The sequence below is a fragment of the Calliopsis andreniformis genome, chromosome 8 (genome assembly GCF_051401765.1).
Source record: "Calliopsis andreniformis isolate RMS-2024a chromosome 8, iyCalAndr_principal, whole genome shotgun sequence".
Taxonomy (NCBI): Eukaryota; Metazoa; Arthropoda; class Insecta; order Hymenoptera; family Andrenidae; genus Calliopsis; species Calliopsis andreniformis.
Genome location: NC_135069.1, coordinates 9,988,429 through 10,044,202, shown reverse-complemented (window position 1 = coordinate 10,044,202; position 55,774 = coordinate 9,988,429). Strand labels below are relative to the sequence as shown.

Here is a 55,774-nt window from a genome sequence, read left to right as displayed (position 1 = left end):
TGAAATAGAGACGTTGTTTCTTAGTACGCGCTCGCGATGATATTTACCGATTACTGTTATACAAATCGGATTAATACCAACACGAAGAAACGTACTTCCTTAAGACCTTTTACAGTAATAAGGATAATAGATAGATAACAGTACTTTCGATAAACTAAATAAGAAACTCGAATATATCTTTTCGGAACTCATGCAAGAATGGACCGAAGATCTTGCAGAATCTTTTTAGACTGCCCCAATTTTTCTCGTCCATGTCCTAAAAACTGTCAGCAAGGAGCCACAGAGCATAGTCCAGCGAGGTAGGCTTTCACCAAAGTGACCAATTAGTAAACGTTTGGGGTTTAGCTAGTGACAATAGGCTGAACTGTTCAGGAAACCACCTCGCCCAAAATTTCCCATGTAGACTAGCCGAAAAACCCAGCAGCTGTAGTGCACGTTGGAGTCGCAAACGTTGACAACTTAAACGGTCACGGTTTAGCTAGACTTTTTGGTACATGATTGTAGCTAACCAGCAGTACCCCAGGTACGAGCGACAGACGACTCAGAAACCCCTACGATGGGTTTATATCCTTGAGATATATGGTCATGTTGACCGTTTGCACCTGGGGTAAGTGACGTTAGACAATTCGAACCCCGGAGGGGGTTGGGTTCTGTCTTCGCAGACTTGTGCACCACAGGAAGTCAGTTTATGACAGGGAGGAGAAAGTCTTGACGTAGAAGCTTTTGACCTTCGTTAAAACCGTTTAGGGCTAACATAAAAAATAAGAATACCATGTAGAAGATTGTAAACAGCTTGTCGCGAACCTTGTGGACAGTACGAGATTCAAAAGTAAATATTCTGAGTTTACGAGACCTGGTCCTTTGAAGTTCTGCTTAATGTTTATAGCTTTATCAGTGGCAATTGCTTTAACACGTAACAAACTATCACTCTGAATAGCTTTGGAGAGTTTCTTGTAATTTAGTAAATATATTGTCAAGCAAGACCGATCCTGCTTCTAAATTAGCAGAATAAATCACTAGTTGCTCGGACTTCTGGTTGCTGCAATCTTTATAAGGTAATTCTATCATTAATACGGTAGCTGTATGTAGTACTAAGTTAGATTTCCGATACTAGGAAACAGTATATGACTCAGCTCATTATGTCGGTATCTCGATCAGGTTTGCAAGTGATCCTAAAGAATAAACATAGTAGACATTTTTTTAAGGTTAGAATCAACTGAATGAAGAACCTCCAGCACGTAACTTCAACGATTTTCAATGGCTCAGTTCCATTATCGCGTGCAAATTTTGAGCTTTCACATCACCTTCAAAGTCCTACTGCATAAATGACCTAGTCTGTGAAATAATAAAGAATTATATATTTTTAAAAATTAGTTCTGAAATTTAACTTTAAAGTTCGCATAAAAACTTTATATGGCAAAAGTAAGGTATTTTGAGAAGTTCTGTTCTTCAATAGCGAAGAAATGTTTCTTGATGTATATAGGCAGTTAAATTTAAATATCCAAACACGAAAAGTATCTAAGTATATGATTCAGCTCATTATGTCGGTATCTTGATCGGGTTTGCAAGTGATTCTAAAGAATAAACATAGTAGACATTTGTTTAAGGTTAGAAGCAACTGAATGAAGAACCTTCGAATGTAACCAACGATTTTCAATGGGAAATATTTCATTATCGCGTGCAAATTTTGAGCTTTCACGTCACGTTTGATTATATAAGATTCAGTGACTTCAACAAAGCGATTCTGCACTGCATGGTAGCCTCATGATTCTCTTTTCTTCAGGGGTATCAAGTTTCTGAACCATGCGTCTCTGCCGACAGCGATTCTGAGTCCCCGTATTCGGAGATTTACTGATCTATTATCGATCGTGACAATACTGTGAACAGTTGATCAAGTTGTTCTACCTTTAAAATAGGAAATTTGTTGCGATTGATTTCACTCTGCACTTTATACGTATTATGGTCTAATTTACTGTTCTATTTTGCATATAGGGAATAATCTGTTCCTACTTTAATATTGGAATTTATCTGATAAACTAATAATCGACTGTATACCTAATAGTAAAATTGGTAGTAGCTATCGAACTTGCACCATCTTATATTAGTTCTTAATATATGATTCCTTTGTATGTCTTCTTTTTCTTCTTCGCCGTCATCTTTCTTTTTCTCACACTCTTCTGCTTTCCTCAAGACCGCTGGGTGTATCATCATGACACGTTGACACATGCCAAGTCGGTCATGCAAATAAATTCGAATGAAGATAAATTGTGCATCAACAACATTCAGTATTGATTGCATAGACATACCTACAAAATTTCGATCTTAATGGAAATAAATCTACTCAGTTACATAACGAGTACATTCCACCCGAATATGTATCTCTGAACACTAGGCATCTTTCGTTCTACCAATTTGAACAATCTAAGTGATTATGATTGATCGGCCTTTTTATCTGGCGGCTTTATTATAGGCATGAGATTTTGGAGAAAGAACTCGCAATGGACCTTAATAAATTTGGTCTATTACTTGGAAAAAAAGTTAATTTGTCATATGAGAATTCTTTAGATACAGCTTTCTTGGATAATTTCTTTAGCATCTTCAGTATTTTTATACGTTTTGTTATTTTTTCATTACTTTTAAGCTTTTCATTCTTCTTCTATTTTATATGGACAATTAAGTGAAGCTATACTTTTCCACTCAGTTACCATCAGTACATAGTACGCATAGTAGTCAATTTTGTATTAAATTATCATGACCAGAATTCATTAAGAATTCTTATGTGCAATAGAAAACTATCTGTTGCTAGGAAACATGAGTATTAAAATATTCAAATAATCGGTGTTTGAATAAACGAAACTCTGCTGTTCTTTGACTAATCCATTAACACTTTAATTGCTATAAGCAATCAAAGCAACAATTTCATGCAGCCTATGCTTCCTCTTCCATACAACTTCGCTGTTTCAATCTCAAACATACTGTTCAATTACACTCCAAAACAAGATGCTATTTATTTGACGATTAGAATTACTATTATCTCCTGCTACTGCTTTAAGAAATTTTATCATGTAGGTACTATTATTGTTATCAAGATATAAGAAAGAAACCAAATTTGAAAGCGTTTTTGAGACGCTGTTAAATGTAAGGTGGCAGCGTGATGATTTGGACCAGCACTGGTTATCACGATAAAATGGAAAAAAATTTATTTCGAGAACAGTCAATAGCCAAGAAACGTCTCGGCACTTTCGTGTCGAGTAAGCAGCAATAATTGCTGCTGATAAGTTCATTTTCCAGCAAGATATAATGCCGCAGTGCCCACTGCAAAAGTAGTGAAGTAAATAGTATACAGGGTGTTTCTTTTATTTTGCACATCCTAATATCTTCGTTACTTTTGCTGATACGAAAAAATGTGTCAGGATCAATCAAACTGATTTCGTTCAGAGCTAAGAATATTATGATCCATGTCTTTATCTCTCAAGGTCAGTTTTTCCGAGTTTTAAAAGTCATCGGCATTTTTTTGCACACTAATATGTATTTTTTATGAAGCAGCAGTATAGTGCACATCAAGACGAATTCAACGAGCTGTGACACTATAACTTTTAAATGATCTTGAATGAAAAAATTACGCTACCACACCAGTAAATATGAAGAAAAAATTTTATACGCTCGCAATACCATTCTTTCAGAACGATTACTCGTATAAGCAAAAGTTTTTCCGCGCCCAAAAATATCTCGAAGCCGATAGACACCATTTTGAATATTTATTGTAGAGTAAATTTAAAATAATTGAAATAATAATAAAATAATACAATTTGTTATTTCTAGAAAACTAAAAATGTAAAATTTTTCAATGGCCTTTAAACTAGCGTGATTTTTTTCATTCAAGATCTCTTAATGATCGTAGTTTCACAGTTCGTTGAATTCGTCTTGATGTCCACTGTTATACTGCATTACAAAAAATAATTATTAATATGCATAAAAATGACGATGTTCTCTAAAAAAAACTGACCTTGAGAGGAAGAAATATAGATCATAATATTCTTAGCTTTAAACTAAACAAATTTGTCCTGATACATTTTTTCGTATCAGCAAAAATAACGAAGATATTAGGATGTGCAAGATAAAAGAAACACCCTGTGTATTTCTCTGCAAAAAAGTTCATGTCATAGACTGATTAACAAGATCTCCTGACCTCAACATTAACCCTTAACTGATACGATGCCAGTATCATAACATAATATAGTAGAATCACTGCAATTTGTATATTTTTAATTATTAATAATAACACACAGAAAATTCACACATTTTCAGTTTACTAGTGTGTATAAGTAATTCATCGATATTTTACAAAAGAAATATTAAAAGTGAGGCACTGTAAGTGCTCTGACCTCAACGTACTATTTAAGAGTTAATGGAAATTGTCAGGGTGCTAAATAATGCACTAAAGTATCAAACAAATTGGAAACGTGCATTTTTAAAATAGTCTCTTTTATATTAATAGGAGCAATTAAAGAAAAGAAATATTAATAAAATATTAGTAAATAGTAGATAAGTATTGAAAAACTAGATTATAAATAATTTCTACCCGAAAAATGACTGCAACTACGTACCACATTAATATAAAGGGAATGCCTTAAAGTGTTAAACATTGAACATCATTAATTGTCTTATTTATTTACAAAATTATTAGCTAAATGAAGATGATAAGATGCCCCACTAAACTTCATCAATAATTCCATCTTTGCTAAGATTTAACAGCATTTTATAATATTAATAAAGACACAAAAATATGTGAGAGAAGAAATGAGTTTACAATCCTCCATAAACAAGAGTCCCCAAAATTATCAAACCCGCTGTCTCTTTTCCTCCCAGTGTATTCCTAAAAATCCTAAACACGTTTCTAGCGCAGTCACCTCAACATAAACACAGCCTCTCTTTCCTGACGCGTAAACAGGAAAAAAACGTCTACAAACGCGTCACGAGAAAACCCGTCGTCGAGTCGCACGAGGAGCTGGAATCGCGAAATCCCCCGTCGTTCACCAGTGACGTCACGGACGATCCACGGGGCCCAAAGCGTCGTCCAATGGCCGATCGCCGCGGCTGGTGGGGCTCCGCTTTCGTCTGCACGCGCTATAAAGCCCCACTAATTGTCGACGTCGCGAGCAGTCCGTGCGTGCCCCCTTTTAAACGACGATGTAGCGTGGCGCCCGAAAAGTCCCAGGATCTCGTGCACTCGTCGGCCAAGATCACTGTCACGATCGCGATCGCGCACGTGTTCCGCAATCAGGGGCCACGGTTGGTCGTCGCGGTTCGCTTCTGTCTTTTTTCTGCGGGAGGGGAACAGATCGTGAGAGGAGAGGAGAGCGCAGGGAAAGGACCCCGACGCTTCTTCGACTCGCCTTCCCTTGTCTCCTTTTTCCGCTGGCACCTCGGCCGAGTGAAGAGGATCCTCGCCGCTCCCGACGAGGTTTCGGGATTCTAGGCTCGGTGACAAACTGTGCGCGACACTCTTCGTCCAAAAGGTAAATCGCCAGCTCGGATCCACGCGTCCTGACCGCCCTGTAACCGCGTGTGTCTCGTTCTGCCTTCCTCCCTTGCGTGCTGGATCGCGGTTCCTCGACGATAATTAGCAGTGCTGATAGCGGCTTCGTTGTGTTGGGTGTTGATAATCGGGCACGACTCGTTGCGGAGATTTCAGACGTGACGGAGTTGTATGGAAATTGGAGGAAAGATCCTGGTTGATGCGTGATAGGTGGCAAGGTTGTGGTCCTGGAGCGCGGTGACGAGTCACGGCTGATCGTAAAACAAGTTTGTAGAAGTTTGCATAAGTGGCAAAGGCAGGAAGTTAGCGTGAGGGTAAATATTTGCCATTGTACTGTGTGAGATTGTACGTTTTTGGGGTAATTGGTGAGGAAGAAGGAAACGATAGGCTACGTTTGTTAGTGTTCATATGATAAATCATTTGACTGTGCATGACAAATTTGATTGGTTTGTTTCTGCGTATTTGAAACAGTTTTTTCTAATTTGTGATGTAACTTCTTTATGGAATTTTGTGAATACTTTATGCATATGAATTTATGATTTAACGTAATTTTTAAATAAATTAGACGAAGATTAGAAAGATAACAGAATTTTGTTCAGATTTTATTATAAATATTAAGTGTGATAATATTATTTCAGTGTTTAGATTCGCCCATTCGAAGCACCCATTATAAATTTATATACATATGTACCCACCACACTGAACGAGGGTTTTAAAAACTTTCCATTTTTGCTTGCATTATTACACAAGATTTACATTTAGTTGAATAGTAAATATTATGAGGCTTATAACAAAAATATTAATTTTCTTCAAAATGCCAGCAAATTAATTTACACACTTAATATTTTGTTTTTATTTTCTTGATTTTTTCACGAGTTAATTTTTTGTGTTCATTGGGAGTCGAACTTTCAGTTATTGATATTTCAAAAATTTAAATTATTATTTAAAAATTGAAGGGGTGTATCTAGAAAATCCATAATTTCTTATATTTTTCTTTCACTTCTGTAGTAGAAATGACTTAACGTAGCTTGTCGTCAAAATAAATATAAACTAAATTTTGTTTAACATCAAAGTTAACAGTATCATTAAATGATTCCATCTCTAATACTCTTCAAAAATAAATTTAACCACATCTACTGTAACGCAGATCATTGTGACTCAACGTGTCACGTGGTACATTCAAAATTTCAAATTTCTTTAATTTATAAATAAAATAAAAAAAGCATGAGCTAAAGATTGCACATACACTTCTCCAAGTTTGGAAATTACATAAATTTTGAATATATGAGTAGTTACATCACTGTATAAGAAATTCCTTAGAATGTTCTTGTACACTTTATCATTTTGTAAGAAAGTAACCAAGATACTATCTGTTATTCATACTTTAACGATCAATAGTAAAACGACTAACAAAAGGAAGGAAATCAATATTTTGGCACGAGAGCTTGCTACAATATAAGTATGTACATTGTGCATAGAATTATATGTAGAGACGAAAATTGTTGGGTTGCATACATTCTACAATGTACAATAAGCGAAACTCATTCTATTATACACGAATTTATAAAATTTTCAACATTAACAAACAAGACGAAATACAAAATGAATAGTGCATGTGATCAAATAAATTAATACATACATAGCTGAAAGCGACAATAGCAAAGATTGTGATAAATTTTTTCAAGAATTTGTAAATAAATACCAACAAAGTTCGTTAAACTGTTTACGTAAAGAAGTGCATACCTAATGTGGGAATATAGAATTTACTGAATAGTATATGTATAAATTATGAGAGTTTTAACAAAAACGATTCTTTTCTTAATAAAATGCAAATTAATTTACATAATTAGATGAACTGGGAAAACGCAATTTGCATTGAGGTAAAAAATAGAAAACGATTAGGAAGTTCATGCTTATTTGATAACAAAACATGAAAGAGAATTTATAACGTGGTATTGTATAAAATGTTATTTATTAAGGATTTGATTAAGGTATTGAATAAATGTTTAGAAATATTAAAAGAACAAACTTTTAATCGTAGACTGCATATGCATATAAGTGCATAGATACGTACACCTAATGTACATATAATACGATCATGATTCAAAGAATATATCATATATAATACGAGAACAGTGTTTTTCCAATAGAATAGAATCTTAGGAAGTAAATATTCCTTTTTTCATTCATTCACAAATATGCTTAAAAAGAGTTAAATTCCAAAATAAATGTTCACGATTTAATGTGAACAAACTGTCGCAGAAAAATAGTTTTCCAGAAAGTACAACTAAATTCACAACAAAAATATTAATTACCAATTCAGGATTTATTGAAAATTTACATGAAATACAAATTATATAATGCACATAATGCATATGCAAATATTTGTCAAATACTCAAAGTATACACGATAGTACTGAAAAGATGAAACAAATTCCTGATTAGACTCGCTTCTTTTTTGAGTTTGTTAAAATACGAATTTGTATAATTTTTTGCAAACTAGTTACTATTTAGTGATAAACCTATCGTTTATACTGAACTTTACGTGGTTGATATACTTCAGGGACTACAAACTATTCAATAAAACGTACAAACTTCATAAATTTACAATGATAACAGAAACATTTAACATGAATATTAGTACAATTTAATACGTTCAAAATAAGTTATATTATTAGAATTATGGTTTAATATTTAAACATTTTTAACCAGTTTCGTACCACTTTTTCTGCAAATATTTACCTTCACATTCTTTTATCTCGCAGTTTTTATGACTTACTTAGATATATGCACAATTTTGCGAATAGGTGTAATTAAACATAAGAGCAGGCAATGCGTCATAACCATGAGTCGAAACTTTATTTCAACTTATTTTCAAAGCGCACTCGGTCATTGTTTCGAGGAAAATAACAAGTGAAACTATTGAACTTGTGAATCCAACAAAGATCGCTGCTCTGATTTTCGTTATAATATTCTTGCACGATCCATAGACCACTATCGATCGTTCTTATTTCACGTGCCTCGATCGATATCTCTAATGACGCTTCCCTTAGTCGAGCAGGTGAGAAAACGTGGAGGGAAATCGTATGCAAAGGCATGGATTTGTGTTGCGATCGTTTCATTAATTATTAGGTCTTCAAGATAAAGCTATTCAAGGTTCAGAGTTTTGTGTAAGTAGTTACTGATATAGTGATTTACGCGAGCGTCGGTAAGTGCTACAGCGGAAGTGAATAATCGAATCGATCGTGAGTCCATAAATAATTCGTTTCAACTATTAAGATCGTAATATCAAGGGAATTAGTATAATTTTAATATCCTATTACGATGTTATCTGAGAAACTAGTTTCCATTTGATCTTTATTTCAAGTTAATTAAGTACCTACATATTTCCATAAATAACTGATTAATTTGTTAGTTTTCATTTATGATCAATGTAATTATTCGATGATCTATTATCATTTCTAAGTGGTTCGTATAGATTTAGAGTAAGTTATGTCGTTAAATAAGTAATGTAAATAGTACCTAGTGTAAGCTGAAGTGTATCAAAACCACTTGTCAGTGGTAATTAATATGCATTGTATAACAATTAAATTGCAGCTCATTTGGAAGGAAAAGAGAACCAGGAAACTTCCATTTTTTATTCAACAAGTATTTCCATAAAATAACATGCATCAAAATTAACTTAAAGACCAACTCTATGTTATGAACTGTTCCGTTATATTCATCAAACAATTTTTTTCCTTTGTAAATCCAAGTATTAAAAATTGTTTTTCTTATTAACCATAGATAAACTTTAGTTTTTCTTTCAAATGAGCTCCAATTTAATCGTTATACAATGCACATTATTATCACTAATAAGTAACTGAGCATTGTGTAACTGTTCAGATTGTAATACTGTTTACATTAACTAAACTATCAGAGTCCAATGTTCTGATCATCATTTTTATGAAAGGCTAGTTTTAGTATAAAGTTGCTTTGTAACATTCCTCGTTTTTTCCACTTATCATTTATTTTTCAATGAAAATCATGAAATACAGGAATACTCGAAACCAAACATCCACCATAAATAACAATTTAAAGAGATCCAATTGTAAATCCACCTGTTGCCACTAGTCGAATCAGCTTATCATGGCTCTCTTCGTTAACGAACAGATCAACGTTTTCCCTTTCACCGTGCGATGTTTTGTCGCGAGGACATCGTGAGATGTTCCGAATGTTCTTATGCAAATTTCGCTATCTTTAGAAAAAGGAACTTACGTCACAGTTTCATTTCCTGTTCTACTGTCACTATATGTGTACACTAGCGTGCATAAGTGTTTGGACACTTTCATATTATGGGAAATGCATAAAATAAATCTCAAGTAATCTCTAGTATAATTTTAGCTACAGACTTGTTTCAGACGATTATTACAAGGTTTGCAAATATTGACGAGAATAACATTTAGTATCAGTTAGTATAAATGAAATTTGTATTTCATGCATTTTCAATAATGTGAAAGTGTCTAGCTTGAATAATCGAATATTGTTAAGCAAGTAAGGAAGAGAAATATTATTTATCTGATGTGTTTATATACTACAGTGTTTGCATTTTGACAATGCTTTCTTTTGTTTTGGACATTAGCAACACGTGTAACAATTTTTTATCATACATATATTGGTAAATTATCTATTACTTAGTATTCACACACCACATTCTGTTAATCAATTTTGTGCTATATCGAAATGTCGGTGAAATGGAAGTGTGTTGTACTGTCCTTATAAATCTGATGTTTTAAAAATATTAAAAAATATTTCTTAGATAGGAACTGAAAAAAAATTGAAAAACAAAAAGAGAAATCGAAGTAAATTCTTAACTTTTTATATAAAAGCTTGTATTTCTGTTTCATTCGATTTAATTCTGTTCAGTTTAGTTAATAGAAGTGTACTGCACAGTAATGTAAAGTAGACGATCTTCTTTTTTGCAAAAACTGACTTGTATGATTATTCGATTAACCGAAAAAATGTATTAGAGCATCGTGTGCCTCGATTAGTTCGAATAATCGAGGTTCCACTGTGTATTCTTTTCGTTTCACCTAATTCGTATGGCATCAGCGACAGCACCAGTTACACGGAGCAGCAATAAACACTAATCTTGACTTATGAAATATTTATGGACTCCTCGAGGATCTTGCGCGCTGATGATCAATGAGGAACAGCCTTCAGTTTTTTGCGAAGAATCGCGGATTATAACTGGAACTGCGTAAACGCTTTGTGGATTTTGCATTCTTCGTTTTCATATCCATAATTATAATTAACATGGAACGAAAATAGCTTCCCCCTTCTGCTTTGTTTCATTTATTCAACGCCTGTTGTGCTTTATAAATTAAGGCTACAGTAATTTGCGAAATAAAGACTTCAGCTGAGCGAACGGCGATCGTACGAAATAAATAATGTTGTCTTAGCCTAAAAAGAGGCGTGTAAAGGGGATTTCTCTTTGGTGAGAAAAAGGCTTCGTAGAGGACAAAGGTGATCGGAAAAAGAGCTTTAATTAGCGTCAGAATAGAAACTCAATTATCGAGACAAGTTTTCGACAATTTAGTTTTCTTGGATCTGGCATTCGTTAAAATAACGTCTATGGCGAAATTGTGAGATTGCGCAGACGTCAGTGAATTTTTTAATCAATTTCGTGTCAATGACTAATTAATTACAAAATTCGAGTAATTTATATCTGTAATTATTCATTGCAAAGAGTGTCAGTGCCTGTAACAGGTAAACCGATTTCGAAGTCAAAAGAAAAAGCTTTATGATGCTTCATATTTATTAATTAATACGACAAACGTTAAATATTATTAATTGTTTGCACTAATTACCGAATAATTTTATAAAATATTAGCAAATATTTGTTTCATGTGGAATTTGGTTTTAAGGTACTGCTGATTCTTAATTTTGAGTCACTATTTAGAGCGTAAAGCATTCGATGCATATTTTCGATCATGAAAGCCAAATATTTTATTAGTTACAAATTAAATATCTCAATTTTGCGTTCATGTTTTTAAAAAACGTAGCATATGTAAATTAAAATAAATAGAAGTTTGAATTTTCTTAAATATTCCTTAATATTTTGAATTTTAACTAGAAGCATATCGTATGTTTAACTACTATTATCTCACAAAAGCGTAACATTTGTACTTAGCATATTTCTGAAGCATATTCTATTAAAAGACGTAGCAATATTCGAAGAAATTATTTTATGCAGCATTACATTTTTAAACTAACTAAATTTCATTTGATCACTACAAATAATAGTTTCAATGTAATAAAATTCAGAACACTAATCTAACATTTACATTCAATTCTAAAAACTAAGTTTCCATCAAAGGTGCCATAAAATTCGTTCAAACCTTCATTTTTTTCTTAAATAAATAGATTTCGACATTTATTATACCAGCAGGTCCTTGCACTTTTCAAAAATTCTAGAACGAAGATTTTTCATCCAAAGTACAATCTTCAACTGCCTTTCGCCACTTCTCTCAGCGAAGTATTACAATTGACATTCACTTTCAGTCCGATTCCCAGTTACACGTAATTCAAGTTCAACAACCGGTGATCGTTCTTTTGCAGAGATTGAGACAATGACAGTCATGGTGGAGTCGATGAAAGTGGAGGAGGGCGAACGTCCTAAAATCGGGACATTCGACGATATCCTGCCATACGTGGGCGAGGCCAGCCGCTACCAATGGTTCCTGTTCTTTTTACTTCTGCCCTTCACCTTCGTCTACGCATTCCTCTACTTCACGCAATTCTTCATTACGCTGCTGCCAGCCGAACACTGGTGCACTGTGCCAGAACTCAGCGGTTGGAATTTAACGGACCATGAAAAGTGAGTGAAGAATTTCATTCGTTCTTTATTTCCATGTATGAGTTGCGGAGTGATTGATTATCTGCAGCGATAAGGGAAATTATGTTCGGATGGAGAATGAAGAATGAACTTTTGTTGGAGGAGTGATCTTCGACAGGTTGATTGTCAGGGAGGTCATCAATGACCACTACTTTTAGTTTGCAATGCTTTTAAAATACTAGCTATTATTTTTTTGCAGCTTTAATAGCATTAGAAAACAGCTTTAGAATCAGACCTAAATCTAGATTCAGATCTTGATCCAAACCCAGAGCTAGACCTAGGTCCAAATATCGATACAGACTCAAAGCTGGATTCAAACTCAGATCTTGATCCAAACCCAGATCTAGATCCAGGCCCAAACTTAAATCTGAACCTAAACGATATCCAGAGCCTAACCTAGACTTAAATTTAAACTTAAATTTAAATTTAAACTCAAAGAATCAAATATTAATTCGACAGAATGTCCAATTGATGAAGTGTCCTTCAACTACAAGTTCCAGTACCTTAGGAATCTTATTGTTAACGAATGTGGTATAGAAATACTAACTATTGTTTCTTAGAATGTAGATTATTTTATTTATTTTAGACTTGCAATTGCTGCGACGTTAATAAATTTTTATTACCACAAATTTTGAAAAAAAAAAACGACAAATTGAGCGGTAGCCAAAGTTAACTTGAGTCAAATAAACTTAAATAAATAGTATGGTTAGAATGACGTATTACGCTAACACAAAAGATTACTTTATTTGCAAACAAAATATATATTTTCGAATTTATTTAGTAATTTCGGAGATATCTAGTGAATATTTAGTATTAATTACAGTAATGTTTTATGGTATCATTTTATATCTTTGCAATTATTTTAGTATCCCTTATGAAAAAATTTCTAGTCTTTTGAAGCAAAATGTGAACATGCGACACTACTTATAAGATGACCTGACATCGACACATTCCCTCGTGTCGTGTACACTCCAAGCAGTTTAATGGAAGTGACTTTCATTCAAGGAACGTATTCTATAATTTGAATTTAAAGCAATAGCAACCCTAAAAATAGTAAACAAATATCTAAAGTAATATTTCGTTCCTAAAATATTCCTCGCTCTTTAATTTTAATATTCACAATACTTATATGCAGCAGTTGTTGTTTATAATCACAAGATGCAGTTCATGCGACGTTAAAATTCATTACAAGAAAAAATGAATAAGAGATAGAAGCAATAAAACATTTGCATGCTTTTAGCTTTCACTCATATTAGTCATTAATCGAATAGTATTTGTAATCTCGTTTTTAAAAATTCGAAGATTTTTTTAAAAACTTGAAATTCCGTAGCAACAAGAATTATGCTAAACTAAAAAATTTAGTTAAATAATTATCTTGCAATTAGGTGCAATTTGCACTAATGCGCTATCCCTGTTATGTTTCTGTTCCTATTTGCGATAATGTTCTATGAGAGTGATAACATAGAAGTTAATATAGAAGCTAAGTAACATTTTTATGAAGCCAATTTACACGTCAGTAACTTTTTTTGTTTCCATAAAAGTGAGAGTGAAAAAATATAGCTGGAGAACAACCATTAGTCTATGACGCAAAAATAAAGACAACAAATACTCATTACTTTTAAAAATGATTGAAGTAACAAAGAAAGCGTAAAACTGACAAAGAAAGCTTTTGAAGTCTAAAATTCTTATTTTATTAAAAAGGTAAATTAAATATTCACTTGGTATTTTATGTGTTTCAATTGCTCAACAAAGTAGCCGCAGAAAAAGCTGCAACAGTCTACCAATGCATAGTCAGACACCACATACACAGACTTTGCCTTAGTATTACATTAACAGATTCCCGACCGTGACTATTCACCACCTGAATAATTCATTTATCAGTTAATCAATGGCAACTACGAATTCGTGGTAATAGTAACTAGTTCGTAATTACTTTAGCTGACTAACAACTCGTGAGATCTTTAGCATAAAGAGCAAACTTTAATGGTTCGATTTACTTCTGTAGTATTACCGTCTCTAATTAAAATATGTAGACACGATTAATCAAGGCCATAGTAACAATTTTTTTCAAAACGTTGATTTTAATCGTATATATCTGCTATCTGATGAATTGAACGGAACCTTGAGTCCCAGCAGAGTGAACCAGTTTCAAACAAAATCTTTCTATCCTGTTACTTTGTACACTCGATAGTAATTTCTTTATTCTACTCGTTTAAGAATTCTCATTAACTTGCCTTGCAGTTCATAGTTGCGTAAATTAATAGTATCTATTATAAAGCTGTGCAAATTACACTTTTATAGATACAGGATGTATCAGATGAAGTGGCACAAGGTTGCTACAAAACACTTTCTTTTTGGAATTCAGAGTTTGTTAGAGTCTCGAAGAATAAGCCTGATACTGCTGTTTATCTACTTTAGAGATCCAGCAACATTCTCCTCTATTGGTGTCAGTGAAGCTGTATGAAATTTAATAATTGAAGAGCTTTTAACAAAAACAGCCCTTACCAAATTCTACGACTTTTTTAATAAGAACACATTCTAGTGGTTAGAAATAAGATTTACAATATAATGGAATCTATCCCATCAAAAACGCTATATGTTATCTACGATGCATATTCTGTTAAAAAGAACTTTAAACAATTGAACAAGAATTAGAGATACTGCAGTGTCTTTCTTGCTCTCTTAAAAAAAGGCAAAAATTGACAAAGGTCGTTTTTGTTAAGAGATCTTCAGTTGTATTATTGCGATGAACAAGTGTTTGCTTAAACACAATAAGAAAGAATATACTTTCATTTATATATTTCTACAATTATGAATACACAGGATGCTTCAGAACTGGCAGTACAATAAATATAATATAAATAAATATAATGAATATATTTCAGTGGTCACTGTTGGCGCCAATTTTGCAGTTAATAGCTTTATAGTAAGATACGATGAGGTGCAGTGTTGATTCCACCTATCTGTCTGATCACGAACAAATTAATCCCTCTTCACAGATTATCGTTTCACTTTATCAATCAAATCGAGACGAACTATACGTTTTAGTGACATGTTGACAACAATGATAAACGATAGTCGAACGAGAATAATAGGGTTGTGTATTGTACACATGGAGAACAAATGCATCTAGAGAACGATCAATTTTGAGGTAGGCACTGTATTTGCGTGATACACTTTTATACAGATAGCGATAAGAATGACGCTGAAAAATTTCCTATTTGCATTAAGATTTTAATTTTGCATGATAACGTATCTGTGTTGCTGGAAAATTTTAGTGATGCATGCTATGTATGATACAAGATGCAGAGGTGTGCAAATTGGTAAATTCAGGTTATCGGAGAATTATGTACTTCTTGTTTTGGATAGCTTCTCATTTTTAGAATGCTCTTTGTATTAGTATTATTTCACTGCTCTACTTAGGACGCAGACTCTTATAAATATTTTTTGCTTCTTAAATCTAAATTTGATTATACTCAATCAACAAATGATTGATACAACAAAAATACAACATACGCTAAATACAGTGACGCACAGTATTTCTTTAGTGACTCTATTGCTTATTGTCTCCTTCAGTTCTTTGCATTCAGAACAGTTTTGACACAATAGTCGTCTTTATATAAAACAGTTCTTTCATATTCAGTAAGGTATGAATAAAATATACCTGTGCATTAATGTGTCAGTAGTCTTCCCATACTCTAACTGCAAGCTCCAAATGTTTCATCTTCTCACCACTCTCTTCCACCTTTTGTATTTACAGTGCACTTTATAATGGAACATTTAGAGCATTTCTCCCACTTCAGGAGAAAATTCAGTTATTACGAATGAATAAAACCAACAAATGAATGAAAGAGTGCTCGTATCACTTGAATTCTGTTGAACTGGTCCAATAACGAGTATTCATTCTCTTAATCTAAACGCACCATGAAGAACCAATTTAGTATTGATCATTTACATTACAAATCAAAAATTCATCAACAATAGTAGACATCTAACATTTCTGAGCCAAGGTATACCTGCACCAATTCTCACACTTGTATTCCTCAAAAGCTTATCAATGACCCAGAGTTACCAGCCTATATTGCAAAAATACATCGAGTCAATTAATTCGTTCATCACACAAAGATGACATCGCCATTAACTTTCGAGGAAACAACGTCAGTCAGTATCGGGAATCGGCGCGTTTCCGTGTTGCATCTGAAGGACATCAAGATCGGGGTTAAAGGAAGGAACTGAAACTGGATCTCGGTTCTAAAGAATCGCGCGTCGATCAGGCTGGCTGCTTTATTTTCTTCTCGTCGATGACACGCGATTACTGGCTGGTACATACTAAGTGCGTCACGTTGACGATCCAGATCAGGAAAACGGTTTCGTATTTCCCGGTGAATCACGTCGCGAAACGCGGCGCGCGATGAATTCCTACGATTACAGGGGAAACCAGTTTGGTCGACGACCTCAGACAGAATCTAGTTTCTTGTTTCTATGACCTAGCCGACGGGGGAATTCTTTCTTGCGATACGACTCTGTAGCTATAGACGTCCTCTTTGAAACAGGCTCGCCGAAACACGCAGCGCGTTCCGATCGCACGCTGGACGCGCGAACCTTCACCAATTAACACCGAATACAATTGAATGTAATTTCTATTCTTCCCACGGAAGCGTCCTTCACTTTTACCTTCCTTTCTGATCCTGCTGCAGGTGCAACGCTTGTCTCCATTAGTTTTTATGGGGGATGTGGGGATACAGGAGGATGAATAGAATTTAGTTAATTTAATTAGTTCTAAACACTTAAATATTATCTTTATTATCCGCTATTTAAATACAAGTATTTTCTTTCAGTATTTTTAGATAATTCGATATGTTCGTTTTTCATTTAATTAAGATTCTTTTAGTGCGAATCTTAACGATTTAATTTTTAGTAATGCCCTAATTATTAAATTATTAGTAATTATAAATTTTTTTTCTTTATTTTTCTAAGATACATTTGCTATGTTTGTATTTCCTTTAGTTATGATTTTTATTATTGCAAATCTTAAAAATGCAGTACTTGGATAATAGTGCCCTAATTATTAATTATTGTTTATTTGATTTTATTACTTGCAAATTTTATGTGTAAATGAATTTACAAATGCAATTTTGAAAAATCCCATTTTTATTATTATTTATTCTTTGTAATTCTTAATTATATTTGTTATTGATTTATTTTTCTCATTTATTTTTGTGTACTTGATTTATTGTAAATTTTTTTCAAATATAATATAATTTATACACCTATAAATAAATATATACGATAAATTTCGAAAATTAAATTACTAATATCACAAAATAATTATTCGTTTCATAAAACTGAATAATAATTTCCTTTCACATCTGATCAGCCTTCTCGCATAGTTTTTGTGTTCCTTCAATTTTGTACATAATTTACTTTTATATTGCCCAAAATGACAGTTTCTTATAAGCATAATTGACCTTGCCTTGTCTCTTCGAGTCCGTTCCCTTTCTACTTCCATTTTTCATGCTTCTTCTATGTTTTCTTATTTACTCAGATCCTATCGTTTTAATGTTTAGCTGCAAAGTATAATTTTCAACTTTATCTGGAACAGAATTGTTCTTATTAATCGTCCTTCACTTTTATATTCCTTTCCCTTTTTTCAATTTCCGTTCATGTTGTTGCTCACATTAATATTCTGACACGGTAGCATTGGAACTTTTTTCATCGTTCATATTAAAAATTGATCGCAGTAGAAACTAAACATTGCATTACATTTAGTTATTTAAACTAGTCTCTGAATAATACAAAATTTCTTGTTATTTTATTTTCAAACTCGAGGGATTCTCAGACTCGAGAGATTTTCAGACTCGAGAGATTCTCAAACTCGAGGGATTCTCAAACTCGAGGGATTCTCAGGCTCGAGAGATTCTCAAACTCGAGGAACTCTCAAGCTTCGACGAATTTTCAAGCTTCAAAGAATTCTAGAAACTCGACGAATTCTCAAGCTTCGAAGAATTCTCGAAGCTCGACAAATTCTCAAGCTTCGAAGAATTTCCGTACTCGACGAATGTTGAAACTCGATTTTCTGAGAACGAAGTCCAAAACAAGGATTTTACTGTTTTTTTTTTACTTATTTTTATTTGCAGTATGACAACCTAGTCTTTATCAAGACGTCCTGAATGATAAAGAAAAATAATAACTAAAATTTTTGTTTAGGATCGCATTATCCATACCACCAGCATCAACCGAAGAACTAAAGCTCGAAGGTGCTACGTCGTTTTCGCGATGTAACATGTACGACGTGAACTACACGGAAATACTGAATGGCGGTAGCAGAGTAGCAGATCCATCATGGCCTATTAAATCGTGTCAAAACGGGTGGACCTTCAATCACACTATGATACCTTACAAGTCTATTGCAGTCGAGGTGAGTAAGTGTATCGATTTGTCACACAAATCTGTCGTTATAGTCAAAGGCAGGAACATATTGTTGCTATTGTTACGTACGTAGACTGCTTCTTGATCTTTTGATCCCTCTTTGGTAGTTGAAATGTTGAAGCTCAGAAAAGGATCAACCCTTTCAAGGGTATTATCACTGTTTTCCTGGAAAAGAAAGAGTTTTAGTCTGAATTTCTAGTTTAAAAAGGGTGCATCCTTTTAAGTTCATTTCTTATTCCTTCTCAGTCTGAAACGTATCGACGCAAGTCTGTCGTAAGTTTTAGTCGCAGTCCCTTTCGAGCTTTTGACTGTACAGGATGTTCGACGACAGGTGATAGAAAGTTGAAGGAGTGGTTCTACATGCTGAAAGAAGACGAAAATGAAGATAGATAAAGTTGCATTTGAGACTTTGTTTTTGAGTTATTAAGGCTGCAAAACCATTACTGTCACGTCACGTGAAATCACGTTACATATTATAGCAAATTTGTTTCATAGCAAAATAGGTCTATAAGACTCTCAGAGTCTGGGTTAGTTTGTGTTATAGCACATTTGTTTTATATTATGCCAGAATAGATCTACCCTAATCGTTGAGAAGATGCTTCAAATATGCATGAAGTGTGTCTGACTCGAAGCTATTCTACTGATTTCACTCTGGCTGACCTAATGCACGCGAGCAATAGAGTAAGTTCGTAGTCAGACATATTTCACAAACGTCTTAAGTGGTTTTTAAACAACCAATAACTCGAAAATGAAACCCCAAACACAATTTCATCTATTTTTATATTTGCCTTATTTTAGCATCGAATCACCCCTTCAAGTTTCTGATACCTATTGTCAGCCACCCAGTATAATACTTAGACAGATCATGAGACTACTATTAGGCCAACTTCTTGCTTATTAAGTAATCCCCATTTCTTCTCATGTAAACTATCTACCTTTATCTAAAGGACAACTGAATTTCCACTACAAACAGATATTCTTTAACAATCGTAAAGTCCTGTCTCATTAAGAACATGCAGTGTTTTCGTGCTATAGACTCATGGCTTATTGATGAGTTCATAGGCAGAGACACGTTTCTGAGGTCAACGTTTAAGCCGATAGCTCAATATTGGCTTCTTAATCTAGGGGAAATTGGCTCCCACCTCCTAATTTCACGCATGCACTGACACTACTTAGCTGCTTGAGTTGCATGATTTTGGAAGGGTATGAGGAAAGGTGTAACCCTTTATGTTGTGAAGGTACTTCGAAGTAGCTTTGTTACATGTGTTACCATAAACGTTTCTAGACTAAAATCGTAAACAGTATTAATATTCTGATATTAGACTTTTGGCGTTACTTACATACAGGGTGTCCCAGTTTGTCCTGGTATAACTTTACTAGCATATTCTACAAGCAAAATGAAGAAAAAATGTTATGTAAACATACGTTGTTAAATTGTTTATTAAGAAGTTATAATAAAAATACGAAATAACAATAGCCTGTTTTTTTTATGGATTTGCATTTTAAATCCATTTCAAAATAATCTCTGTTATTACAAATACAGAACTGACATCTAAAAGAAATCAAGTTTAGCGCATTCTTAATTTCTTCTTTAGTCCATTGTTATTTAGTATTTTTATTATACCTTTTTAATGAAGCATTTAAGAGCATATGTTTATATAACATTTTTTGTTCATTTTGCTTGTAAATTATTCTGGCAAAGTTATGCCGAAAAAATGTGGGACTCCCTGTATATAGAAATTGTATTTTCTTGTCATATTTTTTTAAATGTCAATATTTTATTATCAGCATTATTTTGCAAAGAAATTTCTGTTAACATATACGTTAATTGAAAAATCTTTGAAACATCTGGATAAAGATGGCTATATGAAATAAAAATACCTCGATTGAGAAGATAAAGGATTTGGTATCACAGTAGAGATTATTCTTCATAGTGGTTTAAACCGAACAGAATTCGATAACATCTTTCTAACGAATAAGGAAATGCAAATAATTCAGATTTTACATTAGATATATAAAACTAGCAACAATCACTAATCATTATATCATTATAGCGTATTATTAAAAATAGTAGAAGATTATAATAAAGTTAGTACCTAAGTAATTCATCACTAATAACCATAAGATGTAGCTAATGAGGTGTAAAAAATTCATTAATATAATTGCATAAATAAGACCAGAATTCGATTTTAGAAATAATATAAATATAATGCGGAATATGTAATTAGTAAAAGAGATGACTTAAAGCTATTAGCAGAAATGAATTTTCATATTGGCGAGAAAACACTTTAAAACGTCTTTCCTTTTTATTATTTTCCTTGAGTCTTGCTTTCCTAGCTTTTCCTTACGTAAATTATCAAAGCATTAATAACTTGCACAGTATTAGCGGCTAATTATATACCTTGCTGTAATCGTTTTATGAAGCAACTTTGTTCGTTCAATAAAACAGTCATTTCAATATCAGAATGCCATAATTCACATTCTGTTCATTAACCTGTCGGTACGAACAATACAATCACTTAACAGTGTCCTTGCTAATTGCACAGGCCTAAGCGTAAGTGTAATGACTCATTGTGCCTGTCACCCTTATCACAGCTCGTTTAAAGCGGAACACCGCTCAAAGTTCCTGCTCGTTTTTCTATAAACTCGCTTTTTCCACTGCATTAATCATCCCGAACAATTAAGCAGTAGCTGTAAAAAGCGAAACAATTAAAGGCAGTAATTTCTTTGTATTCTTTGAATAAGAATCTCAGTGGAATACGCACTTCATGGGTCTCCTTTGCACGGACATTTTATTTAAATTTAGCGAGGAATGAGCGCATAAATTACTTTACAAGAAATGTGTTTGAGATTGATTGTTATACAGGGTGTTTAAAAAAAGGATTCAAGACTTTAAGGGCTTATGGTACTCACTGAGAGGAGTAAAAAATGTCTAATCAGCATAGGTCCTAAAGTCAATCCTTTTGACGAATTGACTCAGAAGTACGTTCTAAGTTATTGAAACAAGATTATTACACTAGAATCAACAAAAATTACGTCATAGATAAAAATATAGTACAAATTTTCAGTGTTCAACATTAAATACATATATCTCTTTGCTAATCATTTTGATTTTGAACATGTTTTCACGTGTTGTAGACTTAATGGAGATTACGCAGTCTTTAATGTAACCCCATAAGAAGTAGTCGAGTGGTGTTAAATCCAGCGAACGTTAAATTATCAATACATTTATTTCAATCACCTTTTCGACATTTTTCAGTAAGTTTGACCTTGAATGACCTTCTGTAGATAATTTTCAAATTCGTCTTAAAATAAGCTACGCAAACTAGCAAAAAATAAGAGTGTGGTTCCATTTGAGAAAATGGTCGTGACCTTCACCTCACCTTTTCGTGTCCACCAAAAGAAATAAAACTCCAACCACATGATATTCCCTTCAGTACTGAACAACTTTCATCTGAGACATGTTTGCGTATAATTAATATTTTTGGAGATTTTCGTCTGTAACACTTTATAATTTCCACTCTGCATATTCTACAACCAAATAGCATAACTGAAATACAATAATCCCTATGCTTGCAGTTGGAATGGGTCTGCGATCGCACGTTTTTGGGTTCAGCAGCCCAATCAGCCTTCTTCGTGGGCAGCATCATCGGCGGTTTAATATTCGGTTACATAGCGGACCATTATGGCAGAATTCCAGCACTGATCGCCTGTAACACGGTTGGATTCGTCGCTTCCGTAGGCACGGCGTTCTGCACCAGCTTCTGGAGTTTCTGTTTGGCAAGAATGATAGTTGGCACATCCTTCGATAACTGCTTCAACGTTCTTTTTATTATCGGTGAGCCATTTGTGAATTGCTACTGCGAAACTATCGGCTAATTATTTCAAGACTGTCATTCAAAGATTGCCAATCAATATAGAATGAATCATAATGATTAACTCACATCGTAAATTCATTATCGAGTGGCAATTATTAAATACATGTCAGCTGGAAAAATATGAGAATGGCACGAGCTGTCTAGCAATAAATAGATTTGCTTGGCTAGAATATAAAGAAACGTAATACCCAAAACGTGATGCTAGATGGGAGATATAAAACTATTTATGAAACAGAATGATTCATAAAAGGAGACCTCGTGTTTTTGTATAGGCAGTCGGTCGTGGGTACCTCACATTCAGCAATAAAATAATGGTCTCGTAAATGTCATTTCAGTGATCGAGTACGTCGGCCCAAAGTACCGAACGTTAGTGGCGAACATGTCCTTCGGGCTTTATTTCGCGGCAGCCGCGAGTCTTTTGCCCTGGATCGCTTACTGGATCGCCGATTGGAGGATCTTGAGTATGGTCACAGCTTGCCCTATGGTGGTTGCTTTCGTTGCCCCGTGGATCGTTCCTGAAAGTGCACGGTAATTTCATTCTTTAATATTTAGTATTTACAAGGTGTCCTATACTTTTCGTACAAACTTCCTCAGTGTGTTCTATAAGAAACATAACACCAGCATGTATAGTATGAATAGCTCATAACTGCTTTATTGAAAAATTATAATAAGCACATGAAATATAATATGTCTGGTATCGACATAGATATTATTGAATTCATTGCAGCTTGAACTTCATTGTGATTTTGTATAATATTTAATTTTGTCAATATTTTTGTTTATTAAGTAAATGCAGTCACATTTCTGAATATCGTAACACACAGCAAATAATTGTTTCTGATAAAGAGAAAAGTCAGTGCAATATTTCTCTTTCATTAATGTTAATTATTTTGTTTTCCTCATTGGAAACTCGATATAACTAGAAATAATTGTACGCAAAGTGAGTTTAAAGTTGAGGAGTGGCTCAATCTCAATATTTCAGTACAAACTAACATTTCTGTGATTCAGAATTTATTTAATTTTTAAAACAAAGTGAAATTCAAAGTTTCTGATATCTTTGATAAAGAATTAAATTAAATTCTTCTAAATAAGGTTTACAAAAATTGTCGACTTTTTTCGTATTAAAACTAGACAATGCCACTGTGCATGTGGGAATCACTTTTCATTGAAATATTCCCTTTCAAAACACTTTTCAATATATTTATCTCGTCAAGTGCGGTCAAGGTTAAAGAAAGGAAGTTGATCTTGAGATCTCTTTCACAAATTCTCACTCATCAACGATACACGTTTCCTCACAAATGTGTTCCCGTCCTCACAATTGAAAACATAAAGGTCACCCTGTGACATTCACGTTCCCAGGACGATAAACATCACAATTACCCATTATAATGCAAATTTCGGTCGCAATATAAACAGATAAAGCCATTTCATGTATTTCGTAAAAGTATTTACATGACCTTGGTATACTTTTCATTTTCCAGTTGGTACATCACTAGCGGCAAGATCGACAAAGCGATCGAGATGTTGAAAAAATTCGCAAAGGTGAATGGCAAAGAAGTGAAGCAAGAGATATTCGACGAATTTGAGAAAAGCTGTAGGACGATGATCGAGAAGGACAAGTCCCACAACCAGTACACTGTCCTGCATCTGTTCAAAAAGCCACGACTCGCTCGAATCACCATTATGCTCATCATTTACTGGTAGGTAGTTTTTCTCGCCATTACTAATTGCATTAATCCGCCAGGATACTTTAATACTCTATCTTTAAGCAGTCCCCTGTGGAAAAGTATAGATCAATTGACACACGTACTATTATTCCATTCTCTTTGTTAGTGATCTAGCGAATGAACATGTAATCAGCGATAGAGAAAATTTGAAATCATAAAATAGACGAGGACGTGAATAGAAGCAAGTCTCTATTGTTTGATCAGGTAGTCGGGTCGAAGGATCTGGGAAAGTATAATTACAATTTTACTCAGGGACGTAGGAGCACTCATTTTCCTGCGAAACAGTTCAATGTTGTTATTACAAACAGGTTGCAAATTTGTCAAGTGCTCTTCAATCCACTACTTTACTTTTTGAAATTTGTTAATTAAATATCGTACAATAGCACTGCTAAACTGTTTCATCAAGTATTTGGTCATCAAGAGCTACGAAAAGTCTTGAGCCACGAATATTTTCTAGCATCAAATATATACAGTATTTTTCGTTCAAAACTTGTAGCTATTTGCAATATTTGATTTCTTATTTCCTCTAATTCTTGAGTGTAAGGAAACAAACAGAGAGTTATATTTTAAATAAGTTCTAAAATAAGATAAATAATTTCTCTTCTAAATAAGTTCTTTCTAAAATTTACTATCAAGTTAATCATAGAAAAATTTCTCGAGGAAATCACAATAAACAAAATCTGCAAAGCAATATATTCCATATTTGAATTTTAATAAAATTCTATTGAATAATACAAATACTAGTGTACATGTTCATAAATTTAAATCACTAATAAAGATACAAAGAGAGAACTTGAAACGTCCTATTGATTGACCACTTGACTGGATCATTTTCAGGCTCCTCATGGTGTGGGTGTTCGACGGCCACGTCTGGAACATGAAACTTCTGGATCCTGACGTTTTCATGTCCTTTTCTTTAGCCTCTCTCACCGAACTTCCTGCAGCCGTTCTTCTCGCTCTGTTCCTAGACAGATGGGGCAGACGATGGATGGGTTTCGCGTCGATGTTCCTTTGCGGCATTTTTTCCTTTATTGCCCTGGCCACCCCTCCTGGTAAGTTTTTCTTCCTTTCGTAGAAATTATTCGATAAAATATGACAGACAACGTTGAAGCAGCCATTAACAACAGAATTGAAATAAAAGAAGCTCTCGTAAATTCAATCGAGAAATTCTGTGTGAAACATTGCTACTTTAGAAACGGCTACTTTGTGGGTGCAATTTGCATGTTCTATGTTTCAATATTTTAGCATTTGTTTATGACTGTTGAAAGAGAAAAAGGCGAGATATTTAGTAGTAATATTCAATGTAAAAATTTTTAACACTGGAATTAACGATGATTGAAGTGCCTACTTTTATAACAGTTTTTAAAGTATTAAGTGTTAGTAAAGATACATAATTTAAGGAGATAACACGTACTGAAATTTTTTAAAATTTTGTCTAATGTCCATTCAAATTAACAAGGAAAGTTTTCGAGATGGGTAATTAGTTTAAAAAAAAAGAACGATTGGCAACTATACCTCCTAATAACCGAAATGAATGTTGTTTACTTGGAAGATTTGATATTGGTTAGAAAAATGACGTCAAAGTCAGCCATAATCAGCTCCGAAATTGGATGTAAATGTAATTTTTAAGAAATTCTCTATATGTAATAAACACTCCTACTTAATCATTTTAACTACTTTGCTAATTCTAGTTTAATGATGCAAATATTCTAGTAATTATAAACTGCATCGATATCTCAGGTAATTAATCGACGTCTCGATTAATTAGTCGCAAAGTAATCGTATGCATTGCTAGCGCATTATGAGTTCTTTTAGTTAGCTCTTCATCTGTATTGTAGTTTATTTCGCCAAGAATAGAATACGATGATCGAACATTATTGCGGTAGTATCTATGTTACAAGGCTGAAGAAAGCTGACCCCAAATTGATACAGAGTATTAAAAGGAAAGTCGACTCGATAAAAAGCTTTTATAGAAAATGTTTATTATACTAAATAAGATGTAATTAATTTTTTAATATTTTGCGATAAAATACTTTGAAACATAAATTCATAGAAACTTGTTTCATCTGCATATACAGGGTGTTTATAGACAGCATAGCATAACTTTAAGAAGTGACTCTAGACAACTGACAATGAGACACCAAAATAAGACGAAAATCAAGAATATCGATTTCGAGTCATTTCTGATGATTTCTACCAGATTTTTAGATGCTTGTAACTAACAAACAAAGCCTCAAACGCGAAATCGTTATCTTTGATTTTCGTTTTACTTTGACATCTAGAATCACCTTTTACGCGTTTCTTCATCTCTATCCAAGCACTTTGTAATATCTACATAGTAATAGCATTTATACTAACTCAGAGATTTATTTTTACCATAAATATATTTATGGATGACGTATGGAGCTTCATAAAGTGAAAAGTTACATTAACATTACAAATAACATAACATAACAAAAGTTTCAAAAATGTCACATTTTTGGTACCACGTCAGTTCAGAGTTCATTATAAAAATTCACAAATAATTATCATCGACAATATCAAAGTCTTTACCATCATTACCAAAACCGACTGTTGTTATTTCGATTGTCAATGGCGTAGTTTCATCCATTGTGTACTACGAAATCGATCGAATTTTAGGAAGGATATCTCGAGGTATGGGTGCAAGGAAAACAGGCCCGCAAGATAGGAATTTTGCTTTAATATCGATGAATGAATCCAATTGATCCAAGACTATTTTACTAGAAGGCACGTGCATCCAGCGCGGAATATCGTGTACGCGGCATTTACATATTTCTCAACTTGTTCAAGGCCCACCAACCGTCGCTATGGCGATCGTAGCGCGTCTCGGAGTCAATATCGCCGCGAATATTGGCTTCCAATACGCAGCAGAGATGCTACCAACTGTGGTACGAGCGCAAGGTGTCTCCTTGATCCATATCATCGGTTACCTTGCCCATATTTTGGGACCCTACATCATTTACTTGGTGAGTATGCTGTACATAGACAATACATCATTGATCGCTGAGATCTTCGAGGTGCTCGAGATAATTGGTTCGTCTCGCAATTGAGATTAGTATTGTTGCGCAGGAGTTATGATGTTACTTTATTAATTGGGAGAGAACAGTAGTTATATTAAACTTTTAATTTTTGTGCCAGGTTATTATGAATATGAAGATAAAAAAGTAATTCTGATATTTTTTTATTTAATTTATACAAAATATCAAAAAGGCATCAAGGAATTTTGCAATCTATCTTGCTCGTAGGGAATATGTATTTATTTATTTAAAATGAAAAAGAAATATAATAATAGAGGTAACATCTATTCTTTCGTCTTTTACTTAGGCTGACGTAGACGCATCTCTACCTCTGATTACCCTCGGGCTGTTGTCATTCATACACGCCTTCTTGACTCTTGGTTTACCAGAAACCTTGAACCAAGAACTGCCAGAGACTCTTCAAGAAGGTAACGACTTTGGCAAAGACCAAAGTTTCTGGTGGGTCCCCTGCATAGCCACGTAAGTAAAATTTTGGTATTTGTTTTTCTACATTTGGTTATAAACCGTCACCTGAAATGCATATACTGTACCTAGGCTTTCAGCTTAATCTTATGAGTCCTGTTTCCAAAACCCTATTTTACTAATTTCAATGATATTAATTTTATCCAGGTGCCTGCTTTATGCTGTTTCATATCATATGTTGAGCTTTATTGTCTTTTAATTACTTTCATTTAATTCTTTCTTTAATTAGATATTTTAAACTTGATACCATTATCAGCTCTTCTTACCACTATTTCCTCCACTTTCATTCTGTCTTTTTACTGTCACTTAACTTTAACACTGAAAATTCATTTTTCATCTTATAATATTTTTGCTGACAGTTATCTCTCTAACAGTGATCTTTTTATTACCATTCTACCATTTCGACATTCTACTTGTTTATGTTATGTGTTATGTAATTACTGAATACTACTTTGAATTGTCTCATTTAAAATGCATTCTTGTTAAATAATCATCACACGCACATTGGTCTTCCGCGCAAATCCTATCCATGCCATTCATGTACATACGTTATATGTACAGGATGTACTATGCTTGACTGCAGTACTGTATTGTGAGATTAGATAATGTGAATAGTATGTATTGCTACAAGTCGCTGAATTTGTTTTTATCCTTTATACAGGCATAGGAAAAGTTATAGGAGGTTATTGGCTTTGAAACTTTAGTTCATCGAATCTCTCGAGGTTTGAACCTCTCGAACCTCTGAGGTTCATCGAATTCAGAATTATTTTTATTGTCAGTCTTTTTATTCAGAATTTGATCTATTCGGTATAATAACAAATTAAAACTTGAACTTAAATATGATTTAATTTCAATAATTTCTCTTGAAAACAATAAAAATAGGCATCCATGATGCGTTTTGTCTTTGATATTTAAAACCGGTTAATCGAAGTTCTATTACAGTCAAATCCTTGAGATCTTGTTATAGTAGGTCCAAGACTTTTCCCTCGAAAAGCTTTAAAAAGTAGCCAGAAGATGTCAATGCTTCAATCCACTACTTTAACCTAAATGAATTGAAGCTATTGGAATCCAAGAAGCTTGAATTCAACATTTGACTAATCCGAAAAGAGGCTTCAAGTCAAATTCCTTGAATTTAAGTATTTTGTATTCAAGTTATTTGACTGACAGCAACAAGACATATGGTCCACCTTTCCTGACATTAGCTATCTTAGCAAAGTGTTTTAAATATTACTTGGACTGCTCAAACATTCGCTCAATTCCAAGAATCTGAGACACCTAGTTTTCCAGTCTGAAAAACAGCTTAGGGACAATGGTTTCCACGGGGCTTCTCATGGGACACGAACACTAAATACTGTTAGCAATGGGGTTCGTCACAGTCCTCTTACCAAAAGTTATAGCCAAAACCCAAGCCGTAACCAGATCCCCTAGGAACCATATCATTCTTTACTAACACAAGATTAGATTCTTTGCCATCTCTAAGCAGTCTTCCCATAACAAGCAAACCTCAACAAACGATAACTAAAACATGATGTGTACACCAGATATCAAATAGGAGCTTCTAGTTCCAATCATTCTTTTTATCCCAGTCATAAATCGTTTGGGAGCAAAAGAGGATCCTGCTATTTATCTCCATCGACCCTCAGAAAATACACTGACACTAACAGATAAGGTAAATATCCTGGTACTTGAACACTAAAGCTAATTTTGTTTAAGTTTAAGCGTAAATTTTAATGCATCTAATAATTTAAAAAAAAAAGGCAGAAGATAGTATCATAAAATAGTATATTCAGCTACTGGAGCGCAATTCAAGCGCCAAGAAGTGTATAAAAATACTTAAAAAGGTTGTTCACCTACTGGGACATTTGATATCTTAAGCGTCTAGGTTTTGGGATATTTACATACATCAGCATACCCTTTTATTTCGATAATCGAATACTAAGCGAGCACACATGACAACAGGGATTCATCACTAATCCTTAACCAGAACGAGACCTAGCCACGCAAAACCTGCAAGCTACCTCTCTCTGCTTCTCCGCTATCGCGCTTGCCAGCTTACCAGCTCCCAAAAGTACAATGCTCCATCGCTAACGTCAATGGCATAAAATTTTCAGAAGCCAAAAGCAGAAGAAGTCCTACAGGAAAAAGCAGGGTCTGTCGAATCCTGCGTTCACTGGCAGCGTCCAAAAAATCGACTGTACTAGATTATAGCGACTGTTCGACAATAACGAGTGTCAGTCGGTGAAACTTGCCAAAACCATTGTAAATATAGTCATTAAAAGTGCGAGTGTGATGTTAGGTGTTAAAGTCTGGCGAACGTGTTGATAGATGTTTGAAGAAGTGTAGGAGACAAGCGGCAGCGCCAAAGTGCGGACAGAGAGACAATAATATTGAGATTCCTCAAGAATATTACGAGAAGCTTTAGCGTTTGACGCATAGGAAAGAATGTTAATTGATACTGGCAGTCGTGCAGATTCGAAAGGGATCGAGAGCGACACGTTTCCCTGTTTCCTCGTACGCGGACAATGTGTCACAGTGTTCTTGCATTTTTGCGTGGGGAAATTGAGGGAATGTCACCGAAGCTCCTGTAAATTGTGATCCTTTTCGTTTGCAGCTTCGACAATAGAAGAGTTAAGTACCGAATTATCCTATTTCACTCCGAAACGACTTACTTGTAACATATCGTCGTTGCGTGACGCCACGCATTGTTACGAAACTCTCAAACTGTTACGTTAATGTGTAAGTAGCCCACAATTAATTTAACCAGAACGTAAGCGAAGCGATTCCTCACTCAATTTTGTTGTCAGCTTACCTTGTTTACTGCGACTGGATGAAACATATTTTTCTCGTGTGTCCATAGAGCCTCATTGGTCGCGTGAATCGGCATTTAGTTGAGGGGTTTCATCGACTTTTAAACCAAAGTATGAAATGTGATATGGGTATTTTTCTGCCACTTTGACTGCCGTATTACCCATATGTACATATTCGTGATTTTCATTTTATAAGTATCTGCAGTAGATAGTTGAAAGAAATTTTTAGAAATAAAATTGTGAATTTATTATTAAAGATTCTTGATTTGTATTAAGGAGTAACACTTTAAAAATGCAGTCGAGATTGGAGTCATCCTGTAGCTTGACAAAATGTTGGACTAACGTGGCGTTACAGTTGTCGTGCTAGAGAAAGAAAAATTAATCCTTTGCAATTTAATTGTAAGTCTTTTTAGTACATATTCACAGTAACCTTTTATGTGATGTTTAAGAAATTCTAATATTAAGTCATTCTATAAAGTTATATTATACTGTTTACCATTTCACATTTTATTTCAAATAAGTTGAAGATGTCTGAAAGAGGGTTTGATTTATCCGACAGGTAGAAAATGATCACAGAAAACAACAGTTTGTACATGAGCTGTTGAATATAACTGTAAATATTAATTTTGTTTAAAAGTAAAATAAACTTTAACGACACTATAATAATGTTCTAATGTTTTGGAAGATATGAGACAGTTCTTCAGAAAAGAATCTCCTATTAATAGAAATTAATTTATATACTAACAGAACGTTGACCGTGAGAACAAAATATAGCGTCACTAATAAGTGAAATGTAAAGGGTTAATTTCATTACCGCATATTTCAAAATATATAACCATACTTTTTATAAGAATACTTTGGTTTAGAAGTCACTATTACCACGAATGACCATTACGATTTTAAGCCTAGAATCCATGTATAAATCAGACATCTGACAACCCACATATGGAATCTCACGTAATCTCATAATTTAATCTGACAAGGAGAGATACTACCCTGTCATGTCCACATCTGTTCTGAGTCCTTGTCTGGGCAGTATTGTGTCACCAATAATGTTCGTGTGAAATCTTATCACCAGTTGCAACATGATAAATACATATTTCAGACATATAATTAAAGTTTAAACTACTTTACGCAGCAGGATTCAAATGTCCTCCACAGCACACTGTGCCCATGACTTATTTCACTTCAAACTACACGCAATGAAGATTTTAAATGTGGTCTTACAGTCTACTGTTAAGTTGTACTTTGTACTATTTACAAAGCAAGACAATTGTATTATACAAAGTATTTGAGGACAAATGTAAGAAATTTTCGAGAGTGATTCTACAAGCCTAATCAGGACAAAAATTAAGAATGAAAAAGTTGCGTTTGAGGTTTCGTTCCCGAGTTATTAATTGATAAAGATACACCCACAATGTGTCTGATTTGGAGACTTATTCTACTTCTATATTAATAATTTTGTCACAGTTCTGTACACGTGATTGTTATAGATAAAAGTAATATATTTTAGTTGTTATTAAAGTTATTTACAATTAAATGAAATCTGTTTTATTTCACTAAAATAGTTTGATGAACGAAGTTTGTAAATACAGTTGATTACTAGTAGAATACTAGTAGAATACTAGTAGAATAGGTCTAGTTAGGGACATTTCATGGACACTTTAGGCGTTCCTTCAACAATTAACACCTCAGAGACGAAATCTCAAACGCAATTTCTCTATTCTCTGTCTTCGTTTTATTTTAATACGTAGAATCACCCTGTTATGGAACATCCTTTGCATACAATTTTATATGTTTATATTCCCTTTAAATATCATCGACAGTTTTAACGCCACAATATCATTAAGGGACTCGTTATTAATCTTCGCTCTGTAAACATTTCAATTAAACAGCATTTACTAAGATACATTGCATTAAATAACACGTAATATCACGCGAAGGTTGCAGTAACACATGTACATACCATTTGCAACGCCCCCACATTATATGAAGGTTCATTACATGCTTCAGTAGCGTGAGATACTCCAAACTGGAAGCATATTTTCCATATACGTACAATATACAGTTAACAACAAAATTTCACACAACCATTATCAATGAAATCTACTGCTCACGAAGGAAAAGTCGGAGTAAGTTCAAATCTAAAATGTAACAAAGGTAAACTTCTTCCTATGAAAAAAGGTGCATTAAAAGTGTCGTAATTAATTAAAACCTAGAATTTCATGCCTTCGTTTACCAAATGTCATGTCTCACAGGTTTTCGAAACGCTGGAAACCTACCCAGAGTTGCACATGGATTCAGGGCTAAATCGCGACAGTAAATCTTCATTTACAAAGAAAAGCAGAATTTCATTTCACCGTTTATGTTCCCTGATCCTTCGACAAGCTCACTTTAAAAGTGTTCAGTTTGCATCGCGCTGCGACGACTTTAGGGCCGCGCAGAGTCGTGTTAGAGTCATTCGCGTACTTATGAGACTAGTCCCCGCTTCCCCAGTTCAAGCAGGTCGTGCACTAGGAAAGTCGAGGTAACGATAATTTAAACGCATCAAGCACATCCCTTTGTCGTCGCAAACCTCCTGGGCGTTTCGCTGCGTGGTGGAGCCAGGCCCATCTCACGATTGTCCCCTCGCGATAGATTCAAATGTACATAATCGTTTCTGACGCCACGCAAGGGGAGTCTTCTTTGGGGATGAACGCGCACGGAGGGTACTTTTATTAGCTGAATCGTTGAAGCGTCTTCCAAGGATTTTCGGGAAACGCGTGAATACTCGTAAACCTGTCGTTCGTTCGACGCTTTGTAATTTGTGTAACTGTAATTATGAAGCTCTTTACTGCGAGCCAGAGTTACGCCAGAGGCGCGTTAGAAATGTACAGTCGTCGACGAGGGTAATCGTATATTTAAGTTTAGACGCGTTTAGCGGATTAGTCGAACATGTGAAAATAAAAAACGAAAAGTATTTCTACGTTTGAGCTTTTAAGTTCTTTATTTTAACTTTCTTGCTAGTTTAATGTATACAGGATGTTTAAAACTTAGTGGTAACTGGCGAAATCAGGATGTTGGATGACAGGTGTCAGAAATTTTAAGAGACGATTCTACATGCTAAAATAAGATGAAAATTAATATAGATGAAATTGTGTTTTAGGCTTCTTTTCTGAGTTATTAATTGCTGAGACAATGTCAAAAATGTGTTTGACTCGAGACTTATTCTACTGACTTCCCTGTACCTATCTTGACTGATGCTAGCAGTAGAATATGCCCTAAGTCAGACACTTTTAATATGAATTTTAGCGTTTTCGTCATTCCTGATTTTCGTCCTCTTTTGACATGTAAAATCACTATTTAAAATTTCCTGCATCTGTTGTCGATTATTCTGTCTCAATAAAACTAAATCTGCGAACATTCTTAGTATGACCATACCTCATACACTTGACAAATTAGTAATTGATCACTTTCAAACAAATTTTTTTATATATCTATTTGGTAAATCTTGTTTCATGATTTTGAAGCATCCTGTATGTACACATTTGTATCAGAATGCCTTATTTTAATTTAATACAATTTTTGTTTCAGAAAGCAGTTAGCATTATAGGAAAGTACATTAAAGGAGGAAAGCAGTTTAAACTTTATGTCATGTCATGTCATGTTATGTTCACCTATTTTACATTGTCCTATAAACAAAGATATATTTTTCACATACACCTGTAGCAAAATGTGTTTAGATTATGGTTAGTTCATTGGAGAAATCTGGGTGATCCTTCAATAGAACCTCCAGAATTAATTAATAGTCACAAATTGCATTTTCTCAGACAAATTTTTATATCATAATTGGAAATATTCTATTACTTTATTTTTTAAATTTTTTTAAAAATTGGTCACGGTATATCATGAGCTTTATCATTTAAAAAACAAATCAAGAAAACCCTATCCTATTTAAAATAATGTAAGCGATCTTAAAATATTCTCGAGGAGACCTTGACCTTGGCCTATCAACTTTTCACTTGCATGTTCTGATGTAATGAAAGTCGAACGACATGTTGGACATGTGTTTAAGAAAGCAGGAATTTGCATAAACACTGCATTCTACTTATCTTGTTCTACTGATATTGTTGCATCTGACCTGGCTATTGCATTTTGTTAGTAGAATAAGATCTTAAGTTAGTCACGTCTCATGCGTATTTTAAATGCATTTTTATTAATCAGAAACTCGAAAACGAAGCGTCAAATGCAATTTCATCATTCTTCACATTTGTCTTATTTCAGCGCATAGAATCACCAAACTAATTACCTTTTCGAATTTCTGATAGTTGTCGAACATACTTTATAATTAAAGGTTTAATGTAGGATAATTATCAGCAAACCATATACATTTTAGTTTAATAATGTTTTAATAGTACAATGATGAACACCGATCATCAAAATGGCACAATTTGTATCATTAAATTATTCGCCTACATAAAGTACTTTTGTATATACTAAATTACATACTTTCCCTAAATTGTAGAAACAATAATAGTTTCTATTTCTTCTATTAAATGTACGCACGAGCTGATGCCAGTAGTTACCACTTTTTAGAAGTCAATACCCCTCTACTTCTTGGTTAAAAGATCGACTAATAACTCCAGAAGTAGCATTCATTCCATTCGGGTCTCTAAAGTTCTGCTCAATAACGAATGACACTATTTATTAATAAAAAGACCTTTGCATTCCAAAATGTAGCTGACTAAACTGTTCACAAAGATCTTCTCAATCGATCAAACTTAAAACATCATTTCACTAAATAAGATTAATTTCGTTTGAACCTTGCCATAAAATCTATGAATACTCGTTTCAAATTCGAGTGTTCAATTCCTTCCTATCTCTGTTTAATTATTAACACTGAAGTGTTACCAACTACTGAACACATCAGCACGCGCATCGCAGAGGAAACTAACGTTAAGGTAAAAAATTGCTTAAAATAAAATTGCATTACGAGGTAAAAGACAATTTCTGGGAACATAATTATAAAGGAATTCTCGTTCTATCACGGAGCAGAAGCATTAAAACGATAAATTCTTAAAATATAAACGAACGATGGAAATAGGACTCTATTCTTGATCGTAAGACGAATTTACATTCGCTTAAGCGCATATTGAATTAGCCATGTTGATCCACAGCTTTGATAGCATGGAATGCCATTTTTTAGGATTGCTTCTTCCACGCGTTCTTCATTAAAATATGAACATAAATTATCGCTCACAAGAATGGTAGTGTTGAGCTCGATTAAATTGTGATTTGGGATTGCTGGGCAGTGACCAGAAGCTTTGGTCTTTTCCAAACTCTTCGCCTTGATTGATCGTTTGAGGAAGACTCTGGCCAAGAGTTTCTGGTAGGAACAGCACAAACATGGCTCCACCGAAAGATACTGTGCTAATTATCAGCATTGGAAATCCTTCCCAAATCAAGGCCTAGAAAGTGACAAATATTTTTCATATCAGTTACTAAATATTTGGAACAATTGGAGTAGTATTTGATGATTTATTTGAATTAATATAAATTTTGAGGTTCAATCTGAGGATTTGGACAGATCTGAGGATACTTAAACAGGTCCTGAGGATTTAACAATGTGTGACACTTTTAAGCGTCACACTGTGGGCAAAAATATGGAACCACTTGACTTCTTATTATTTTTTACAAATACTGTTAGTCAATGTGGATTGAATTTTTTCTATATTCAACATCTTAAAAGTTCTATTTTTTTTAACGTTATTTTTCTTTGAATTATTTCACAAATATTTGCAATTTATATCGTAATTAGTACGCAATTAACGCTAGAATAATTTTAATCCTTAATATGCTATGAATTATTAACTTTCTAAGTTTAAAGAAGTGCTGACGTATTTTAGTTTACGAGTCCTGTAAATTAGCTAAGACTTCTCAAGAAATAAAAAGAAGGAAATATACTTACCGAGTCAATTATGTATGGAGCCAAAGTATGCGCCATAATGCCGAAAATATGAATTAATGATACACCTTGCGACCTAACTGGCGTTGGTAGAAGTTCCGCCGCGTATTGCAGACCAATATTGGCTCCCATATTCAGGCAGAACCGCGACATCACTGACATCGCGAGCTTGGCAGTAACTAAAACGTAAATTTTACAATAAAAATGAAATCTAAAAGTAAATATATAATATTTGCCTTAAGACCATTTACTTCACTATTACATGTTATACTTTTTATACAGGATGTTGCCAAATATGTGGGACATTTTGGAGGGTAAAAAAGTTCGTGTGCACATAGGTTCTCTGAAACGCTTACTTTTTAGATATATGCTATTTTATATTGTGTACGATACTGTCTTTAAGATCTATCACTGTGTACCACTCATTTGAGGGTCTGCAATATTCCTGGGCCTAGTAGGGCCCTGAAGAGGATAGCACACCATGCAGGCAAGAAATGGGCCAATATTTTATGCAATATAAAATAAAATGTACCTAACTAAAAAAACTATACGTTTTCGGTCTGTGCATTTGAACTTTTTTGTTGTCTTCGTATCTAGAACTTATCCCCCAAAAGTGTCTCAAGATTTTCTTACTATTTACGAATTTTCACAAAACAGCGTATAACCAAAAACCTAAGCATTTCCTAACACATGTTTATATGAACTTTTTTCTTTATTTAGGTATGTAGAATCTATCAAAAAATGTCTCACATATTTGGAAACACCATGGAATATTTTGTTCCATTTGTTATCCCTCCTAGCGAACAATTTCGATTTCAAATTGTGCATTTCATACAATAAACACGAGAATAAAAATAATTTTATTATCAGAATGAATATCATCCACCGCTCTAAAAATTAATATTCCAACCTTTATTCACTAAATCGAGGGATTATTTTGTAGGTACTCTATCTTTTATTCCTACAGACAAGCCCTGTGATACCTAACTCTTATTGCTTCATCCCTTCATCCCTGTCCCAGCTTCATCCCTCCGCGACGGCAACCGTGGGACACTATTGTTTATAGCAAACAGCTGTGTGTACTTACTGGAGTGTAACATAAGCTCAGCGATACTGAGGAGGCAGGTCATCGCTAGAGTAAGAAATCCGCACAGTCTGCGGCCCCATCGGTCCAGCAGCAACGTCAGCAGCAATCCAGCTGGCAACTCCGTGGAGCACGCGAGGGAGAACGACACGAACACGGAACTCTGGATAAGTTTCAGCGAGTAAACGTGACCGTCGAACGCTATCACAGTCAGAACCCTGTAAAACGATGCTCGTCATTCGTCAAGCCCTTTTCTAATTCGTTTCTTATACTTTCCAGAATAGGACCAGGAGGATGGTGTTCCTTGCTAGTCGGGGCGTTTTGAAGAGGTTTAACACTGTCGCGGTTTCCTGTATCCTGTCGGATGATTCGAGGTTCCTCTGAAATCATGTCAACGTGGAATTATATATTTCATTTTGAATCGTGTGAGTATTCATTTTCTATTTCTAGTCTTGTCTGTAGGAATATTCTTTCTTTATTTGAAGTTTCTTTTTTAAACCCTCCGCCGACGGATGGGTCATTTGTGACTCAAACGTTAACTGAGAACATATTTGCAACACTTATGCAAATATTGAAAAAACTGTATTCTGCACGTAGTGCATATCTATGGTTTTAAAGCAGAACGAAGAACTCTTTTAATATCCTCCTTTCTTCAGAAAATGTAAATTGTATATTTTAGATCTTAATTAAGGCCTTTATTTGAATTGTTTGAAAATGTGACATAGGTGGTTCAGCCTTACAGCTACAGATATATTTATAAGAATAAATTTTTCGTTTAACCGTTTTCTGAGGGTTAATATAAAGCTACACATTTCTAAAGATGGGTTTACACTACATATTATGTAACTGTTATATAACATATAGTGTAGACCCAGCTTTACAGAGAGTGATTCGCCTAGATACATAGTTTCTAAATATGGTATTAATATGTTTAAATTTTAAACATATTTTGTTTTTCACATTGGAACTGAAAAAACTGGATGTGAGTTGAATGTAAGAGCTACGCACTAGTTTTCAGGACTAATTAATGTTCTAAATATATTTATACTTACAACAAAGTTATCGTAAATCCGAGGATCTGGATTCCTTTGATTGATCCTAGCTATCCTTCGCAATTTCTCGGTAACCTTATCCGTCATTCCATTGGAAACGTACCATCTGATAAAATAAATTTGTAATAAATACGTCAATAAGTACCATTTTAAAAAAAAAATAAAAAAACAAATATGATCATGTATGCATAGATTTTTATTATTCTGGTAAAATAAAGTTTGGAAAAAATGGATTTTGGTTAGTCTGGTTTTCAAATACAAACTACATGTGCTATCAAATTAGGAAGAATCAATAAATAAATTATTTGACAAATATAACATCCATGTAAAGTTTCTTCAATTCTTCCACAATTTTATGAACACTTTGTAGTTTAAAAATGAGATAACTTTTTACTGAATGAATTTAGATCTTTCAAATAATCAAGAGTGTGCTTACCGAGCACTCTCAGGGAGAATCCATGGCGTAATGAAGACAGACAACAGCGGTAAAGCACTGACATAAGTAAAAAGTTTCCAGTTAGAAATATAGTAGGCCATCCATGGCAAAATGGTACTGGCAATGGCGAAATGTATACCGAAGGCAACATTAACAACTAGGGTGCGTTTCGCGACTGACATGTATTCGAGCACTGAAAATAGAAAGATAAAAAAGATAGAAAAATTGCAGTTTTTAGAGGAAGTTACATTTTTGGAGCGGAAAAGATTCAAAAGGTAACATTAAAATTGAGAAGTTTATGTTACCAATTTTTATCTTTTTCCGAAAGAGTCAAAAAATACTGTATCTTATTTAATTTTTGTTCTACAGATTGAAATTTTTTTGATAGAATATTTATAATACTACACATATTCTGACCACTAGAATATGTTGTAAAAAAAAAATGTGACAAGGGTTGCTTTTGATAAGAGCCCCTCTACTATTCTGTAATTGATAACTATGAAACCAACCGAGAAATGTAATTTTGACGTATTCTTTTTATTCGCTATAGTCTCATGACTTGCTACTGGCAGTGAGCTTAAGTACATACAGAGTATAGTGACAAGTCTCTGAATTTACATATCCATAACTTACACATATTTGTCTTATCAAAGATGAAACTACAAAATGGATTTCAGGGTAGTTCTGAGAGAGGAGATAATAGCGAGTAAATATTATATTATAAATTAACATTTATGCTTCCATGATTTACTCTTGATATACTCTCCTTGAGAGAATGTCCCACATTTGTTACTTATTAATATTAACAAGTATCAATTGTTATCATAGTAATCACATTGCAGAAAAGTATTACTAAAAAAAATTGTCTCTATTATTATTATATGTATTACTATAGAACTATGAGAGCAAACTCCCTTATAAAACCTAATAGCCACAGTATTCCTATCATTATATTTATCTTCGATCATTCATCAATTGTGGTGACGCTATAAATGATGCTTAAGTAAACTGGTTGAAAAACTCTATATCTTCCCCAAAGCTTCTTCCTCAGCTTACCGACTATCAACGGGATATTGATGCAATTGTCAAACGCTATTCCAGTAAGGAACCTGCATAGGGCGAACGACCAAAAGCTGTTCGCATTTGCAGTAGCGATAGTGCTAACCAGAGCGATGCTGTTGCAGACCATTAACGCAGGCATGCGTCCTTTGTGATCTGCTATCCATCCGATAAGGAAGCCACCGACGATGGACCCGCAGAAGAAGATGGCCTGAGCTGTTGACACGAGGTATTCTCGGTCGCATACCCAATCTAGCTAATCACGAACGGTTAAGGATTAGTCAGTGAACAGAATAATAAATATTAATAGGAGTAATATTGGATCAGAAGCATTTAATGCCACAGAGTTGCAAGGCTGTTCAATTTGTAGCGCCAGAAGTCACTGTTCTGAGAATTCACAAGGGGGGCTTCCTAAATCTGAGCGACAACAGGAGTGATTCTACATGCTAAAATAAGTCGAAAATCAAGAATGACAAAATTACGTTTAGGACTGTATTTCAGACTTACTAATTGTTGAGGCATTTTCTCAGTAATTAATAAGTCTGAATAGAGGACTCACACACATTTTTATCATTCTCGATTTTCCTGTTATTTTAGCGTGTACAATCTCCCCTTTAAGTTTCTGACATCTGTCATTGAACACCCCTGTATAGTGAGAGACTAATAAATTAAGTGGCTCCGCGCATTTTATCTCCTTGAAGAACTTAAAGAGTTGGAAATTTGAATGTAAGAATATTTGTGAATATTTGAAATTTTTAATGGTCGAATATATATTTGACTATTTGAAATTAAGAAACTTTCCTTTACATGTATATACTTATAACTCATGTGTTAATAGTTGGTAATAATTTATATGCGCGACTAATTACAACTTGTTATAAAATCATCTAAGCTGTATAACTTATAATGGTGCAAAATACTTCACCTCACTCCCCACGCTGGAGTACGGAATTTGCGTGTAATTGTATTCCCAACTAGTACACTGGACTGTTTTATTTGTCCTCAAGTCCAAAGAGCGTAGATCTTTGCCACTCATTAATAGCTCGGTGAAATTTATATCTTTACGATGACATCGATCATAATAGGGATACTCATTCGCACGTGGAATCGCTATTTGAATCCTAAACATATCATCGTGCGCAAAATGAGAACAAAAATGAAGACAATAAAAGCAAGCAAACACAATAGTCTATGAAAAAAGAGAAATAGGACTGAGAAAATGGGAATCAAAATTTAACTGCATAAGTAGTTTGGCAACTTTTACCAAATTTTGCATTATACAATCTTTTGAAACACCTCTTAAATGTTCATATTTCGTACAAAAATTTTTAAATAATTTCTGAGTACTCATAAAGGAGCCATTCATACTAAATGAATTTAACAATTCTAATATAATTTTTGATCAAAAATTAAGTTAATAATAAGAGACAGTGTCAAATCATTTTACTAGTATACAGATACACATAACAAAGTAATAATAGGTGTATCATAGAATACTCGATTACTTTTACATTAATATTACATATACATATTGTAAGAGAGTATTTAATTAAGAAATTAACATTAATCAATCTTTCCAGAATTATTTAACAACTGCGAGTTCTATTTTCAGCACTTTGGATGTGCTTTATGAAACTATTCTAACATTTTCAAAACATTCAATTTCTCATTCCTTTTCTTATTATTTCTTAGTAGGGTAAATAAAGAACTTAAATACAATTTTAATTTCGATATATAGTTACATGGCTAGAAAAAGAATAAAAAGGTCGAAGAGAAATGCATTCATTCAGATAAGAGGGCCACACAGGTAAAACCAGCCACTGAGCAGGCGCACTACGATTGGGCCCTTATTGGTGGGGCCCAGCTATTGACCTCTATATAAGGAGGTTGTTAATCTACTTCAAATTTCAGTCGTGTTAGTGAAAACAGTGAAGTTCGAGCTCCAGTGTGGTACCAATATTGCAATATGGCGGAACAAAATGCTTCCGGTGACGTCATAGGGTAGAAGAGTGAGGTTAAGACAGGCAAAGCATGCAAGGTCGAATACCATGCGATCTTCTGTGACGTCACTGGCAGGCGTTTTGTCCCTACATATCGTAATATTGTCCAATACTTTCAATACTAATTATCCAATAATTGATCAGTGCTAATTGTGAATTTGTGTGCTCTCAAGTTGGTCAGGTGTTTGGCTATGTTCTCCTTTTTTCGACTGATTCTCTGACGTGCGGTAAGTCTGAATTTTTCTATTTTTATTCTGGGAAATTTAACGAGAAATTGTGTTTGCTTTCGTCAAGTGTGTTGTTATAATATGAAGTAGATATTTATTAATTTAGTATTGCAATTGAGATTAATATAAGGTAGATGACCCTAATTTCGCCATGCTAACGTTTAAGCCGTTGTATAATATTTTTAAATACACATACGGTGAAATTATTAAATGTTTCTTAAAGCTTAGAGTCTTATTTGACACCTACAATAATCTTTCGATTTTTCGATTTTAATCATGAATTAATTTGAGAAATTGTGGTCACCTACTTAACTTTTTTCAAATTTTGAGGAAATGTCCCGACATTCTCCGAGACACTCACCGATCTTCCTGAGTATAGTTCGCGTTTATCAGCTCGTCTATCCTGCACCAGTGTTCCGTAGGTATGATAGTTATGAAAAATTGCGAGAAGTAGAGGACCGCGTATGTTACAGCGTGTGGTAACAACGATAATAAAAGTAACAGCTGATATCTGCCATAATCGCCGACGTAGGGCAGAACATCATCAAACGTTTCGAACTTTTGCCTCAGAGCCGTCCTTTCGGTTGGTCCTATGGAATTGTGGAAATTCTGTACGTCCTTCATTTTTCTGAAACAATTGCAATATGGTCATTAGCATCTTCAGTAACAATCACATCGTCCTTTTGTTGAAATAATATTGTAACTTTATCATTTGGCACTCTACATTTATAAGTGCATGTGAAATGAAGCAGTTCTATCTACTGCAACTATATGAGTCCACATTTTTTCTGGGTACAATCTTACCAGCTCTGTACAGTACTTATTTAGCAATTTCCATAATTGCTTTCCTTTTCTTTCTTTTTAATCATTTTCAAACTAATTAGCTCGAGATTAGGAAACTCTTGTGAGCAAAATTATCATTGTCTCCCAAATTACGCGTATTAACGACGTTTACGTAGTTCAAGTCCGTGAACGAAAACAACTGCCTGACCCAGACCTCACATTTCACAGCCACTTGTGCCAGAAAAAATACCATCGGTGACAGTCGTGTATTATGTACATTAATTCAGTAGGCTGCAATTGACTGAAACATCGAGCAAAGTCCAAACAGTGAGCCTTCCCTTTGTCTCCTTTTCGGTCGCTTAAACGATCAATTAAGTGTAAGTGTTTGTCCTAGTGCCATCCAATTATTGTGTCGGGATCAAGTGGTTCGTTACACGCGCCTTGCTCAAATACAATTGTAAACCAGAGTCGGTTGTGCTGGCTTGACGAGAGATCTCGGGACATGTGGGTAACTTGCGTTGGAAGAATGTTTGAAGGGTAAACATGTTTACGAGGTTGATTAAAATGCTGGAAGCAGCGAGGAAAGTGTTAGGTCGTCTCATGCGTAGATCGATATTTATGCAAATTCATATTTTTATAAATAGATGTAAAGAAAGAAGGCTTAAATAGATATTTGGCTTATCCTCTGAATATAATACTACTTCTGGCAATAGTTTTTATTAAATGTATTAAAAAGGGTATAGAACTGTAGGAATTTAAATTCAAAATTGTGTCCAATTACGAATGTATGAAAATACAGTTTATGTTTAGACGCTTGAGAAATATAAAGCGTAAGAGACAACGTTCACTGACCACATTCGTCTGACCACTAGCACTATTTTACCTACTGCTAACTAGAAGCTACTTTCTCAGTTTGTGTATTGCTCAGGCAAGGTAAGAGTGCCAATTACGGTGTGCTGACTAATTACTGTATTTCCTCGTTTATTTTCACATGCATGTACCAAAACGTAGTACTATCAAATTGAAAATATTTGATTCTGTTAAAAAAACAAATAATTTCTGTTCAATAGTGTTACATCTTGTTATATCTGAAAATAAAAGGCGGTCACAGTAATTAACCAACAGACAGTAATTGGAACTCTGCTTCCATCTAAAATTGTACTTTAATGTGGGTACACACATTCGAGTAAAATTCGAAATTACTTTTCTAGGACAGAAGACACGATATTAAAATGTTTTATTGTAAATTTCAGACATTATTTATTTTTATAATGTGGTCATCATTTTTGTTTGTATCATCAGTCTCTAAACATTCTGTAGAATTATATTCAAACTATCTTGTTGGTACTTCCATTTCTGGAAATAATTGAACCCTAAAAAGAATTAGTATACAGCTAATGTTCTGTGCATTATCTTCCATGCTTCAAGTAAGTTTTGAATCTCTTTTTCAAACTTGCATTCGTATGAGTTATAGTGCGATTTGAAAGACGATGTTATTCATGAAATGACTTCGCAATTATTAAATGACCTTACTTAAGGAAAGTGACTAAAGTTCAAAACAGTATATAAAATAGTAAATGGCTTACGATTTACATTAATAAATATTTAAAGAACATCCACTTGCAATATGGAATATGCTTAAAATGGCTAAAAATGTATCATGGTTATGCATAATAATAAACGACAACACAAAGTATTTTCTTCACTTTTTTGAGAATTTACATAGTTAATATACTTACATATTTTTGACATGAAAGTTTGAAAAATGTATTCGTTTTATAGAAATATAATTAATGATTTAAAAAGTAATTACACGGTTAAACAATTTTTAAAATAAATTATTATTCGAATAATTATGATTTTCGGTTTTTTCATAAATTATAATGTTCAACAGATTTTCGTATAATTACAAAAATATTACAAAAACTTTTTTGAAGTTCCTATAAAATCCAACACGATTGTTGCAGTGACCTAGTAAAAATCTTTGAGCAACATTGTCTCTCGGGCTGTCAAATGGTAAATCGAATGAATACCAAGAGAATATTCGATGTAAGAGACACTTTCGAGACAGTGATTGGATGATTAATGTTGTTATTATACTTAAGGGAGAAAGCAGCGTATAATAACGTTATATTTTCATTTACCAACAATATTAAACAGTGCCTCGAGTAGAAACATTTAGACGAAATATTGAAGATAATTTAAATGCACGAATAAGTAATATCAAAAAGAAAAGTATGATGATAGTATTATCAGAATTCGGTTTATCATTCGTAACAATTAAATTTGAATGTAATAATATGTAGGAATACTTGTATACACTTTTGAGCATTTTAAATCACTCCCAGACTCTCATGAAGTTATATTATAATGTACAATAAAATATGTTTAACTCGAAGTAATTATTTGCAACAATAATTACAACCTTCTTTGCATGAAAAAAATGTGGTAAATTAAAAAGTCTAATTACTGTGACAAAGATTGTATTCGACAAAGTAATCTTCATTTTTCTTAAGTTGGAGAGTAATTTCGAACTTTTGGTAGATAGTGTATGTATAGGTCAAATATTAATAGAAGCTTTTGTGCTGACTTTATCAGAAATACATTATTTATGAAAAGTAGGTACTAGAGAGTCGATTATTTTATACATACGATACTTTATATCGCTTCTTTCTAAGTGTGTTATCGCATAGATAAAGCTAGGAAAAGACTCCACGGTCATAGAGGATTTATTCTACGAGAAACAAACATTAATATAGCTTATAAATCATTGCTAGACTATCTACTTGTGAATGTCTGACATGAGAAAAGAACAAAAGAATTTCGATAATACATCTTTGTTCATTCTTCTTTCGTAACTAAAGTCGTTCGCAATCCTTGTCTCATACCATTGCCAACAGAAACATTCAAAAACATCAATGAGACAGAATTCTTAGAACATAATTTCATCAGATCGTTTCATTCTGTCGAAACTGGGGCCACTTTGCATTGGATTTCTACAGAACTGTCACATTATCATTTCAAAATAGAAAAACTATAAAATGTTTCACAATTTTTTTCACATTTAAGAAATTTGTGTTTTGTAAATTTATTATTGAAAAACTCACGAAGCAACCATGTATAAAAATAATTAAATTGTATAATTAATTAGGAAATCAATGGTTCAGAATTCTAACTCAAAGAGCACTTGCTATTTTCATGTCAGAAATCCACTCAGAAAATCAGTAATTGCGTTATTTAATTCATACAAATACTTTCAGCAGTTTCAATTGAAATGCTCAAAGGCCTGGTAGTCTGTTTAAAATTAACGCTCAGTTGGGTTGGTATTATTCCATTAGGAAAAAGTGACTCACAATATTATGTGAACAATTCACAATTTTTCCATTCATTTCTATAAGTTATTCGAGAATATTTTTCATATTGAAGATTCAACGTTGAATTAATATGAATGCTGTGACTTCCCTGTACTAGTTAAAGGTTAAGAAAGAACTAATCTGTCTATTTAAAAGAAACATCGATGACCTTGCCAAGAATACTATTTCCGTTATCACATTTGCCCTTTCAACCGAAACAGAGATATTTAAATATCTTCTCAGGAAGGTAACATGAACAACAGATACTGACATTATTCCCGATGATCTCAGATAAACGAAAAACCACGTTGAAACGTTTGATTTTAATTAGTAAATAAGCGTTCTAGATCAGAAACCATCTTTCCAAGCATTTAAATTGTGAACACAAGGACAGTTGAAAATTGGCTTACATCTAGTGAAGCAGTCAGGCAGAGAATTTTTCTAGAAAATATAGTGGGACTTCAATTATTCAAAGTATCACGGAATTAAAACCTGAAGCATTCTTTTGATAGCCAGCTTTAAGATTACAGTAGGTAGAACATCGACTAAGACTTAAACAGTAACATAATAGTATCTTGCTGAAGAAAATAAAGTTGTTGGGTGGAATAACAATAAGGTTACACTAGGTAGAACATCTATTAAAACTTAAATAGTGACATAATAGTAGTTTGCTGAAGAAAATATTGTTATTCCACCCAATATTCGCAACCCTAAATAACAGAAATTTCAAACATTCGAAGTTCGGTTAATCGAGGTTCTACTGTAAGTGATTATATTTGTGGTTGTAAGGCAAGACAATATTGGCGTTTAAAGTTTTCAGCTTCAGAAGGACTGTCTTATAGACTTGTGTCTTCTTGAACCCTTATTTTTAGGTGAAAAAATTCTTTTAATGCCCTTTCTTCTTTCTGAAAATTTCGATTCTATATTCTAGATTTCAATTAAGATCTAATTTACATTTTTTGAACATGATTTTGTCTTACAACGACAGATGTGTCGTAAGAATATTTATACACTGTTTCAATTTTACTAGACACCATATCTCCAAAAACCAAACCATATAAATAATAAGTAGCGGTATCATCTATTAGCTGCCTTGAGAAGCATTATTTCCACTGTTATGTAACACTACAAAGCTTCCCAAACTTAATTACACTTCAACCGAAACCCAAGGACCCAATTAAATTTCTCAAAATACCTTCAGCGTGGTCGCTATATCCCCACAGATAACCAAACAGAATCTCCTTTGTCTTGAAACTATCAGTCTCAGCCCAACAGCTCCGATATCACCAAAGGCAAGACAAAACAGTATTACAGCTCTCAATTCTCACGACAATCAGGGCCACCAAACTACTTCCCAAACCCACCATTTCCTCTCGATTATCGAGCGCCATATTTCAACCGATCGTTCACGTTCGCCTCGACATTTGGCTCTTGAAATACCCCCGCGATCGGTTAACCGATAACTAATTGGACAACGTGGTGTCCCTTGGCACAGTCTCAAGTACAACGAATTCCCAATTGTGCAAGGGGCTACGAAAAACGTTCACGTGGACGCAAAGTCATCGTGGACCGACGACACCGAGATTCCTCTGGATACGAATGGTAGCCGCCGATCCCCAGGAATTAATGGGACTATCGAGCAGTTAGCGACTGGTCCGTACTCACGCTTCGGTCCGTGCACCTTATCAAGCCAGGGGAATTTCCTTATCCTCTGACACTGGGCATCTCCTCCCCCTCGGTCGCGAAAGTGCCGCTGGAGCGACGACGAGGTTTCCTCGCGAACGAAAGAGGAGAACGCGTCCGATGGTCGCGACTCCTTGTACGAATATGAAGCGGAAACCGGCTCGTGTATCGCTGATATAGAAGCTTGCTTAACGAAGACGAACGCGATACTCTGTGACACGTGTTTGCCAATAGAGAACGGAGAACGACAGAGAGGCTCGAAAGGGAATAGATAGAGAAGGGAAGTCGGTGTCTGGCAAATAGACCAACTTCGCACGCTTCTCGAGTCCGCGGCCGACGAGGGCCACGTGGTTCCATTTGCCACCGTTCCAATCGATCCGATTGCTGATGATAGAGTCTTTTTTCTGTCATTGATTATGGTTTAGGGTTTAGGATCGTTTGCTCTGAGGCGATGTTGGGGACTGGAACTCAGTGGGAGGGTATTCGCGGGCGATTGGATGATTAATATTTGTTGTTTAGGATTGAGGAATGGTGATTCAGCTTTAGTCAAGTTTTAGGATTTATTGATAATTTTTTGAAAATTTTTCTTAATACTTTAATTATTGATTTGAGGTCTAGGACATAACAAAAGAGTATTCGCGGGCAATTAAATGATTCGTTTTTGTTGGCAGTTTAGGATTGAGGAATGATGGATTAATTTTAGTTATTTTTTTATATTTATTGTTAATTTTGTGAAGATTTTTCTTAGTACTTTAAACACTGATTTATGAACGTTGAGGTTAATAAGTTTAATCATAAAGAATACAGATTTTAATAGGTTTGAATTTAAACGATTGATGTCAATATACTTGCTCATGAAGATGACGAATTTTGTTACGATTTGATTCTGGCTTTTATGTCCCCAAACAAGACTATAATATTTGCAAGGAGGTAGATGATTATGTACCATAAATTGGAAATCTGGAAATTGAAACAAATAAAGGAACTTAGAGAATTCGAATATTTAAGTATTTACAGATTGAGATATTCGAAAGCTTCAATGTTGTAAAAGCAGAATGCATAAATAGTAGAATCTTTAAAATCGTGAGTATTGGGAAATTTGAATCTTTAAATACTGGAGTATTTGAATATTTAAAAATTAAAAATACTCAGATCAAATAATTTGATCTTGATAAATTTAAAAATTTCAAATAATTTGAAATATTTGTAATATTGGAATATTTAAAAATTTTATAATTTTGAATCTTGGATAACTTGAACATTCGAATATTTGAAAATCGTTTGCTATCCAAGTAGAAAATCGTAGCTACATACGACTGTGTAAATTTGTTTTAGAATCTTATCTGAAGAAGCTTTACGCTCATTTTAGAATAAAGCGGTCAAAGAATACGTCAACATAGTTTACTATCTCTTTATCATTATAATTGTCGAGTAATTTTTACAACATGTGTTTTAGATTAATGGTACACTGAATTTAATAAGATGCTTGTTTTAACTTCTTGTCAAACCTGGAATTCGTGACAAGAAAGTGTGACAGTTGCCATGTAACTCAACCTTGAACCAAAATCTCGATGCTTCGTTGTATCTCTTACGTTACGTGCAATATATCAATAGGATAGCTGTTAGAAATAGTCATCTCATATTCTAGCGTGTTCTATTCAATTCGATGTTTTTCTGTTTCAAAAATTAAAAAGTAATGACAGATGAATTAGATGATTAAAGCAATTCTTCTTATAGTGTGACGATTATTTTACTAGTTTATTATAAATTTATTTTTATGTTCCCAGTTCTGTGAAATTATAAGAGTATTCCACAAAGTCGTCACAAACTTTGAAGACTTTTCTTGAACCTCGCAGAAGACTGTTTTAGATAAAAGGTTCACCGTATTTCAAATGTTCATTATATAAGGTGTAATAGATATTTTCTTCGATATTTTAAAGGAGATCGAAATTGGAGTACAAAATATCTTATGGCATAGTGTCCAATCTGCACTCATTTTGCAATAATAATGCCCTGAAGATAACATACCTATGAGCTAAACTAATAATCAAAGGATTTTGTAATTTTACAGATATTTAGATCGACAGAAGTAGAGCAAAAAAGGTCATATAGATTTTGTTGTATCTCTTACGCTTTAACTTTTATAAAGCTTCAAAAATCCACGATCCATTTCCTACGAACATCTTGCATTTTTAAAACTTTATAAAAGATAAACTGTAGACGGTACAAAAAATGTGTTGAGACCTTTTTGCTTTATTTTAGGGCTTCAACATACTGTAAAATTACAAAATCCTCTTATTATTAGTTTAGCATATAAGTATACTAATTTTAAATAATTTATTATTGCAAAACGAAGGTAGATTGGACAATATATCATAAGACATTTTGTGGTCCAATTTGGACCTCCTACCATCGCTTAAAATATCAAAGGCTATATTTGTTACAACCTGTATACATGCAAATATTCTTTATTACACACTTATTTTATTCTTATCTTACACTGAAATTTCCTTAAGTATTCATTCGAACGATAGAAGTACTACATTGTTTAGCTTTATCTGAAGAGGAAAAGCAAACTTAAAACAAATGTAACACTGAATGTAATTGAAACTTCGATTCAGAATGACGATGCTTCTGGCGCGCGATGAAAGTTTAACGGTCACTGACACGTAATAATAAAGTCACATTTAGATCAGTTCCGAGATCTCGCAATATTTCAACGAGTTCACTCGTCTGGCAGCCTTTCTAACGTACGTGCATGTGCACGAGTGTGTGCATGAATAATATTCACGCTAGAATATACAGCTACAGATTTCCGTGTCTATAAATAATTCCTCGATTAGCATGATTAACGACCTTTAATTCATTTCTATTAATATTTACATCACCGACACAGTACAGAAATGCGTTCGTAGGGACTCTAAATACATAATTATGTAAATGTAATTATGAAAACGGTACAATTAATTATAAATGACAAATTTCTTATCTCAATTTATCACTTTGCATTACATCGATTGTATAATGTTACGTCAGTTTTATACGAAACAAAATTGAAAATTGAATCGTTTAAGTTAATTGATAGTTGTGTTACTAAACAGAATTCATTTTTTGGTTTAAAAACGATCTAAGTAACTTTACTACAATAATTTTTTTAATACAATCATTTCTCTCATATGCAAATATCGATGTAATAATGAAACAGAAATAAAAATTTGATCAGTACTTTAAGGCTTTTAGAATATCAGAAACTTAAGTCCTTATCAAACAAGTGACAAAAAAACTGGGATATTAATAGGTGTGAATTAATTCCTTGCCTAATAATGAGACATATTCGCAATACAAATTATGTTTCAAATATTGGAGCAGGTATTTGCTATATCATCAAATATAAAAAAGACGAAATTAAAGAATCTTTGAGAAATCCATAGCTTATTAGTTTATCTTGTAATAAGAGTTTACTTACTAATTAATCAATTCACATATCTTTCTTTTGTATAAACTTCCTTCGTGACTTACAATCCAATAAAAATTGTAAAATGAGGAATTAAGGAAAATTCTAACTATAAAATGTAATTGGAATTATCTGTTTGTAATTTTTGCTTTAACAAAATATATTAATGGAATATTTTTGTGGTATGACATTTCTACTATTATATTTATCATTAATTTTGAAAAGAATATAAATGATGGAGATATGAAAACCTATATTTTTTAAACAGGTAGTAATCGAAAAATTTCGAAATTCTATGAAAAATTTATAACGCAGAGGGTTTCTTAGAACTGGTGATGCAAATATAAAGACAATCAATTTGCTTGAAAAAATGACTCAAAAACATAAAAACAATTTATGTTTTGCACTTCGTTTCCAAGAAAATTGAATTCGAATTCTGACCAAGTGTTAGTGTACGAAAATACAATTTTAGGTGTCTGAAAAATACACGCGAAAAGGGAAACATTCACTGTCAGACTCCTGATACTACTCTATCTACTATCAACTATTATCTAGCGTCCCTTACCTCGAGAACCCCTCAAACGCCTGAAACTTTACTTTAGTGCACATGCACTCGGCTAAAATTCAAATTGAATTCTAAACGAACGAGAATATCGATAAATTTTATAGTATCATTGACTCCCTGGAAACTATACAATATCTACTTACTATAAGCTTCTAAAAATGATCTTTCTGAGGTCAGTTTACACATCGATAACTCGCTTTTACTTTATCGTCGACGAGTGCAAAGGGAAATAAGAGAACAGTCCCCAGAACTAAAGGAAATAGCCATGAGCTCGTGACTGGCAAACGTTGATAGTTGTAATTGTAATTTGTTAATGACCAGAATTGTTTTTAAGACTTTGTATTATTTAAAATAATAAGTTAGGTGTCTTAGAAAACTGTTTTACTTTTTCTACATCTCGTCAAGCATAAATTACTTAGCTTGGATCTGCTAGAATAAACCTTGAAAATAATTCTACTGAATTTAATTCTAATATAAAATATTATTGAAAAGTTATTACAAAAGTGACAAAACTCGAAAAAGTATGTTTTTGAAGGGAAGCAAAGGACTATTTATAAGTTTACAAGAAAATTACTTATTAAATACATAAAATTGACATAAAAGCAGTTTTACTTAATAAAAGTTATCTTACTTGAATAATAAATCTAAAAAATACTCGTGTTGCTGCATTAAATGATTTTCTTGTTACTATTTAAATTTAAATTTTAATTTAAATTAGTAATTTCCATTTGAAGAGTTCTTTGAATAAATCCTACGCTTTTGATCTTCAGCCAGTAAACTTTTTATAATGAACAGAGGTGCATTTACCGAACTGATTTATAGCTGTAACTCAGAAATCACGTCTTGCGAGTTGTGTCACTTTGATGCACATATGCGATGTATCTCTTGGTTCAAGAATATTCAGCAGTGCATACGCCACTGTGACCGTATCTTGTCTGTGGCGTCGTTTGTCAAAAGGAACATAAACGTCAGGAAAACTATAGTCGAGTTACGACACTGAATCTGTAGAAGCTTACCGATCCCGTCTGCCTTGATATTGTTACTGAGAAAGGCGAATGGAACTCGCGCGTTTGCATTGCATCGTCGCAGAAACACACGTAACGTTATATAAACGCAAATATAAAAATACTTTCACCATCCAGGAGGGCTTAGAAACCGCTCGAACGAAAAGAACGTTGCTTCCGTGTATTGGATTAAGAGAATTCCTTTATGCACGAATCTGTCTCTGATCAAATTAATCACAAAGGACGATTTGGTGGTGAACTGTGTTGAATGGTATTTCTGAAATTATAGACAGGGTGAGCAGTGACTCATGGATTCGCTCACGTGTAGGCACTCAAAATGTTGGCTGATTTTGGAGGCTATTGTAGCGTATTCTTTCTTTTGTCTGCGTAATTTTCATTCTTATTTGGAACTCTTGATCAGTTTTCTCAGTTTTAATATGAAAAGTGAAATATTTAATAAAATAATAATTTAAAATAATAAATAATAATTATTTAGGAAACATTAAAAGTAAATATTCCTTTAATAAATACTTATTAAATATTTCTGAATTTTGTTATAAAAAGTGAAACATTTTTAAAATCTCTAGTATACATACAAATTTGATAATCCTTCAACAAATTTGTAGGACACTGTATGTATTCTTGTAGATAGTGAAGATTCTGTTGAATTTGAATTTTTAAAGTTTTGAATTTTCATAATTTAACAATAAGAAATGAGTATAATATACCCTGTTAATTTTTTATGTTCTATTTTAAGCAACTTTGATCTTGCTATAACTTATATTCAATATTGCTAAAACGATAAATGCGAAGATATTACCCAGAGTTTAAAAATCTATTGTTCTTTCTTACGTACACATTTCTTATGCTTACAATTCTTTTATCAGACGTTTATGTAACTTCTTAATTTGTGCTTTCTAAATTATCTTTGCGCAGTTTAAAGATATTCTTTTGATTCAATAATACAGTAAAACCTCTATTATACATGTCATAAAATGTACAATGTACATAAAATGTTGATCAAGAGAAAATTTTAGGCCTGAAGGCTAACAAATTAAAATTTAATTTTCGCCTAATATTCAAAATTTGAATGTATTTTTTATTATAAGAAACGCAAGACAAATTCGAGTATAACTTCATTTACCTCATTTTCAGGCATATTCGATCTTACAGATATTCAAGGTATAAATCTAATTAAAACGTCCAGGTTGATTAAACATGTCGCCATTTTTCCCTCGATTATTTGATCCGAGCAAATTGCTCTGTTAATGAAAAGGAAATGGGTAAAGTACCTACGAAACCTTATCAGAGAAGTTCGCAGACATTAGCGGTTCACCACTGTCGTTCAAGGAGCAAGTTAATTATGCGCGATTCTCAGGAAAACAAACAGAACGATGCACAGACCGAGAAAGACCGTCGTTACGACCGCCTTGGACAATAATTATCAGAAAGATTCTCCATTATTATGTTCTCTCGCTTCTTGACTCTATAGTACAACAAAAGTTTTAATTGGATCCTTCCGTTTCTTAGAAGGCAGCATTAAGTTTTGTAGGATGCTCTAGACAGGATGCCCTTTGAATGCTCATGACTCAGATACATTTTAGCACATATACATGTACACGTTCACTAATTTTTCATTACTCAGATACATTTTAACACCTATGTACACATCCACTGATCGTTCAGTTATCAAAATATTATATTTTTCAGTAGATAGTGTGGTTAGAGGAACTTTTCTTCCAAGAGAATAGTTATTCTTTGAGTCACTTATCCTAATATGTTGGTATTACTGGTTTAGTTTAGAAAATTCCTTGATATTTTCTGTTTGTAATATTATGGATTCAATATCTGTCTGGGTTTTAAACAGCCTAGTGTCCAATCCTACGTCTTTCAAAATTGTCAGTGTCTTTATATATAAACATTCTATATAACTATCTACATATAAACATTTTGTAATTTAAAATTTTTTCAACTCGTAAACGATTAAATTTTACGAATGAAAAATAGTAATGCAGAAAATTTTGTGCTTTTTATTGTTATTATAATGAAAATATGACACTCACAACTTGTTCCTTATACGAAATATATAGAACAATTAACTTTTTTAAACTAGTTCTTGCACTATCTCAAGGTGGAAATGATAGAAAATAAAATGGAAGAATAATCAGGAAAAATTGGAAAAATAATATCGTGAATAGCTATAATTATTGAATTAATTGCTACGTTCTGATAATTTTTGTCACACATTATCTCCTTCATATTTTTGAATCTCTAAATATCTTAACTAAAAACTCTTCATTCTAGTCGCTTGGTTCGTTGATCCTTTGATATTACCACCATCTGTTTGAAAGT

At 33.5% G+C, this 55,774-nt stretch overlaps 2 protein-coding genes across 6 annotated transcripts; one reads left to right on the top strand and one right to left on the bottom strand.

Annotated features, from left to right (window-relative positions):
• Nucleotides 1-5,230: 5,230 nt before the first annotated feature.
• On the top strand, nucleotides 5,231-34,565 carry LOC143182031 (organic cation transporter protein). Of its 2 annotated transcripts, XR_013002388.1 has the most exons (11): nucleotides 5,231-5,519; nucleotides 12,140-12,398; nucleotides 18,624-18,834; nucleotides 22,425-22,683; nucleotides 23,059-23,251; nucleotides 24,205-24,423; nucleotides 25,288-25,502; nucleotides 27,262-27,437; nucleotides 27,796-27,968; nucleotides 30,083-30,598; nucleotides 34,352-34,565. XR_013002388.1 is itself a non-coding variant. In XM_076382770.1 (10 exons), exons 2-10 carry the CDS (start codon nucleotides 12,151-12,153, stop codon nucleotides 30,177-30,179), a joined length of 1,791 nt encoding a protein of 596 aa, XP_076238885.1. In that variant the 5' UTR covers nucleotides 5,231-5,519; nucleotides 12,140-12,150; the 3' UTR covers nucleotides 30,180-33,743. The 2 variants fall into 2 exon arrangements, 1 of the variants encoding a protein (XP_076238885.1); XM_076382770.1 differs by lacking the exon at nucleotides 34,352-34,565 and having other exon boundaries at nucleotides 30,083-33,743.
• A 564-nt stretch (nucleotides 34,566-35,129) lies between these two features.
• Nucleotides 35,130-48,527, bottom strand: LOC143182032 (carcinine transporter-like). Of its 4 annotated transcripts, none has more exons than XM_076382773.1 (11): nucleotides 48,081-48,527; nucleotides 43,385-43,664; nucleotides 42,942-43,208; nucleotides 41,279-41,474; nucleotides 40,351-40,609; nucleotides 39,295-39,487; nucleotides 38,859-38,964; nucleotides 38,084-38,186; nucleotides 37,810-38,025; nucleotides 36,726-36,901; nucleotides 35,130-36,225 (listed from the first exon to the last, which is right to left on the bottom strand). In XM_076382773.1, exons 3-11 carry the CDS (start codon nucleotides 43,202-43,204, stop codon nucleotides 36,007-36,009), a joined length of 1,731 nt encoding a protein of 576 aa, XP_076238888.1. In that variant the 5' UTR covers nucleotides 43,205-43,208; nucleotides 43,385-43,664; nucleotides 48,081-48,527; the 3' UTR covers nucleotides 35,130-36,006. The 4 variants fall into 4 exon arrangements, with proteins under 4 accessions (XP_076238888.1, XP_076238889.1, XP_076238887.1 ...); XM_076382774.1 differs by having other exon boundaries at nucleotides 48,382-48,527; XM_076382772.1 differs by lacking the exon at nucleotides 43,385-43,664 and having other exon boundaries at nucleotides 47,912-48,527.
• Nucleotides 48,528-55,774: the final 7,247 nt, after the last annotated feature.

Bases quoted from the DNA above. Each gene is read 5' to 3' on its own strand.
- LOC143182031 (XM_076382770.1), top strand. From the start codon at position 12,151: ATGACAGTCATGGTGGAGTCGATGAAAGTGGAGGAGGGCGAACGTCCT. The intron at 12,399-18,623 runs GTGAGTGAAGAA...ATTTTTGTTTAG, and splicing joins AATTTAACGGACCATGAAAA to GATCGCATTATCCATACCAC. The intron at 27,969-30,082 runs GTAAGTAAAATT...TAAAATTTTCAG, and splicing joins TGGGTCCCCTGCATAGCCAC to AAGCCAAAAGCAGAAGAAGT.
- LOC143182032 (XM_076382772.1), bottom strand. From the start codon at position 43,204: ATGAAGGACGTACAGAATTTCCACAATTCCATAGGACCAACCGAAAGG. The intron at 40,610-41,278 runs GTGAAGTATTTT...GTTCGTGATTAG, and splicing joins ACTCCAGCGTGGGGAGTGAG to CTAGATTGGGTATGCGACCG. The intron at 36,226-36,725 runs GTAAGTATATTT...GTCACTTTCTAG, and splicing joins CTCCATACATAATTGACTCG to GCCTTGATTTGGGAAGGATT.